Here is a 72,089-nt window from a genome sequence, read left to right on the forward strand (position 1 = left end):
GTGACATACTTATCCGTTTAATGGCATTGCATGTCCTTAAAATTTCTCTATTAGGTCAGCATACCTGGCAACTGAGCGCGCTCCCTAAGTGACACCAAATTTGTGGTGGTGCCCCCCCCCCCCCAATGCCGTGACCCACGGTACGTCACTGTACCTATATATTCTGTAACAAACTACTTGAATTCCCCCCATTTAAAAATTTCGGATCGCGATTTGCGCTCGCATTATTTGCTATAAATGTATCAACCCATGAATGCTGTTCATGATTACAAAAAATATAAAATATCCAGTTTTTCAGGCCTCATGCACTGTCAACAGATTTCACGCACTCATTAGGCTTATTAGATTAATAAATGAAGAGCTCACTTGCAAAAGGGGTTAGGTCCATTTTTCATCAAATCTGATTTTTATGTCTCAATGTATAGATTTTTAGTAGCTCTATGAGATGATACCAAAGAAAAGTTGAAATTCCTATTAAAAAGTGAACTAAAATGGCAAAGAAAAGCCACTTTTTTCAAAAGGGTTTAGGTCCATTTCAGTTTAGTTGCAAAAGGGGTTAGGTCCAAACAGAATTTTTTTGGAAAAGTATATCATAAAATATATGAAGACAGGTAGATTTCTTTTATACCCAATTTAATGTTCTCATGGAAGGGTATCATGAAAATTCAGTTTCGCATAAAAATATTGCAATATGGGAGAATTAAAAAAATTATTTTCTTCGAATGGACCTAACCCCTTTTGCAACAAAACTCTTCTGAAGAACTCATTTGTCAAAATGGGTTAGGTCCATTTTTCATAAATTTTATTGTTTTCTGTCTCTAAACCTCTAAATTTTTAGTCACTCTGATGATATGAAAGAAAATTTGAAATTCAAATGAAAACGTGAATGAAAGTGGCAAAGAAAAATCACAATTTTAATCAATGAAGAGGAAATTGAAATAGTTCATAAGTTCAAATTCTTAGATTATGGACGATGGATTAAAATGGGGAGATCAATGCAATTCAATTTACAAGAAGGCAATACAACGGATGTATTTCATAAGAAAATTCAAGTCATTCCATGTTGACCGCACCATAATAAACAGAATACTTGAAAAGGCAAAAGAGATACTATACAATAATGATCACCCATTGAATGTAAACTACGAAAGGATGAGATCTGATAATAGACTACGGTCGGCACGTTGTCGAACAAATAGGTTCTTAAACTCATTCGTGCCAAGCTCAATCCGAATGCTGAATGAGGAAGGGATTGTATAAGAATAATGATATGCCTAATAATGTAAATTTACCTTGTCGGGTAGTTGATGTTAATTCTTTAAAACAACAATATTGAAAATAAAAATAATATGTAAATACTGATAACATATAACAATTACAAGTGGACAATGCTGTGAAGATTTATAGTACTGATTTATTACAATTCTAACGCAATTTCAATTCAATATCCGATATCTAACTTTCAGTTCAGATTTCCATTTCAATCTTAATTTTAATGTCAATAACAGTATTTTTTTCAAATGCTACCCAGCATTTGCACGTGTATATCATAATTGACTATATGTGATTGTTTGATTTTCTGTAAATATGTTCATTTTCTATGCTATGTTATGTATGTTCAATACCATGTAAAAATGCAAATTTCCACTTATTTATTTATCTGGACAATAAATACTACCTTATGAACCTTATGAACCTTATGAAAAGAGATTGGATTCATTTGCAAAAGGGGTTAGGTCCACAATGATAATTTTTTTAAAGATATACAGTGCGTCCCACAAAAAACGAAACCGAGATTTATCGATAATTTATCATAACTTAATCACAAAAAAAATAGACAAATGACCTACCATTGTAAAGCTTAGAATCTCCTCTTTCATCTGAAATTACTAGGATTATATCTCATTCACGCATGAGTGAGCAAAAACAATTTGAAGAGAGGATACCAAAAAGTCATTTGGCGGGCTGTATCTGGGTTTCAAAAAGAAAACCACATTAAAAAAAAATTCAATATCTGCTCTTTAATTTGATACCTCAATTACAGAAAATGGTCAAGAAATAACAAAGTTCTGGTTGTTTGAAATAAGGCTTGAATTTCAATAATTTCATAAAATTGAGAGGTTCTGCAGGCTAGCTTTCAAACTCACTTGACACTCCGTTTTGTTGACGATTAACCATGCGATAGCTTCTGTGGGAAACCGCTGAAAACACGTTTATTTAATGAAATTATGGAAATACAAGCTTTGTTTTGAGGGAATATAACTTGTTTACTTGTTGACCAATTTTGATGATTAAGGTATCAAATAAAAGAGCAGATATTGAACTTTTTAGGCATGTGATTTTCTTTTTGAAATTCAGATACCCCCCGCCAAATGAGTTTTTGGTATTCTTTCTTCAAATTGTTTTTGCTCACTCATGCGTGAATGGGGAATAATCTAAGTAATATCAGATGAAAGAGGAGATTCTAAGCTTTACATTGGTAGGTCATTTGTCTATTGTATTTGTGATTAAGTTATGATAAATCATCGCTTAATCTCGGTTTCGTTTTTTGTGGGACGCACTGTATAGAAACAAATTGAAGACAGGTAGATTTCTTTTATACCCAATTTTATGTTCACATGATATGGTAGTACATCATGACAATTTAGTTTCTCATAAGACTTTTGCAATAAGTGAGAATAAAAAACATGGTTTTTCTCGGAATGGTCCAAAGTGGACCTAACCCCTTTTGCAACTAAACTCTTCAAATATGAAATACAATTTTTATGAATTCATAACTAAATTGTCCTTTTTCAAAAAAAAATATCGACACGTTCTAGGAAGAGGAATAAAAGATAGGCATCATTTTTATATGACAAAATGTCCTTAGGCCTAAAATGTCTCGATCCTATATAATAATAAAATATCAGCTCGCGCTTCGCGCTCGAATCATTTATTAAGTACTTTCCACATCCACTTCACAATTCCCCTATATACACAGTGCTTTAAATATTGCTTAAATTGACCCATTTCATATCGGAATTTCAAATATTATTTCCAGCTCGCGATCCGCGCTCGCATTATTGATTTTCATGATGAAAAATGAAATGTATTCAGAATGCCCAGATTTTGTCTAACTCTAAAACACGTGCATGCATGTTTATCAAGATACGCATCTTGATCTTATTAAAAACGTGCTAAAATTATCCAGTTTTAGATCAGAATATCAAAATTTTCTGCTCGCGCTTTGCGCTCGCATTATTAATGTAGGAAGATACCAAAAACTACCCATCATTTTTCATGAGTGACAAAACATGAATCGAGTGTCCCGTTGGGGGTTTGAAATCTAATTTTTTAGGTTGGAATATAAAAAATGTTCAGCTCGCGCTTCGCGCTCGCATTATTTAATCGTTGAAATATGTATTGTCTTAATGGCTAACTGCAAAACTTCCTTAACAGGTCCTTTTTCGACCAGGTCAGAACGCACATAAAAAATTTCTGCTCGCGCTTCGCGCTCGTAGTAATTATCTAGTTACATACGCATCTTGTTCAGGTTCACAAACATTGCCCAGAATGTTCAATTTTCAGGTCAAAATACATGAAATTTAATTTTTTTTCCTCGCATAGGGCTTATGAGATTATTGCACATTAATGTTGTTTATAAAGTAAAGCTAGGAAATGAATGTTAGGACATGGGCGTTTTGTCCCCCCCCCCCCCAAAAAAAAAAAAAAATCACGACCAAGAAAAAAAAGAGAGAAAAGGAAAGGGATTATGGTGAAATATAATATTATTTTCCAAATTTTATGTCAAATATATCGCGCTTCGCGTTATCATTATTTATTTAGGCCTTGTGAGATACCTCAATGTGTTTTTAAGAATAAAATTTCGGAATTTCTTTAACTTCTACCCCCATTTTATTTTTATTGTTTTATCTTGGTGCCCTCTACAAAAGTTCAACAAGCCCCCCCCCCCCCCCCCCCGTGCAACCCTGCTGAATAAATCACAGCTTCGCTACTGATGAGGAGATTGAGTCGATTGCTTCGAGATTGCATTATTCCCAAGAGGTTTTCATTGATATTAATAAGGGCTATTCTAAACAACTAGTAAAGAAACTACAGCTCCCGTTCACACAATATTCTAAAAGGGCCTACTCTGGTGAGAAGTTAAACCAAATTGAGACCCCCCAAAATCGCTCGCGTTTCGCGCTCCCATTGATATTACATTATATATTCATGGATTTTTTGTTCAAGAACACATTAAAAAAGTGGTCTTTAATTGCCTTTTTTTATGTGATTATGTAATAAGATAATTCAAAATACATTCAAGGCATTTAAGCTACATTTAAGTTAGCCTGGCCGGGAGGGAGGGGGCGCCATTTTTCGAAAAGTACACATGGGCGCCAAAAATCAGGTCAAATTTGGGCCCCCCTCCCCACAAAATTTTGGATCCGCGCCTGCTGCAGGGGGCTGCCTTGTCAACTCTTTTCTGGAGACCAAATCCTTCGTCAGCCGTAGGCCTACGTGGTTGATGTGCCCACATCCCTTTTTTTTTTTTTTTTTTTTTTGGCTTGTTAAAATTTTGGGGACAAAATGCAGTCAGCCTATTAAAAAATCCTGGATTTGCCGCGGTACTGAATATATTTGGATTCAAGGGAGGTGCAAAAGAAAAACGAAGAGAAAAAGAGGGTAAAGATCGAGAAGGACTAGGGAGAAATAAAGCGACGGACATTAGATAAATGAATTAGGAGGAAAAAATACTAAAAAATGAGGGGGAAGAATGATAATGGATAAACCATCAGAGCACTACATAAAAAAATGTTATTACTAGTTGGATACGATACATCTTGTTCATGATTACAAAAAGGGGCTTTTCATGTAAACAATTTTAAACTCGAGCTAATAAATAGTGAAATTGTATATTCTCTATTAACTCAAACACTTTAAATGTCCCTATTATCGGGTCAGTGATTTGAAACTGAAAGCTCAAGCTTTCATGCTCCATTTATTTAGAGAGATAAGCATTCTCATAATGATTTTCTAAGAAGAAGAAGTAAGAAAAAGAAAGGAGGGGAAAAAAGGAAAAATAGATTTACGAAGGTATACGTGCCTACGAAAATATGGGGAGGCGTGGGGAGGGGGGTGAAATCATTATATAAAATTTGAGGACTATGTGGTACTATACTCTCATTTTAAAACGGGCCCTTGATCTAAAATATAATCATGATGGATTCGTACATCACAAAGATTGATCACACTTATATATATTATATATATATATATATATATATATATATATATATATATAGGCCTATAATATAGATTGATAGATAGATAGATAGATATAGATAGATAGATAACCTCACACACACCCAATACTGGCAGTTCTATATATAGGGCCGAATTCTTAGATAATTTCCTATATGCCAATGATAATTTTGCCAATAAGAAGTGTCAAACTTCTTTCTTGCTCGATGTAGCATACTTGTCTCTTTTCATGCCCTTGTGTTTATGTGTTTTCTCAGCCAATCTCGCTGACACACATCAGAATACAATCGAGAAGGGTGTTGGGATGAAAGACGTACAGTCGTTCAAGGTGATTCTATTGTATCTTTTTATCTCAAATTCATCATTGTTTATCTTGACCCACCATTGGTCTGTAACTTCTCTACGTCAGTTCACCGATAAAGAAAATTTCGAAAGGGTATGAACTTTAAACATAATTGTATTGAATTTCCAATATGAAGATGTATAGATTAGACCTATACAAATATTCTTGAGCGTCGTCTCACTCTTTTTCAGTATCCAGTTCAGGCCCCGATCAGAGATATCTCATGAATCAAGGATAAGTGCAATATACCAGTCTGCAAATACGGACTGATATTTGACACTTCAACCAATAACAGGTCTAGAATTAAGACTTCAGCTACAGTAGGGGAAGGCGGGGTAAGTTGTGACACTTTTTGCATTTTGCATGATAGAATTGATATGATTAATAATATTGTAGAAATAAGTACCTTGCCTTTAGATATGATTCTTGAGAAATCTTTTTCACCTATATACAACGTTCTACCCCCACACTGAAAGTCGTTGTGACCTTTGAAAAAAACGATGTCAAGTGGCACAACTTGCCCCATCTGTGGGGTAAGTTGTGCCACCTTCTAGGGTAAGTTGAGCCACAAAAACTATGTACAAAATGTATGTGGGAACAACCAGCATGTCAATTTTTTATTTAAAGTCTTTTCACTTGCTAATTCTCTATAAATACTAACATTCTCTATATAAGTAAAAGAACTGTCATGTGAATTTGCTCTTTTCTGCCTGCATATGGATGGCTTTTTAAGGTTTGATTGTTTTTTTATTTACATTACCATAAGAATTACCATGGCTCAACTTACCCCATGTTGGCTGGCTCAACTTACCCCAGTCCGAACTTAATGCAATAATTTCGCATCCACACATTTCTTCTGCATCCACCATGTAAAAGATTGTGACAAGGATGAAGATCCATACCTGGACTGACAATGTTGTTCTTATCAGTGTCTTTTTATATGGAAAGACGTGTGTGTGTAAAAAACACTTATCTATTTCACACCCTTTTTTACTTTTTGGGCTGAAATTTGTATTTTTCCCTCTAAAAAAGTACTTTTTGTTTCAAAGTTGAAAACAATGTGGTGGGTGAAGGGTTATGTAATGGGTCATCAATACATGACACCACCATAATGTCTGACTCATTCATTATTGGCCTGGGGGTGGTGGCTCAACTTGCCCCTATGCTCAACTTACCCCGCCTTCCCCTACATATTGCATTTCATTTCATTTCATTTATTTCGACAAAAACAGCAAAGTAAATACACATTTACATCTCAACATCATTATGGAAAAGATACAATTTAAATTACATAGAAATAAAACAATAGTAGTGAAATAAATGGGAATGATCATGTAACTTAAAAAAAATGTCTTGTGGAGGAAACCTTCAGAGGAAAATGGGGAAAATGCTGTCAAAATTAATTATTTTTGCAGACATAAATGAAAACAGCTGCGTATTGCAGGATTTCCTTTATAGGATGACATTAAACTTTTACTTGTGTTACGAATATATTCTCTATCTCTGTTCAAGTACATGTACTATGGTAGCTCAACGCCGCTATGATGGTGAAGCTTTTAATCAGTGCTATGCGGGTGAAGTCACTCTCATCATCCTGTGCTCGATCAACTATATGCAAAGTGTCTGCTATTACTATCCACAGTATACCCGTGTCCATGGTTACCTTTTTTGTTATGTCCGTTTCCATTAACAGCCATATTTTGTTCAATTGATAACGTCCCCTGATAAACATAATGCCCTTTTTGCTACTCGAGCATTTCAAATCTGTTTTGTTTTCCCTGATTAAATTTGCAAGGTTTAAGGGATCTCAAAATGGTTCGTATTCTTACTTGTTTTAATAGATCATGTTAACCATTATACAGTTTTATTAATTTCATGTATGAAAATTTTACCTTGCAGAGCATGCCAGTACGCAGATTGGGGGGGGGGGGGGCAGTTGTCTAGGCCCCCAGAAGCCCATTTCTACCTAACATTTTCACAAAATTCACAAAAATATGCACTAAAACCTTAAATTTTACTTTAGAACAGGCAAAACCACCCCTTCGCTGCCTCACTTTTTAGTTTCTTCGACTTTTATGCGTCTTGTCCCCCCCCCCCGAAAAGAAATCTGCTTACGGCCATGCCGTACAAGCATTTTCAATTCAATCTTTGGTTGCAATTAATATTTAATGTAGGCCTATTAATGAAAAGACCATAATTATCAATTATTGAAAATAAATAGGCATACACACATTCAGGAAAAAAACTGGAAATATGAAAAGGTTTGGTGCAAAACAAAGTGATTGAAAACAATGCAATGAATAACTCTTGCAAAAATATAACAGTTTCTTTCACTTTACTTTTCTTTCTTATTTTATGTAAATTCATGTATTCTGTTAACATATAAAATTTGATAGATTCACTTTTGAAAATAACTTCCACTAGGCTTTTCGAACTCATAATATTAAAAGTCAATTTTTATAATTTTAATTATTTTTATTTCGCCTACATAGCAGAAGCGAGACAATGGCTCCACCTTTCCGGCGTAATCGTCAACATTGAATTAAATCTTAACCAAGTTTTAGATTTTTTTTTGTTAGAAATGTCATCATAACTTGGAAAATATATGGACCCATTTCGTGAAACTTGGACATAAATATGATCAAGTACGTATATCACCGATCATCTTGCAGAGGTTCATTTAGGGCCAATGAACTTTGATAATGCTCTATTATCAACCTTCAAACTTACCAAGGTCATTATTTTTAATCATGATATCAAAATTATGCGTCCATATTGCATAAACGTACAGAACAATGAATCTCAGGTATACAACATTAAAAATGGAAAAATTACATTTCAGGTCAATATGCGTATGTCAAAGGAGACTTGGGGTCAGTAAACTGATTTTAAGATTAAAAGAATTTAGATAAGATCTATATAATGATTTACACATTTAAGAGATTATATGAGTATGATTTAAGGCTACTGCTAGGTCAACGTCAAAGGTTATGTAGATCAACTAACTTTGATAAGCTTTGACATTTTCTTCATTATTTGACAAAAAATACAATCAAATTAAATGACACTTTATATTAAATAAGGTAAAGTTATTTGACATCACAATATGACATCAATAATAAGTTTTTCAGTCAAGAACAAAGACCATTTGAGGTCAACAAACATGTTACTTCTTCTACCTTTATGAAAAATAATACTTCATATTTTTCAGCACTGTTTCTATAAAGATTAATGCAGGCGAGACTGTCAGTAACATCATTTAAATGTGATCATTTTAATTCACGTCTTTTCTTTTACTTTCCCCTTACTTTTCACTGACATAATTGCAATTAATATTTGAAATACGATTGAAAACAGGCCGATCTTCAGAACTCTATTTTGCAATTATCATTATGTATGCACTTGTTGAATAAATACCATTTAATATCAAATTGAATAGATTCTTTAATTCTGTTCAGTATAAATTGCAAAACATGTTCACTGTCTGTGGTTAATTCTAAAACTATTCCAAGCATTTTTCATTTCTTTCGCTGGCACTTCAATCCTTAAGTAATCCCTCTCTCGACTTTTTGGATGGTGCCGTCGAAACCACTGCGGTCGGTGAAGAATTCCGATGGCCAACTTATCCAACAGTATACCACAATAAACGTCGTCAAATGGTATCCTTGTCGGGGTTTCTCTGGAAACTTGAACAAGTTTCTCAACAACATCATGCGACAAAACATACCCATGTCCCAATGGAAACGTAGGATATGTCTCGTTTGAGTAAAATTCCTTCGGTACATACCATTTATCCCAAACACCAGTGTAGTTGCGCCATGGTTTATAACCATCTGCCCTTTTTCCAAGAACGAACCGAGAGCGATCCTTTGGCGGTAGAGCGTCGAGGTCTTTGACCAGGGTCGGGACATCAACTATGACATCGTCATCCGTTGTCAACAAGAACTCAGTGTTGCTGCAAAATTCGAGCACCCATTTAAACCCCATAATAAGTTTGATGGTAAGGTTGTAGTAATTATCATGGAAGCCTACTCTTAGGATATCCCCATGTGTTTCAGACTCCTTATGAATATTCTCCGTCACGCCCTGTGCTTCAGATTCGCCTATGATGAACACCATTCTGGCTGATAACTTCTCTTCTGCCGCTCCTCTTATGTGTGTTTGCCTTGCAGCATCTCTTAGGTGTCCGTTGCCCGGTGCGGATTTGATTAAGACAAGTAAAGTGATATTATCCTTCCCAGCCTTGCACTTGTCCACAGGATTGATCAGATAGTCATATATATCTAGCTTCGATCCTGGTTTCCAACTTACAGTTTTCCGCCAGCCGAGCAATGGGACGGAAGTTGTCGGTTGCTCCAGAAGTACTGGTTCTGTTATGTTCCGCATCGGACCCCCTGTCAGATTCAATCTTCCTGGGACATGGTATCTTTCTGCGACGAGGTGAATCTGCAGTTTGCCATTGTACACCATTAATTGAATAATGCTGTAAACCATTAACACAATGAATATCAATGTTTCAGGTGTCTTTTTACCCATCATGATCAGAGTTCCAGTTTATTTTACCTCAAATACAACACAGTAAACAACCTGAGCACCATACAGGAAAAGATGTAGATGACAATATTAAACGGAAGAATATTGTGTCAGCAATGAGTTTCACGATCACAATCCAATCAATCAAACGGGTAGCGTAAGTATAGACATCCTGGAAATGCTCTAATTAAAATTTTTCATTTAAAATGTTTGCAGGCGAGGCCTCATGATAACATGTCAAATGTATGCATGGTTACAGACCGGGCAATGAGAGACGGAATCGCGAGTCCACCCCCGGGGGTGATTGAAGCCTGCCGCATTGTGTGTTATGTTGTTATTTGTTGGATATTAATGGCGACCAGTCATATTTGACTATTACCGCCAGCTCGTTAGGCCTATTATCATTTTCTTTCTTTTCTTCGACGTGTCCTTTAAAATTGTACCGTTAACGTATCCCTCGAGCTTTTGTTCCACATATGCATGCAATACTACAGTGGAAAAAAGTCCGTCCCTCGTTGAGGAAGTGGAGGCCCCGTGAAGAGGAGAGTAACCACCGTTGCACCCACTCGGGAACCCACTGCACTATTCGTACATCAGTATAGGAGGAAACACTGGTGTAGTAGTCCACCTTCACTCCCCAATCAGTTTTGTTCCGTCAAGTGTGATTCACTTCGCTTTTCAGTCGGGGTCGCCTCCCAGGCACATGTGACGCCAAACAAAATGATAAAATAATAACGATAATGATCATAATGACTAATAATGAATGGTGACTGCCCAATTAATGCCAAAGCCATTGTTCTGTTAAATGGTAGATGCATGGCGGACGAAGGGCCGATGAGTTTACGACACTTCTACCCTTGGGCAAAGATTTATACTGTATGAAGTGGGGGTGTTAGAACCAACAGACACCAGTTGGTACAAGACCACACCCTATACACCCTATAAACATGATAAACGTGCTAGATATTAAACATAATAAAAAGTGTTAGAATGTGTTACACCGGAGTAAAATGTAGTGCTCATCTTTTTACAACGCATTTTTTTACCCAAGCTTTTGCTTTGTAGGCGTAGGCCTATATTGTTCTTTCATCGCGATACCGGTACGTCAAAATGAATGTGCTCAAGTAATAATTGCTACAAATATTTTGACGTAGTTGGGGGTAATGACAACTGACTTTCATTGGTATTTTTTAAGTTTTTTTTTTTTTTTCATATGAAATTAAAGTGAGGATTATGAGAACTTTTGAAAATCCATGTATAGACTAGAGGATTGTAAGTTTTCGATTTGCATTGAGTTATTCTTTATTTAGGCCTATTTAAAATAAGCTGGTTTGAATACACAAAATAATAGATCAATTCAAGCACGTATCGGATGTACTGTAAAACAAACATTGTATTATTTTAAAGTTTCGCTTTTTTTAATTATTCATCATATAAGCATGGTAATATAAATATTGTGATACATACACGTGTATATTTCTGTGGCCAGAACGTTTATCAAAACAGTCATCATCACTTCAGCATAGATGGCGTCATTCCATTAAAGGGGAATGAAACCTTTGGAATAAATAGGCTTGTGTTGAAACAGAAAAATCAAAGAAACAGATCAACGAAAGTTTGAGAAAAATCGGACAAACAATGAGAAAGTTATGAGCATTTGAATATTGCAATCACTAATGATATGGAGATCCTCCTATTGGCCATGCGACAAGGATGTGTAATGAACTCACATGTTAACAACTTTCCCTTTGATGGACTATGAAATACCCCCAAAATGTCTCTTTTTTGCTTTTTCTTATGGTGATACAAACTCTTAATCCAGGATGTATTCTTTAAAATTCTGTATTACATGCCCTCCTATAGATAGAATTCATGATCTACAGATATATGTCATAAAAGAGGCAATTTAAGTGAAATATATACTTAGGTAATGGGGAGAGTTGTTCACAGGTGACATCACACATCTTTGTCGCATTGCCAATGTGAGGATCACCATAGCATTAGTGATCACAATATTCAAATGCACATAACTTTCTCATTATTTGTCCAATTGTTCTCAAACTTTTGTTGATCTGTTTCTTTGATTTTTTTGTTTTCACACAAGCTATCTTGTTCTAAAGGTTTCATTCTCCTTTAACACTTTTTTTCATCATGTTTTTTTCTTCTTCTATCCTCCTCCTCCCCCTCCTCTTCTTTTTCTGCTTCTCCTCCTCCTCTCTTTTTTCTTCTGCTTCCTCTTCATCTTCTTCTTCTTCTCAAGCAAACATTATTCATTGATTTGATACCCATTACAATGTATTCCCAAGAAACGACGTAATATCTATCTATCTGTTAATTGTTGTTGTTGTTGTTGTTCATAGTTATCTTGACATGTATTTTAAACTGCAGGGCGCCTTTGTAAAGCAGTTTTAAGAACTGAACAGGCCTACCCTGCAGTATAAAATAAATAAAACAAAATAAATAAATAAATAAATAAATATATCTATATATATATATATAATATATATATATATATATATATATATATATATATATGATATAGTTTTGATGCAGATATTCTGTATATACTCTCTCTTTCCCCGTTCACCCCTCTCTCTGTCTGTCTCCCTCAAAACAGATCAAAAGGACATTATTTGATATAACGCTCACATAATATTAAAACAATTTGAACAGATCATGTAAAAAGTTTGTTTAAAAGAATCATTCTATTTAATAAATAATGGCATGTTCAAAATCAACACATTATATAATCATTATATTTCTGAGCAACTTAATAAATGTTTCTCCATTTCTTTAATCTTAGAAAAAATGAGTGCACTGTATGTATTCGAAAAATGTTCAGATCAAATATAGCATTCTTTATAAAAACAAATAATAAGACATATACCACCTTTCCTCCTTTTCCAACCCATATCCTTTTTAAAGAGGAGACGTTGTAGACAGAATTCTATTTTTAAAAGTCGAAAAACAGTTCTTCTTTTCATCTAAATAATTCTCTTTGCACATTTTTTCGTGTATAATGAACACAATTCTGTCCCAGTTGCTAGCTTTACCTTGATGACTCACGATATTTGATAGTCAACTTGCTTTTGGGGGATCGTGTGGTTCAAAGTGCAGCCATTTTGTTGTAATATTCATAAGTTCTTAGGAGCGCACACCACTAATAGGATCCGGCAATTTCGGGAATCCCCTTTAGACCCGTACCTAAAATGACGTAATGGTTGGACAAATATTCATATAAAATCAACGGTGCATATCTGAACAGTTTTTTTCATTTGGGCATAGAGAGGGATTACTACTGGATCTTTTCAGTCCCATGGGAGAGCAGTAATTTGTCAATGCTGGGTTTTATGGGAACTTAATTAGTTGCTTAAGAAACCAAGTGAGCACTGTGACTGCAACCAAGTTTGCACGTAGTCTTGGTTTGAGCCCCTGTAGCGCGAAAAAATATTGAAAAACACCTTTTCATATCTTTAGCGTTTGAAGGATATTGGATACACTACCAAATGATAAAGGTGTGGATGATGACATTTCTAAGCCTTATTTTTGGCGATTTTTTCAAATCTCATTTTTAACACATGAGTCTATGGGGTAATAGTTAGTGGTGTGTGCCCTTAGTATTTGTTTCCTATACCAATTATGTAAACAGATACCATAATAATTATGCATGTTAGGGAAGCTGTCCTGCCAAAATCTTGCTAAGTTGTTTTCTTTTACAGCTACAACCAATTTAGTTCTCTCATTAGTATATTCTTAAAAAAATATTTATGTTATGACATTTGATGCATATATGTGTAATTGCATCTTTAGGTATTTTATATCATGGAAAGATGAAATCCAATTAAAGTGATATTGAATCCTGAATCACTTCAAAGCTTTCATATTATTTACCCATCCAATGAGACAGTGAATCACTTGTTGGATGGGTAAATTGCGTCCGTTGCAATACCGCACATGTTGTCGTGATTCCTTGCAATGTTGATGTAGCCGTTTTCACCCCACGATGATCCTAGTAATAGAAAAAATGGAGATAGGTGAAGTGAATGAATAAATAGATAGACAGATGAATGGATAAATAAACAAACAACGAACATATTACAGTTCAATAAACTAACAACAATTCTATCGTTAAAAACACACGCACTAAGAGTTTCACTAATTAAAAAAACATGATTTATTAAAAAATTTCTTTTTGTGACGTCACATGTGAGCAATGCGCCAATATTATGCCCCCAAATAACTTTAGTCAAACAATCAATGGGTGATTTCAAGTCCGGTGTTGGCCTTGGTGTTGGTGTTGAAATTTGGATTGCTTCCCCTGGCTCAAAAACTTATTCAGAGTTTGTAAAACTGCATGATCCAGATCTCATTATTGACATCTCAACAACTAGTTAGTGACTTTTCGGGACCATTTTCATTTTATGTTTGGTGTATAATCGTGTAAAAATTGACCTAACACCAACACCAAAAGGTCAATACTGAACTTATAGTCATCCATTGTCAATGTGTGTTAAATCAAATGCACCGATCCTAAATGAATTCACTAAATAGAAGTGGGAATATGAAACAAAAGAATTCGCGCAAGAGTTGATATGAATGCATACACATGAATAATATAATACAGTACCCTTATAGGTGCTCAGATACTGAATTTTTTTTATTAAGAATAGAGTAAAAAATATATAAATAATTTAATGAACACTGATAAAATTGACAGGAAAGCATAACATTCATATCGGTTGGATGTACTCATAATGTTTTTAAATTCTTAACAATCGACTAATGCCAATTAAATGTCATGGCCCAATGTCATTTGTGTAGCGTTATTCCGATTTTGTAAGTTTATTCAATAAGACAATGTGAACATCTTGTATTTTTGTCTTTGTAAAATTATCTTACCGAATGGACTGAACAAGATATTATGTAACCATTGCCTATTAGTAGAGCGGATTAGCCGAACAATTGTGCAAATTATGACTAAAGCATGAAACTTTCACAAGTATTAGTATATGCCGTAAGATTTATTTTAAAGATGGGAGGTAAATTTATAAATGCCATTTTCGGCCGTTGCCATGGCAACGGATTAATTTCTCCAAAATAACATGCATTCCCATGTAAATGGTAAATAAACATGGTATAGATGACCAAAATAATAATTTCAGGCTCCCAATTGAATACATATGATATTTAGAAATATTCAAGATCCTCAAGATAGTTCCAATTGGTCTGTTGCCATGGCAACGGCTTGTTTTTCCCCAGCAAAGTAAAAAAATTGATAAAAAAACGTTGTAGAATATGATTTATCTTTAATTTCCCCTAATTTTACAGTGCTTAACAAAGATATTTTGGTTGCTAAATGTGTAAACTACATCTCAAGCCATTGCCATGGCAACCAAATAACATCTAATTTACAAAAATAACATGGTTGACAAGACAATGGACAGGTAGAAAATACAAGTGGAATTAACTTAATATGTATGCTTAAGTTTTGACCCCTCTCATTTGAACAAAAAATACAGAAAGTGTTCTGCAGGAGTTCTTTATAAAGATAAAAAATCATGTTTCCTTGTTAAAGCTTGAATTAAATTTAAAAAGAAAATTTTTTGCAAAGGGCCCGTTGCCATGGCAACAGCTTATTTCCCTCTTGAAAGGTAAGAATATTGATAAAAATGTAGAATACATGTACGATATGATCATCATTCCATTTTCCCAAATTTAAAGGTACTAATCGAGATATGTTTGTGACTAAATTTATAAATATAACATCTTAAGCCATTGCCATGGCAAACAAATAACATCTAATTTACAAAAATAACATGGTTGGCAAGACAATTGACAGGTGGAAAATACAATTGGAATTGACTTAATCTGTATGCTTAAGATTTGACCCCCTCATTTGAACAAAAAATACAGAAAGTGTTCTGCAGGAGTTCTTTATAACAGATAAAAATTAATGTTGCCTTGGTAAAGCTTGAATTAAATTTAAAAAGAAACAATTTTGCAAAGGGCCCGTTGCCATGGCAACAACCTATTTCCCTCTAGAAAGGTAAAAATATTAATAAAAATGTAGAATACATGTACGGTATGATCATCATTCCATTTTCCCTAATTTTAAGGTACTAATCGAGATATGTTTGTGACTAAATTTAAAAATATAACATCCAAAAATGGGGTCTAAAATTGACTGTTGTTACTTAAAAATTGGCATAGTTCATTCTATATCCGCCTGTGAGATGTGATTCTGGTGTCTAAACCATATTTTCAAGAGTCAAATGATAAATTAGGACATAGTTTGTTCAATATCTGTCTGGGGAATATGATTTTGATGTCTAAACCATAATCATAAAACCATGGTTTAATGCATTAGAACAAGTTACGAGGACAGTCAGTGGACTGGTATGTTAAAAAATCCAAGATGGCCTTCAAAATGGGGTCTAAATTGACTGTTGGTACTTCAATATGGACATAATATAGTTCATTAATAATATACATTGGGGATATGATTTTGGTGTCTAAACTAGTATTAAAAGGGTCAAGTAATACTGTACATTTGGTCAAGTTGAAACGACAGTCAGGTGTCATTATTGTGTCAAAAAATTCAAAGATGGCTTAAAAAATGGGGGTTTTAATGTTACTTAAAATTGGACATAGTACATCAAAAATACACCTGGGGATGTTATTTTGGTGTCTACACTAGGGTTTTAAGGATCAAAATATACTTTGGGACTGGTTACAATTGTCCATTTTGCCTGAAAATCCAAGATGGCTTCCTTAAATGGATTCTAAAATGACGACTGTTACTTTGAAGTGGATGTAATATCCACTTGTGAGAAATAATTTTGGTGCCTACATTCAAAATGCAAGCAGGTATGAGTTGGCAACAGCACCCATTTTGATGTAATTTTAGAATCTACCTTGGATTTTGGACAAAATTGATAACTAATCATCCTTGTTACTTGTCCTAATGTAATAGTTGACCCTTCATACCACAGTGTAGACACCAAAAATATTTCTCACAGGTTGATGTTGTATGAACTGAAATGAGCTATGTCCATTTATATATCAACAGCCATTTAAAACTCCATTTTTGGAAGCCGTCTTAGGGTTTTGGACACGTCAGACCACTGGCTGTCCTTGTAACTAGTCCCAATGTACTACTTCACCCTGAAAACCATTGAATAGAAACCAAATTAAGCCACTAAATTAGATGTTATTTGGTTGTCATGGCATTGATGGCAATGGCCTAAGTTATTTGTACATCAATAGCAAACATATCTATGCTTTGCACCCTATAATTAGGGGGAATTTATGACAAAATGCAGATTCTAAACTGTTTTTCGATCAAATTTGGTGCTTTTCTTGGGGAAAAAAGAGTTGTTGCCATGGCAACGGCCCATATGCAACATTGATATTTATCATTAAATTCAAGGATTACCAAGGCAATATCAAATTTCATCATTCTAATGAACTAATGCGAAACACTGTAATCTTTGTTCAAAATTAAATGACTGGGTCAAACCTTGAGTTAATTGTTATAAATTGCATTTTCCACCTGTCCATTATCATGTCAACCATGTTATTTTTTTTTTCAAATCAGATGTTATTTGGTTGCCATGACAATGGATTTAGATATTATTTGCATGTTAACAGCAAACATATCTATTCTAATCCTAAAATTAAGGAAAATGAAAGAAAAAATCAGATTATACAGTCCTTTTTAAAATCAAAACTGGTACTGTTCTTGGGTAAATGATCCGTTGCTATGGCAACAGGCCATTTGGAATATTGATATTTATCGTTGAATTCAAGTATTACCAAGGCAACATCAATGTTTATCATTTTAATTAGTTCATGCAGAACACTGACTGTATTATTTTCCCCTAAATTAGTTGAGAAGGTCAAACCTTACGCATGTACATGTACATGTACATTAAGTTAATATTCATTGTATTTTTCACCTGTTGTTAACCTTATCATCCACTTTTTTTTAAAAATTAGATGTTATTTGGTTGCCATGGCAATGGCTTAAGATGTTATATTTATAAATTTAGTCACAAACATATCTCGATTAGTACCTTTAAATTTGGGAAAATGGAATGATGATCATACCGTACATGTATTCTACATTTTTATCAATATTTTTACCTTTCTAGAGAGAAATAAGCTGTTGCCATGGCAACAGGCCCTTTGTAAAATTGTTCCTTTTTAAATTTAATTCAAGCATAACCAAGGGAACATAATTTTTTATCTTTATAAAGAACTCCTGCAGAACACTTTTCGTATATTTTGTTCAAATGAGGGGGTCAAAACTTAAGCATACAGATTAAAGTCAATTCCAATTGTATTTTCCATCTGTCCATTGTCTTGTCAACCATGTTATTTTTGTAAACTAGATTATATTTGGTTGCCATGGCAATGGCTTGAGATGTAAATTACACATTTAGCAACCAAAATATCTTTGTTAAGCACTGTAAAATTAGGGGAAATTAAAGATAAATCATATTCTACAACGTTTTTTTATCAATTTTTTTACTTTGCTGGGGAAAAACAAGCCGTTGCCATGGCAACAGACCAATTGGAACTATCTTGATGATCTTGAATATTTCTAAATATCATATGTATTCAATTGGGAGCCTGAAATTATTATTTTGGTCATCTATATCATGTTCATTTACCATTTACATGGGAATGTATGTTGTTTTGGAGAAATTAATCCGTTGCCATGGCAACGGCCGAAAATGGCATTTAAAAATTTACCTCCCATCTTTAAAATAAATCTTACGGCACATACTAATACTTGTGAAAGTTTCATGCTTTAGTCAAAATTTGCACAATTGTTGTGATTTTTGGAGCTAATCCGCTCTACTATATGTAGACATACAGTATACACTTTTAAAAGTCGACTTGGCAATAAAGATGTCTTAGTTTTCACCATGTCGACATATGACTTCTTAGAAGTCGACACTTCAATTACATTCATTATGTCAACTAACGTACAAGTCGAAATGACAGGAATATTAAGTTGACTCGGCAAGGCCCCGCCTACACCTCAAAACAACTTACCCCATGAGTTCCTGCATATCCAGTACTCGACCCCACTGCCGACACCGTATCCCACCACCAAAAGAGAATGGTCCAACTGCGTCGACGAACAGCTTGGATCAGAGTACACACCGCTCTGGTATAACTGAAAAGACGGTTGGCTAGCGTCTATGGCCACCACTACGGGCGTGAACAAGACTGCTTGGGCGAGGGCTGATTCGTTTCGTGAAGGAACTGTCTTTCCAACATTACACTGAATAAAATAAAGAAGTAAGAAATGATAAGAACGGAAAATATAATTAGTGCATCCTGCTATCAAGATTTGAAGCCCATTAAACAATTTTTTTCTGAATCTGTACTGAACAAGAAATGAATGTCATGTTAGTTTTCTTAATCACATATAGTAGGCCCATTAATCTCAAAAAGACCCCTTTATAATTATACTTGTTATTTGTTTATTTATTTATTTATTAGAACATAGTTTATTCAGGTACAAAAGATCAGCATAAAACTGTTTTTCATCAATGACCTGATGAAAACATAAAAACAACAAAAATCATCATATCATACATGAAAATATAGTCAATATTTTGAGTTAAAGGTTGCGAGACATCCCAAAGGTGACTTTTCACCGAATAATAGAGGTCTTATTTTGTTTAACGACCCAAAACTATCTTTTCTATACGCTTTTCTTTGTCCTTTCTGTTTTTCCTCCCCCTTAAAGTCCCATTTCTCCTATTTTCACAGGGGGCGGTTAATTCCCCCTGCCCCCACCCCTCACCCCCCGTGGCATCACCCCCACCCCCATCAAAGGGACGGGAAACCTACCGATGCAACGGCCTTACAGGACGCATTATTGCAGACATTCGCACCAGTTCCGGTATGGTAGGTTCCCTTCATGCAGAGCCCACCGTGGTCGTGCACGCAGCCGAAGACGCCTGGGCTTTCAAGGGGATTAGGTAAGCAGCAATCGACGACTTCGGCATCGGCCAGGATGTCGAGCGGAGTCTTGTTGTGGATAGAGGAGTAGCTAGCTACGGCATCTACATTGGATAGGTATGAACATATTTTTTTAATGAGGTTAAATTTTTTGGACAGCTTTATGTCATGTCTGTAGATTAATGGAGTATCGTCAACCAGGGTGATTTTGAAACACACTCTGTTAAACATGTATGATTATCCCCCAATAATTGTCTTTTTCTTTTCTTCTGTATTGAATTTCATTGCCCTGCATTTTCTCATTAAAGGGAAGTGTCATATGGGCGTATATTTTTGTCCGTTAATGTGCGGATTTGCAAATAAAGTGATATAGGTCTATAACAACTTACGTGATTTTATTTGGTCAATACTACTCAGTTTATCATCAGAAATGAGCCCCGGGTTTTACAAGATACCGTTGTTAATTATATTATCATAATTTTGACGAATCTCAGATTCTATGGTTTAATTGAGAATCCTCGTTGAATTATTTCAACGTTATAACAAAACAAAACTCATGGGTTTAATCAGTATTCTGGAAAACGGAAACTATATAGCATTGAACAAGAACGGGCTAACTGAAGCTTTTCAAATTGCACTTAACAGAATAAAATGTCATGAATGAACAGAACGCTAGTAACATAGAACCGAAGTGTGGACGCTGAATGATTAGCTTTCGTTCTATACATTTAGCATAAATAAGTAAATTCATCATTGGAGAAATTATATACATTTAATTAGTTAAATAAATCAAATAGATTTAATAAATTTAATGAATAAGATATATCTAACAAATTATTACATAACTTAAATAAACAAAATAAAATTAAATAAATTTTCTAAGTGAAATATATTTAATCGTATCTAACTAACCTGCAACATTCATGGCTAGAGATGAACCAATCTGACCTTGGTTCCTGACAGGATTAACCTCCTTCTTATCTCTCCAGTCCCATGATGACGGCATGGTCGATCTCGATGATGACGTTGACTTCGTTTCTTTCCGACCAATATTGACGCGTCGTCCTTCCACGTCAAAATTGTTGTTCATTCGGCCAAAATCCTGTAGAGAATGTATTCATAATAATTATCTTGATGAACACGGAAAAGGGGAGAAAGAGGGTGTTAGAAAGGGCAGGGGTTGCCTATTCGAATTCAATTTAGATTTTATACAAATTCTTTCTTTCCAGATGGGTCTTGAAAGATTTATTGATGAAATTTGGTGAACTGACCCTGGATAGGTATTTGAATCCATAGCGTTGGTCCTAACATTGAAAAAAAAAACGCGAGATCCATCATCGGCGTTTTATTCTGGATGTATGGTGCAAAGAAGAATCTCATGATTATGGTTAGCCAAAATAGCGGGGGTGGGGTGTGGGGTTGCAACCTCAGCCCCACGTACTACTGTACCTGATTTGTACAACCACCCACTCTCCCCCTTAGGCATGTAAGGTGTTGGGATATAATATATCCCCATGTATCGACTTTTATAATCAAAGATTTTGAGTAACCACACTTATAATTGATATAACACAATTCAGCAAAATTAATTAATTATAACAAAAAGGACACTCGTTTATACAAACTTGGAAAAGGGATTTATATTCAAATACGTCCCGCCCGAAAAATTGTTCAAATAATTGTCATGATTAAAAAAACATTCGGCGAGGGAACGAAGTAACCTAGCGATTTTCGCACAACCTAGACAATACATGAATTATATGTTGATAAAAATAATACTTCTTTATTGAAAGTGGGAGCATTTTTTTGTACAACCACCCCCTCTCCAAAAACTAAATGTGGGTGTGTGTGTGTGTGTGTGTGGGGGGGGGGATATTCCCCGGGATTTACGCCATGTAAATTTGTCAATTAAAAGACCTATATAAAGTAGTATTATGAGCCCCCTAAAAAAATGATGGGGGCAGACATGCCATATGGGGCATTGTTGATATTTTTAATGCGAAAACATAATTGTGTAATAGATTTTGACATAAAATACCCTTTCCTTTATTCCATTTTCCTTCCCTTTCTTAGTCGTGATTTTTTTTTTTTTTTTTTTTTTTTGGGGGGGGGGGGGGGGGCTTGGGAGCCATGGCCCCCATCTGCACGCCAGTGCTATTATTAGGCCTACCTGATCCGCAAACCCGTTCATCGTCATCTTAAACAATCTCCTCCCCTCATCGTAAGCTTGGTTGTTCCAGTCAACAAGTTGCTTGTTCTTAATCCACGTCTTCCATCGAACGAGTTCCTCCTCCTTCGTCGAGTACTCTTTACCGTACTTCGCCTTCCAGCTCGTCCAGGCTTTCGAGTCCGCTGGGCGACCACACGTCTCTTGAAACACTGCGACCATTAACAAGACCGCAATAATAAGTAGATTTCTCGCCATGTTGAAAGCGAATACTGTCTTTATGTTGACAATGCAGTGTAATAACTAAATATTTAAAGAAATGCAACCTATTCCAATACTGATCAGTGATGTGCGAAGACTTTGATACCATTCGTCAAAAGCGTTCCATACCCCCAATAAAATTATTCCACTCCCAACAACTCTTTCCCTTCCCCCTTTTTAAGAGGGGGGGGGTGATACGAGGGTATGTTTGAGGTAATGAGCCCCCTTTCGACACCATTCGATACTGGAAATATCATATCTCTCAGAACCCATGATTTGTCACGAGTCTAGTTTATTATGAAGCTTCCAATAAAAAACCACGTGATATCATCCGAAGCGCACATTTAGTTTAAACAGTTACCAATAAAAGAAAACCCACAATAGCTTATCCGAGTCTGCTTATGGTGCATGCATGAAATCTGCATTTTAATAGGTCAAGGATCAAAGTCTGCAAATTCACCAAATCCGTAGGTACAGTCAACTAAATAAATCGTGGAAATGAATGATAGGACATTGTGTACGTTGCAGTGGAATTGAACAATGGACAGGATTAAGATAATGAAATCATACAGAATGTAACTGTTGATCATGACTTTTAGAAAACTATTGGCATGAGATGTTCATTTCGTATATATGGTATAAGACCGTGTAAGTCAAATAACTGTTATCTTTGTCTGTTCAATGCATAATTGTATTAATCTAGTGGCGGAATTTCCATATTTTCAAATTTTCATAAGGCGTAAGATGTCCTAAAGGTGACATGATTTTTTTTCTCAATTAAATAATAGGGGTATTATAGAAAAAAAAACATATTCAATAGTTCATAATTCATGCTGTTTCTTCTCTTCTCCTTTCTTCCATCTTTCCTCATCTTTTCAATTATTGAGAAAATCCTAGTGAAGACGGACCTTTGCCTCCATGTGGCGCCTACCCAGAAATTATTTTTCTTTTGCATAATTCATACATAAGACTTATGTTTTCTCTGAAATTTTGACCTTTTTTCATTGAATTTGTCTTAAAGACAGCTGTTGCCCGAACTGCCAATTTTTAAATCCAAACTTTGTTGTGTAGCCCTATTAAATATCAATTACCATAGACGTGTTCCTGTCTGATTGGTTGAAATCGAACTGCATGAATCGGATTGAATTGAATGAGTCGGCACGCATGCCATCCAAATTATGCTGTTCCTAATTCACAATATCATGATTAGTTTATACTTCGAATTATGCCACTTTCGATTACGAGAATGGTGCAAATTCGTTTATACAATTTTTATTACAGTAATTTATGAACGAGTAGCTCTAACATGCTTGTTTTGGTCTTGATACTATCTTAAGATTCTGATTATGAGTATTTAATTTATTGAGTTCGTAATTTCTTATATAGTTATTTGTTTATCACTCCGTTTTATGATAATTTCGGTGAGAGCAACATTTTGTTCTCGCATTACGTAACGTCTATAAAACCAAGTGCGCTTGGTCTTTGCAGAATGACGAAAATAATGAAATATTACATGAAATGTCATTGATGGAAGGAGACAGGGTGGGGTGGGGGTAAAATGCCAGCCTCTCGGCTCTGTTAGGGTTGAAACATGTGAAGAAGAAAGACGCATCGTAAAAATGAATAATATTGCTGTGGCAAAGATTTATTCACAATATGACAGCAAAATGCAGAACAGTTAACATAATGAAAATAATCTACTCGTATAAATCTTCACAGCTTAAAAATAATATTAATGATCGAAATGATATTATTTGAAGAAAATCCCTTCCGCATGTTCCGTCTCAAAATGAGCTCCGTTAAGTTTTTTCCATTATAACATTTTTATAATTATTTCTCTCTTTCATAATATTCATTATCTCTCGTAAAAATCGATAAATGTAGTAAATGTACAGATGATTTGAACAATAATTATGTGATAAAACAATTCAATAAAAGCTATCTGTACACTGAATACACATACATGTTCATCTGAGACCTTTCTAGTTAATAGTAAAGCATGAATACTAAGTCTACAATGCACATTGGGTTTTTATTTTTCAGCTCTTTCCTTTTTTATATATAAACATTGCACGTCATTTTCAGAGGCACTTTATCAGCAACAAATTAAGTCTACAAAATAGCGAAGGTGAATTACTCGGATCTATCACAGACCAAAAGCCAAAATCTAGCACAGGTTATACTACAAGACATTGCACACTATTGATTCACACATAAAAAGCAAAAGGCATTTTCCCATCATGTTTTGGTTAGAATGTATAAAGCGCTTTAGGTGCTATTCTTTCTATCCCATATAAAATTGTGCAATACATGTATCATAAAATGTTGAAAAACACACAGAGACATGACGAAACGTCAAAATCGTATAAAAATTAACTTTGAGTGATTTGTAGAACTGCCCATACCTTTTCTTCTCCGATTATAAAAAAAGTTTGCACTGAAGAGAATAAAAGAGCATGAGCAATATGTGCGATAGTTATATTTGTACGCATGCTAAAACGCACATTATACCCTGTTTACAAAGTAACTAGCGACAAATAAAATGCTGTCATTTTCTTTTTGTGCTACAGTTACAGTCATAAAGTCATAATTAACCAGCATAGCATTAATGTATTAATGTCATTTTAATGATTTCATTGTGACCAATTTGATGAATAAGAAATGTATAAATCAATACTGTTCTAAAATCTCTTAGTTCTATGATAAAATGTATCACTATTAGCTTTTCAACATTGTTAAATGTAGAAACATTTAATTTCCTTGAATGGATGAGTGAAAGAAATATTGAATGAAGGTACAAAATATTAGTTTTTAAAGATAAGATTAAATCAATTAAGAGGGATTAACTTTGATGATGGTAGTCGTGGTGCGGTGGTGGTGATGGTGTTGATGATGAAAGTGACGATGTTGACGATCATAATAAAATGTTAATGAATAGAATGATGATGATAATGACAGTGGTAAATAATGACGGCAACGATGATGATGAGTGATTTTGACGATGACGACGATGATGACGACGACGACGATGATTATGATGACGGTGATGATGATGTGTGTTATGATGGAGATTGGAGTAATGACCTGCCAATCACATCGCTTGCAATGATCGATACAACAGTTAATACATAACTGACAATAATAAATAGCATAATACTATAATCTTACATTGATGTCGGATAATCATCACCATTCATTAAGAATAAAAACTAAGTTAATGCACAATATACAAATAAAATAATCAATGTAACTATCTAATAATTCTAAGGTTCATATTAGTTTCTTTTCCAGCGAAGCAATGGCCTCTGTCTTCATGAGCATTTAATTGAATCAATATTATTTCAGCTACGGTCAAATCTCAAATCAACAATAACTGCCACATGCAGCTTTCAAAATCAAACAAATATTGTAACTCGGGTGTACCTAAAATCGGAAACCGTGCCATCCTTTAAAAATCGATATGAAACATTTAAAAAGGCTTTATCTTGACCGATGTTCACAATTTCTGAAAGTGATCTGCGTTATCACGCACCAAAAAATAAGTTAAGGACAAATAAGCAACATATCAACTTTGCTCGCAATAAGCGCATAACTTTTTCATACTGACATGACTGAGTTAAATTATAGAGGGGCCTTAAAAAGCACCGACAACCTGTTTATTACAATTACAAAAATTAATAAAATGTATGTGTATATTTATGCTTTTCTTTCGTCGATTTTGCCTAGATGATTACGTTTTTATTCTTTCCTTTGAATGGTGCAACACACAAGGTATACCCGCTATATATTCAATGTTTATATCTATGACACATTAATCAATTTTTACTTATAATTGTAAAAAACACGCAACATTGAATAGCAAATTTGCAATATTGTAAGATTTGCAATTGAATTTGTGACCTAATCTTGACTAGTATTGATCACAAGTTTCTTGCCCAGTTCACAATATGCACAATTAACGCAACATAATCAAAAAAAGGAATAAGAATGAAATGTTACAAAAGATGTTTATTTTGTTGGTCCAAATGTTTGGAATGATCTTTGTTTATGTTGGATTCGTTTCGTGTTTAAATGAATCAGATCTAGTTTTTCAGCGATAATGTAAAATATGCTAGGTGTTGTATAAATGATATGTTCTGATACACACACAGCTTTTTTTTAAATGTCGGGTCAATCTGTGCGCCGAAAAAAGAAGAAAATATGTGTGCAAGGACAACGGCCATTTTAACAAAGTCTAAAGCAATACAACATTTTGTACCATTGATGTGAACAGTTACCTAGCAACACAAAGGCCAAATCGAGGGGAAAAATGATTAGTGCTGAATAATGTTATGTTATAGACTACACAATTATAACTGGAACCATATTAAAGGCCCATCGAACATTGTGAAGAGTTAGGTCTACGACTTTGGCAATAATTATTTTCAGTTTCAGAATTTGGCGTCTAGTTGTATGAAAATAAAAAAAATCAATAAATTCAGAGGTCATTGTTTGAATGTACGCGAATACTAAGGTTTATTGAGATCACTTCCACATAATTCGACCAGCGACCCCCCCCAAAAAAAAAAACAATAGCATAACGTCAGGTATCTAAGCCCATGAATGAAATGAATACAGCACATTATTCTGATGAAAGCTCGTTCATTGTAAGGTAAGCCAGCGTCCCAGCCACGATAAGACTGATGGTTCAAGGCAAATCCAATATCGGACATTTACCATAACTGTTCGATTGTACGAGCCGGTTGGATCCCACCAGATACCTTGATCTTCCTTGAGAAGCGACATTCCCTCGACGAACCATCATGCGAAAAAATCAATACGATTGGTGGTTCAGGGGTAAATAGCAGCGGATAGTACATCATCGCTAATTCATTCTAACTATTCCTGACCCGACGATGGTGAGAGCTGGTTGGATCCCACCAGATACCTTGATCTTCCTAGAGAAAAGACATTCCTTTGAAGAACCATCGTAGAAGGACACTCTACCTGCTTCAGCGTCTAAGAGCACACCAACAACATTAGATTGAATACTGCATGTCCTTGGACTCGAAGGTTTCGACGATGCCTTATTCGAGGTCTTTCGAGGTGATGATGTCGGCGACGGCAGCGTCAATTTGCCCATGCAATGTGTGACGAAAACAGTGGGATCTTGCAGCGAGACCTCGTCGTCGAGTTCGTCGCAACTGTCGTGTCCGCTGTCGCGATCTGCAATGGCGTCGCCGTTACTGCTGCGGCTGAAGCGCTCCGCCATGCGCTCACTTGCGATACCAACGTGGATAGCGAGAGTGGCCTTATCAACTTGGACCTCCCAGTAGTGCTTTCCCGTCGTTAGTTTCTTGTCTCCTACAAAGTGGACGGGTTCCAGTGCGATGGGAGAGGTCGGGAATGAGCCGGAGTTCGATGAAAACATGGTTGACGTTGGCGACACCAAGACCTCTTGGCCATCTTTCCGAACCTTTGATGAAGTATGAGGCACGCTTGACTGGCATTGGGTCCATTTAAAAGGTAGCACTGGAAATGAAATACAGTCAGAATAATTTTAGTTCCATGAATAACTTCAGACCACTATATTGTTTTATAAAATTTCCAGAATCAAGAAATACAAGTTCTTTTCAAATTAATTCAACTTGCTCATGATAAAATATCCAATGGTAATTAATTTGAGATTATTTCTATGATAGTGCTTTGAACTGGATATGAGCGACAAGGGGGTAAATTTTAACAAACTTGTTAAATGCATAGCCTGAAACATAATACGTGTAATTTCTTTTTTAATCTAAATGATTTTACCTGGAGCCGGTGGTGTTTTCAAGAGTATGCAATCACTGGACTTGGTACCAGCCGGATTAAAAGCCTTCACTCTGAACTTGTAGGAGGTGTCCATCTCTAGATTCCTTGGCTCATACCGGCAATCCGTCAGGTCCGAAACCTTTGTCCATTCGCCATCACTTTCAGACTCGCCTTGGTCGTCTCTGCCATTTTTGAGCGGGAGACTGGTAGGTCTTTCTAAAACTTCTTCCGTCTGCTTGCTGCTTTCGAGCTTCAGGTACTCCACTGTATAAGAATCAACAACGCCCCCGTCGGTCGATGGTGTCCATTCAAGGCAAGCGTGGGGATTGGAAGTTTTTGGCTGTAATACTGGTTGGCCCGGAGCTGAAAGATAAGTAATTCTTATGTTTAATAATAATAATAATAATAATAATGCAATTCTTATATAGCGCATTTCAGACCTGAAAGGACTCTCAATGCACTTTACAGAAATAAAAATTATACAGCATAAGGAATTACTTGATGAATGTTTAAAAATGCATGATAAACTTTACGGTGGCAATGCATGGACATTTAGATTAATAAATCCCGTCAAATTTTCTATCCAAACCATGATAGAGAAAAACGACCTCGGAAAGAAAAGGTTCTATACCTTTTCCAATTTCAGTTAAAGAAGAACACATTGCAAGAATGTGAAAGCTGTTTTAATAATTTCAAGATGAAATCAGTGACTGTCACGTTCAAATATTTGAAAGACATCATTCCGAAACGGACAGGTATTGGGTATTTGGGTAGCTTACTATGGTCAGATAGCAAATAATTTGACTTTGACCGTAATGATCCTGCTTCACTTTTGTAAATAAATTGTAACCTAATAAACAAGTAAAATATCTATTCCCCTGATATATTTACCATCGGAAATAGTAAAATCGAATTGTGATATCATGAGCCCCCCCCTTTTTTTTAAATATCTATTTGTTTTCTCAAGGTGATGACGTCAAAAGCGTCGTGACATTGTCTAAGAATCGAAATTGATTCGGCATTCATTCCGACTTCGCAGCGTATCGCAGTGTCACTGTGAGTTTTTGATAGTTACCTTTGATGAAATCAAGTTCCTGAAGAGATTTGAGAGCACATGTCGAGTCAAGTTGGAAGTCACCAAATGTCTCGTAATTTTCACACATCTCCTCTGTTTGCTTGAGTGACTTGGCCGTTTGCACCAATCTGTGAAGAAGAAAACAATAACTTTCATTAAATACGTTTATAATACAACGTTGTTTTCTAAGTCTCCCTCGGTCTATGAGGATCGGTCCTTTTATCGCCTCGTCTTCCCTTTTATTACTTCAAAGTTTACGAAAGTGAACGGATTGGAGTCATGTATAGATGGATTTTGCTTTGTCATTGGGGATTTGACGAAACGTACAGGAAGGCAAACATTCCTGAAACCGGATCTAAGAAGGATTCAATAAAAAGATCAAACTTGATCGCATTTGGGGAAACGCTAACGCACTACATGTTCTTGGTTTTCATTACAGTTCCAGACCAATCAATATTGACTCTGTAAAAAACATGACGACGTGACTCTGTATTTGACCTGTAGAACAATTTCACATGTTCTACATCAAGGCTATTTTGTTGTTGGTATTTTTTACAGACCCGGTGTCAAGCACATGATGTCCCACTCCGAAAGTCCATAAGCTCAAGACTGAATTCGACGTATAGTTCCCCTTCATTTGTAGGTTTGGTTGATATCATACACCCATAAAAGCGAGAATGAATATTTACAAGATTTCAAGTTTTGTTTTACAAATAAATAAAGTATGGAAGTAAATGCATGATCTAATTGGTTATGTGGTAATGTCTATCTTGGAATTGATTTGGTTCATATTTACAGATACCGTAAAAAAATAACTATTATTCATAGATATGTATAAACACAGCTATACACAATGTTCATGAGAGATATCAATACAAACCTTCCAACGAGGGGTTTGGCAGCTTGTACAAACATAGCCTTGTCAGTTTCCTTCAGCAGTTCAGAAGCCAGGTCGGCAACGCTGCATCCCTGGAGTACATCCTTGTATGTGTCCAATACTTTGCGGATGTTCTGGGTCCTTTGCGTCACCTCCTCAGACGCCCTCTGCGTCAGGTCAGTGTGTCTTTCGCTTAGCGTTGATTGTAACAGTTCCAAGGCTTCAGCTAACGCCTTCTGCATTGCGTCTGCACTCTCCTACAAGCAAAGTCATGGAATAAGTTGCGACATAAGAAATTAAAGAACTAGATTGTCTAAAGAGACATATCATATTTGTTGCTTGAATATATTACACTTGTCAAGCTGCTCCAGAAATTGAAGTTGTTTACATTCTTCCTTTAAAGAATCTAGAACATTGTAGAATTATACTACCCACACAAAGTCAATGTGTCAGTCCACTAACAATGTTAACAGCTATCCAAATTGAAATGGGAATTATAAACAAGTGGAACGCCTCTGGCAGTCTCGCCTGCATTACGCGATTTAATATAGCAGCAGTGCTAACTTTGAAAACTACTATAAAATAATCATTCACAAAAACACCATTCATATAATGACATAATACCACGTTCATTGACCATAAATGACATTTGAACGGTGACTTAAGACTTGTCAACAACACCCATGTCCACATTTTATTCACTCTATCTATAAACTTTCAAAGTTATGATGGCAATTCAACAATTACCCCAACATGGCCTAATTTTATTGACCTTAACTGACCTTTGACCTTGGTTTTGTGACCTGAAACTCACAGGGGATGTTCAGTGATACTTGATTACCCTTATATCCCAAGTTTTATGAACTAGATCCATAAACTTTCAGAGTTAGGATGGTAATTCAACAAGTACCCCCAACACGGCCAAAGTTCATTGACCTTTAATGACCTTTGACCATGGTCATGTGACCTGAAACTCATACAGGATGTTCAGTGATACTTGATTACTCTTATATCCCAAGTTTTATGAACTAGATCCATAAACTTTCAGAGTTAGGATGGTAATTTAACAAATACCCCCAACACGGCCAAAGTTCATTGACCTTTAATGACCATTGACCATGGTCATGTGACCTGAAACTCGCACAGGATATTCAGTGGTACTTGATTAACCTAATGTCCAAGTTTCATGAACTAGATCCATACATTTTCAAAGTTATGATGGTAATTCAACAAATACCCCCAACTTGGCCAAAGTTCATTGACCCTAAATGACCTTTGACCTTAGTCACGTGACCTGAAACTCAAGCAGGATGTTCACTAATACTTGATTAACCTTATGCCCAAGTTTCATGAACTAGGTCCATATACTTTCTAAGTTATGATGTCATTTCAAAAACTTAACCTTAGGTTAAGATTTGATGTTGACGCCGCCGCCGCACAGTGGGCCAGAATGAGTTGAAAGTGCGCCAAAATTATATTCCGTGTTAAATTTTTACTTTAACATGTTGCTTATGGGTAATTTTTGGCGTAGAATCGACTGAACATAATTTGAAGCCGAAAAGACGTCACCTTGATACCAAATTATGATTGGATACTTAAAATATCTGTGAAAAGACAAATTACACTAAGCAAATTGTGTAGTATATAAACTTTGTATTATGTGCTACTTTAAAATTGGCCAGAGTGAATGTTGGTTTATGCCTAAAAAGTGTTTATGAGATGCCGAAAATATTTGTTATTGCATCAAAATGATTATTAATTACATTTATTAAAAAAAACTTTATAATCTGAAAAATATTAACAGTGCTTTATAAAGCTGTGTTGACTTGTGTAAAACGCAGAGTATATAACACCTAGAATGTATCACTTTGAGGAGGGTTTGGGGCTGAAATTATTCTATGAGTAAGTTTTATCCCTGGAAGAGTTGTGAGTATAGCCCTTATAAGCTTTAGCAACCTTTATGTTGTTTACATTAAGCCTGGAATTCATGTTATTTTCATGGAATGGAAGGGGAATCGTCCTCGCCGTGCAAAGAAAGCGAACGGCAATGTATCCCATGCGATGCGCTACGATGACTGCGCGGTATAAAAATGACCGTTTTTTAACAGGTTTTTGGGGTGTTGTGTCAAGTTAAATCGGCTGTAACATAAAAACGGGCAAGAACGGGCAGCCAAATTTGGTATCGACTTAAAGCTTAGACATCGGGAAAAATGATGTTTATAGAATTTAGACGGAAATCCACGGAAATCTAAACGATTCTATTGTAAATGCAAAAAACATTGATTTTTTTTTGCCTATTTCGTGGAAAAATCAGCCTATAAACCTCTTAAAAGGTGTATTTTATCTACTTTGATACCTTTCACACGAAAGAAGAATATATCAACATTATGTGGGAGCCATTTCAGAATCCTACATGAAAAACCTTTTGTGAAATGGCATGTTTTTCAACTAGGATGTCATATACGCGACATTTCGCAAAATGTCACATTTTACGATTTGAGGTAGGAAATTAACAACCTTTATGCAAATTCCGGAATGAAATATTTTGCTGAAATATTCTTCAAAGTATTGTCTTTCAGCTGGGCATGAAAAAAATTAAAAATCTGAAATTGCCCAAAATGACTTTTGGCGCACTTTTGTTTCGCCCCGGCCCACTGTGCGCCGTCGCCGTCGGAAAAGCGGCGCCTATAGTCTCGCTCTGCTATGCAGGCGAGACAAAAAACGGATACAAAGGCATTAAATTTCATAAATTAGTATGACTAGTATGAGAGGAAAAACAAGACAGACATTGGTTAATCTAAATGAAATTAAAAAAAAATCATTCAGCAGCAAGGATGCGAGCACAGCCTTCGTTTCGTATACCACTACTGCAATATGTCTAAGACAACAACCAACAGAGGGTAAGATCGCACTATCGTCCTGCATATCATCCATACAACGAAGAACACGATAGTGTCAATCATCAACAACCCTTTAGCTATTTATGCATACGATTAGCCATTATGACAGTTGAATAATATTCTTTGTCCGTATCGGTTTTACCAGCACCTAGGGGTCGTTTCATACAGGTGTTCATCAGTATGGTCAGTAACACATGATTTTACGCGAGAAAGTGACCATTCCTTCTGCTAGTTGATATACCCCTTTGTAGCTGACTTCACACCTAAGAACATGTTCTAGTCGTGCGTAATTTCACCATGTTTACGAACAGCTTACTGAAACACCACCCTGGATGAAGATGGAGGATGCTATGACTTACTTCAATAGAAGATGAGATCCTCTCAAGTTTCTCCACCTGATCCGTGATGTTTTGCCGCCGTTTTGCAATGGCACTGATCGTCTGTTCCATCTTTTCCTGAAATAAAAAAACCGAACATGAAATCATTCAAATGACATAATCTACAAGATCACACTAATCAACACAAGGAAGTATAAAATGTTTGATTTGAAAATTATCAACGAAACTAAGATCACATACTTTGACAGAATTAAAGTTAACATTCAGTGATCAAATTTATTCAAAATATTACATAAATCGTGAAAAAATATTTTGCAAAAAAAAAACACCGCATAATGTTCTATCAATTTTAGAACAACCAAAAAACCTCCACAGATTACATACAAATCCAGTTTTCGTTGTATTCCAACCAGTGCATCGAATGGCGACTAAACATATTCACTATAATCACGATCAGTGGCAGATACAAAGGAGAATGTTTGTTCATTCGTTAGATTCATATGAACTTGTTCGTGCATGCATCATGGAATCTAAAATTCCCTTTGGGCACACTTAAGTATCTCAATTGTATCTCCAAGTATCTCCATTGTATCTCCATAGAGAATTGAGTCAAAGCTTTTCGGGCTGCAAGCATCACTAAACATCAATAAGATCGATGGGAAAGTGGACCATGGTGGCTGAGATGATGAGCACATGCAAGGTCCAGTACTTTGTTATAAAACTTGACCAAGCCCGAAATTTACAACGTTACACTTAGTACTTGATGCAAACTATAACCAATTATGATAAACATTTGCAGCAAAATAAAACTTGATAATCCAGAGAGCAAAATTGGGATGTTTCCTATCGGATCTGCAAAAATTTACTTTGCATGCATCATGAAATCCAAATTTGGAGACAATAGTCATGATAGTTACCTTGAAGGGATTGTTATAGAAATCTCTTTCGAGAATTAAACTTGTTGTAATTCAAAAGATATTTTGGCAATATCCATCTGCCTGCAGATGTATTATTTCGGTGCCAATATATCATGAATATGGACAAACTTTTAGGCGGCATCACTGCCGAATAATACATCTCCAATGCCAATCATTGGCAGTCACTTAAATCCCAATTGTAATAAAGTTAAACAATAATGTTACCTTCATTGCAGCGTATTTTCTTTCTATGATGGAAACTTTGTGATCAACATGTGACCCGCTGAACTTGCACCTTTGGCAGATTGGTTTATGGCATCCCTCACAGTACATGGTAATCTTCTCCCCATGGTGATCATTGCACATCAGGGTCTATACAAGAATAACGATCGTAATTAGCAACAAGTTATCATACAAAACATAAAACAAGATATTGGTGAATTATTAAGTGTTACAGAATCCAAAATCATGCCTATCGTATATCCGTCGATTAATCCGATATTTTTTTAAAACTTGAAATGAAATGGCAAAGGGCTTAACTACCTTATGGGGTTACAGTTTAACTTCTGCTCCCCGTTACCTTCATAGATATGCCACTAAACAACTGGAACACCCGTCAGTTACCACATTATTTTCAAACAATATAATAATGGGGATTTGTTCGTATCCAAATCCTTCATTCGATTTGATTTTCGGTGATACCTATTAAAGCTCTTGCTTCAATGAAATAATAACCTATATGACACTTGTATTCACAATCACCCCATAGTTTACCTTTCAGCTAGTGAAAATCTATCCGCCTCTGGAGCTGAAATGAAAATAATTTCAGGTTGCCTAAAGGCTTACATCTTCTACATATTTTCTTCTTTCCCAAATAGAATCATGAATTGGCAATTTTTGGTGATCATTAGTCCTATCCGTGCTATCGGCATCATCGCCTTTGATGATGCAACAAGCTCTTGTTGCTAGTGTTGGCGCTTTTCGGATTGGATGGAACTAGATATGCATACCTTTGGTCTGTAGTTATAGGTGGGACCAATGCAGACATGCTGTGCTCGCGGTGTCCCCCAAGGATGATAAATGGCGAAGCACTCCGTACAGTAAGGTGACTTACAATCCAGACAACTTTTGGCTGCATCCTCAGGCGGTTTCTTCTTGCAAGAGCCACATGGAATACTAGCGGCCTTCTTAGCTGCCAACTTATACCTGATGAAGATATGAAAGAAATACAGACGTAAACACGGTAAAGGTGATATGATCCGGGCTGATGGTCTCAAAACTCACTATACAACATAATTTTCCTCTCTGCAGCTCTTTAAATTTTTGTAATTAGTAAGTAGGCCTACCACGACCGCTCTCACTCTTGAAATAACATTTTAGAGAAATACCTCAATGACTCGCCCATTGGCCAAAGCATGGAGAAAAAATATCAATCTCTGTGATATAATAATGAAAGTATGAAGGAAAATCCGCCTGGATTCCAAGTGAAACTATGCAATTATACTTACATCATCATTTCGAAACTATTTATTTTTCTTCGTTTTTTCATGTATTATCGTTCTTCGTAATGGTTTCATATCGCAAAACAAATTATGTAGAATTTCAATGAAATGTCAACTTCGAAATGGGAGTGGTAGCAAGGATAGCTGAATGAGAATTAATCCCACACACATAATTCAGCTTACATTTACGTATTTGGCTTTGAGACAAAGTATATCTTATTACCCCCAAATATGATATCAGTAATTGATCTCCATTGGTTTGACGCAGATCTGTAGCTGCAGCCGAATTCTTTGGGCAGTTCATGAACTCTCAGTTTGATGTGTTTGGGGCTGTTAGGCATGCTTGACGCAAACACACACCAAGTTACCTTATAGCCATGAATTGATTCACATACAAATCATGCACACACATCTCACCCACACCCAAGCACAATATATAAACCGCAACGCACATACGCACACACTCACACACACATCCACCCACACGCACACATCCTCACTCACACACACTTGCACCCTTCCAAACAAACAAGATATGTACACGCTAATTGACACTGTTATGGGTGGGTGCTGTGCAATGCCTCGTGAAAGTTCAGGAATGTCGTGGGTGAAAAGACAATAAATGAAATTCTGACATGCCAATTGCGAAGCTGAATGACATTGGCCCTGACATATTCATTAACTTGGAAGTTGTTTATAGTTTAGATTTGCTGTTGTCTTTCAATATACAGCATGTATTATTTCATTATCCTTGCGTCCTACCCATATTTTGCTATAAGAGCAAACAGCAGCGTGAATCTGACCCAATTTCTACAAAAATAAAGTTTAGGCCTGGGAAATGGTTACCCGAATTAAATCTATATAAAGGCATGAGCTTCCTTTATAATTCTAGCTTCCCAGTATATTTCGCCCGAAACCAAAACCAAAAACATGTTGACCCTCTCTAACATCTCCTAGAAGGAAGGCATGACGTTGTCGACCACACTGATCATGGTATCTTGATCCCAATTATATTGCCCAGGTCATAGTCTTTAGAGGTAGGCCGACAAGTCCAAATGTATCTTACTTGGCCTTGATCCACAAGATTCGGAAGTGGGACCCTAGCCAGCATTATGTATATTGGTGCTGATAATTACTGACTCCATTTCCGCCGTACTCAGCTAGAATGGCCGTAGCTTAAATTTGCTTGATCAAGACTGAGAGAACACATCAACAGCGGCGAGAACCTATCCGATCTTAGTTAGATCTAGACATACCGAAAGAAGATGATGAGCATGCTGATACGGCACGCAGCAATGGATGTTACTTTGCAGAAATGGCTTTGATGTTTACCGAAAAGGCGTCTAGGACCTTAAAAATGAACATGACTGCCTGATACTGTTTTCGAATGACTCTTAATTTACCTGTCGACAACGACCTCCAAGGCGAAGTTCCTGAAGAGACCATTGATGCCCTTGTCTCCTAGATGAACTTCCTCATCGCAGGTCGGGCAGTGGATCGATGTTGCCGTCGGGCCGTTCAATTTTCCCGTCGATGATGTTCTCCCTCTGTGAATTAGAGTAATGATAAACAATTTTTTTTTTCAATTTTTCGATCACAAATTCATCTCTGATGAAATTACATATAATTTATGGAAAATGGTGAGACAACTCTAGAGCAGAAGCAGAGATTGTCTGATCAATAAATGAGGCAAGATCAGTGTCATCAGTTTACATTCTTCTTTAGTTTACTTTCAAATTTCCTACAAGGTTCTCACCTCATTCCAAGTGTTCCACTGAAAGAATCTGATCTGCTTCCCAGACTAGTAACGCTACCCGTGGATCCCTTCCGTCCCCTTGGGGTCCCAAGAGGACCAGTCATCGCATCACCTCTGGGTGAATCGGGACGAGAAGATTCAGAAATAGGCGATTCTGGCCTTGATCCTAATCCTGATGTGCCAAGCTTTTTGGACTTTGTGCCAACTTTATCCCTTGGTGTAATCGGACCCGAACCCGTCACACTCTTCCTTTCCCGGAACGATCTCCTCATCGAACTCCTATTCGCCGTGTTGAAACCTCCACCAGGCGTGTCCAACGGAGAGGTGGGCGTGCTCGATAGTGACGTCAGTGACAACTTTCGCGACTTGCGATTAGCTGCTGCGCTGCTCGGTCTAGAAGAAGTGGGTGTGGTCGTCTCGTGGTTGGTATCGGTTGACTGGAGACTTTCGCTGGAGGCATGGAAGCTGCAACGTCCGGAATTACCGGTGAGCTGTGCCTTGGCACATCGGTGGCACACATTGTGGTTACAAGGAAGAAGGAGCGGTGTGGTGAAGTAATCATTGCAGACCGGACAGATGAGCTCTCGCTCGAGGTGCTCCATATTACTAGCCATGGTGGAAAGGCGGTTTACAATATCTGCAGAAAATTAAGAAAAGTGAAATAAATTGCAATGGAGAAAAATAATCCCAGTGTCTAAAAACAGTTTTTAGACAGAATAATCTGAATTGGTCATATAATTTTATGTAAACAATGCGGGAAAATTAAAGTGTCAAAGTTCATCAGTTCAAGTCCAAAAACTTATCAAGACGGATTAATATACGCGAATAGAAGACAGATATGATTCTGATATATTGCACGAACTCGTCATATTCTATCATCCCTAGTAAAGACTTTTCGGAGATCCATGCAGGGACTCGAGACCAAATGAATTCAGGTGAGCAGTTTCCCAACGAGGTTTTGATCCGATCAGAGATTCTGTCTGATCATCATGATCATAAACCCCTCACATGCCACGATCAACACAAGCATCAGCTTGGGAACATTAGTCATTTCGATCTGAGGGCCTATTTAATTAACTTAGCTATATATTTTATGTCCCATATTACATAAAAAGATTGAACAATATAAGGATCGGGGTAGTTTGATTTGGAGATGGGTCAGGTGTCGTCGGCGGTTTGTGATGTCACTGTACGTATTGACTGCTTCCGTCTGACTCATTAAATCTGGCCAGACTACATGGAGTTTAGAGAACTTTTGGGAGGGCCGATGGAAGGGTAAATTGCAGATTGGTCGACAAAAAATTCGTCTACTTTTCGTTCGGTCTAATCCGATATGGTCTCACCGTCTGGTCCATTGGCGTACAGATTGGGGGGGGGGGGGGGCGCTTGGGAGCGCTTACCCCCCCCCAAAAAAAAAAATCACGACAAAGAAAAAAAGAGAGGTGAAAATAAAGAATGAGGGGAGGGAAAATATATCATTTTCTGAATGTAATGTCGAAATCTATTACAAAATGTTTTTTGTTATAAAAGTGTCGAAATGTTTGCCCCGATACCCCACTAGCCCTCTCAAAATATTTGGCTCATTACACCACTGGTCTGGTCTAATTGCGATTTGGCAAATTTATAACTTTGCTTAAATTCTAGTTGGCTTTACCCATGTCATCGAATATCCATTTGGTCTAACATCATTTGGTCGACATGGTAAGATGGAGTTATGAATCAAATTTCATTTTTACAATTAAAAAAATACCAAGCAGCTAAACAGGAAATAAGATCACTACTAAACATGCTAAATGGGTATTACAATACGTGTAGTGTAAACGAAACATCAAGTAGACAATAGATAGTAGATATATGTAGAAACACTGTTTGAAGAGGGGAATGGGGTTGTCGGCATAGAGTCTACTCAATACGGTCAAAGGTCTACGCGAGATCATCAAATCATTAATAATGTACGTAACGGAGGAAGGGGGGGGGGTGGGTAAAAAGTGAAAGGTGACACACTGACGCATCCCAGGAAGTATGCTTTGGAAGTTTGACAGAATTTTTCTGGTTTCCAATCGAGTTGAGTCAAACCTCAGAAAAGAACAGAGATGTTACTCATCAAGAAAATTTGACACATGACATATTACCAATTGAACCAAGAATAATTAAAGGAACGAGAACAATAAATTTGCAATCTGACCGGCCACACATAGTTATAAAACAATATTAAATTGGGCATAAGTTCGAGTCTGCACCCGAACAGCATCCGAATTCGACAAACAGGGAAACCTCGAACAAGTACATGACGTATAAATCTTAACAGCATAAGTTTCACCAAAATGATGTTGAAGAAGGAAATCAAAACAGTAATGAAAAACAAGGATGGTATGGAAAGAAGGGTACTGATATGTCACACACATTATTTTTTTGGTATCAGAAAAATATGAAATTAAATAACGATTCACTGTGATCAATGATCTAATATCCAATTTGAAAATAATTTTGATAGACATCCTTACACAATGATAAAAATTGATAGTCAGAGAATTAAAAAAAAATACAAAATACATTCATGCACTTTAGATATACCCTTATACGAGCAAATGATGAATGCATGTAGAATTCCTTTTCTGTTAATATATTCTCATCAGACGTAAGCATGCATTGAACACATCAATTATAATATGCTCATTGCCATTCAGGCAAATATAAGCTCATTTGATATAATACATTTCAGGCAGATATCAATAGGCAACGAATTCCGTATAAGAACTTACCACAGCCTGAGCATATTCATAGAAAAGTGAAATTGATTGCATATCCGACTACAAACGTGTGATACATGGTTAACACTTGATGTCACAATATGAAGCTGTCTTGAATGTTCATAGAATCTTATCCGAATAATCTAGCAGTAAAAGCGCAATGAAAAGCAAATGGTAAATCATTGTGAGCACGGAGACGGCGGATTAACAGCTATGCGATATGAATTGATTCTGATGTCAATTTGATTATGATTAGCGTGCACACTAACGAGCTCGAGTGAATTTGTATCACCAAAATTGAATTAATTTGGTAAAAATTCATCAAGCGCATGCCAATCATTGTTCTGACTCAATGCGTAATAATTATATTCAACCGGCCTTCGTTCAGGCGTGTCCCACTACATACACAACTCGATAGACTGAAAAATATTATTACCAATAATTATACAGTTCTCTATATGGATATATATAGTATAAACTATGGACATTTATATAATGCGCTATGAAAAACATAATGTATTGTCAGTATTATTATCATTACTAATACACATGTGCTTCGTATAAGGATATGTAGAGTGAAGACAGTAAACATTGTAAAACATGTAAAAAGGAAAATGGATATAGAGTATAAATACAATCATCCTAACTATTCTTATTTTTGCATACATTGTGCTTCGTAAAGAGAAAAAAGGTGGTAAAAGGGAAATTGATATAGAAATTGAGCAGTATATAGGGAGTAGCAGAGAGAGAGGGGGGTAGGGGTAGAATATGACAAAGAGAGGGGGTGTTAGTAGAATTGGGAGGTACAGTATACAAATATCTTCTCCTCTTTAACGTGTTTGAATTAAGATATTTTCATCATTATTTATCCTCTATAGATTAACAATCAAATTATAACATACATGCCGTCGTTATATATTTGTTTTATATACATGTATTTACGTTGCAAAGGACCCCATGGAAGAACAGTGGTATTATGTTAATACCGCTGAAATAGGCAATCCTCCATATTTTATTTGACGATTTTTCTTCTTTAATTTGATCATGTATGTGTTTTGTTTTATATGGAAATAAATACAAACAAGTATTTTATGATTAAGAAAGTGTTTCTGCTTTTGGACATATGGGGTAAAGTCAAAGAGTATGATAATGCTATTTTCAAACGATTCCACATCAGACTTTAAAAAAAAACCTCTTCCCTAACGTAATTGTATCGCTTTTTATGTCTTAAAATAATGAAAATAAAACTTCGCCTCGATACCCGCCAGCTGTGTGCTTTTTTTTTTATATACGTCATGTGTGTTTGATTTTCAGGTTCAAACACGGTGTGAAAAACTAACATATTACATCGAGAAATGGAGAAGAGAAACAAGAAACGTGTATTGTCGAGAACACTGCAGCTGTAGCTATACCGAGAGACCTTTCTTTCAATAATGGCGTGTCCAGTGGTAAAAGGAAGTATGTCGATCTTTCATCGTGATATGTCCATATTTTCCTTGCCGGCAATTGCATTTTCTTTCCATTTTTGTGCTAAAAACTAGCACTAGTCTAGCTGATTGTATATGTTGTTCGTTTGGATCTCAAGGTGCGTACCATTGTTCAATGGTGAATGGATATTTACGAATATTTTTTTTAAGCACGATAGTCATGTTGATGACGACGACGACGATGATGATGTTGTTGTTGTTGTTGTTGTTGTTGATGATAATGATGATGATGATGATGATGATAAATGATGTTCATGATGCTTCTGCTGCTGCTGATGATGTTGATGATGCTGATGATATTGATGATGGCGATGATGATGATGACGATGATGATAATGATGATGGTGAAGACGACGATGATGATGATGGTGATGATGTTGATGATGGTGATGTTGATTATTATTATTGTTATTATTATTATCATCATTAGTATCATTATGATGATGATGATGATGATGATGATGATGAAAATGATGACGATGATGTCGATAATGTTGATGATTTTGATTTAAATGTTGCGGGTGATGATGGTGTTAGTAGTAGCTGATGACTGTGATGGTCAGGTCATTGTATGTTGGTGGAGACTGGTGGTGCCGCGGAGGTGGTGGTATATAATGATGATAACGATGACGGCCACCATAAATATACAAAATTACAAATGTTCACATATTCAATATCTTCTTTATAATCTTATCGCGTCAGTGTATTTGTCTTACTTTACTGCAAGATTGCCGGCCAAAATGAGAACATTTTCCACAGAAATACTATTGGAGCCCCCATATTTTGATATATGTTTAAGGGTGACGAATCACGTGCCTTGAAAAGATAGCATACACGTATTACCCACCGTTGATCCCGGGCCGTTGATTCAGATACATTTTGAGAAAATTAGAAATTCTCAATTTGAAGAAAGGGCACTTATTACCTTTTAACATCGTAATCATACAGGGAGTCGACAATGGAAACACAATAGACGTGTGTCTAGGGGAGTTAATTCATTTAGAATGTCAAACGCCTTACTGCCATGTACACAAACGAACCATATAACGAGCAGAATATAACAATGTATCAAATTCATCAATACCGCTGGAACATATTGGACACTCTTTTGTGGGAATACATTTTTTATCATCACGTTCATATGAACTTGTCAAATATTCATCCAAATAATATATAGTATGTTCTTAAAATTAAAAAAAATGATTAAAAATTATATAGATACAAAATGAAATGTAAAGTAGAGATGAAAGAGGGTGGAACAAAAAGACAATGCATTTGTGGAAAAGAGAGAGAGAGAGAAAATGAGAGTAGCAAAGGAAGGTAGAAACAGATAGACATATAGACAGGTGGAAATATATAAATATATATATATATATGTATATATATACATGTATATATATTTCTTTGAAAGGTGAGTTTCACAATCCGTATGCCCATGAACAAATGTGTTTTTCACGACTGTTTCAGAAACTGATTTTGAATTCTTTTATTTGTCATATCATGGGCACTGACGAAGAGTGTGACTTTACCTTTCATTTTTGAGAGCTATGCTCCTTTTAAAATCTACGATTTTATTTCTACGGCATTTTCTAAACCATTTGTGATTATACATATATATATATATATACATACACATATATATAGAGAGAGAGATAGAGAGAGAGAGAGAGGAGAGAGATAGGGGGAGGGGGAGAGGGAGAGGAGGAGAGAGAGTGAGAAGGGGTGGGGAAGGGGATGTAAAATGTAAAGGGAAGGATAGGCAGTTTGAAGTTAAATCATCGGGAAAAACACGTTTTTAACTGATAGATATTAAACAGCAACGTCGAGAACCAGTGAAATTAAAACTTAAATTACACAAAACTAACAATCATGACAATGGAAACGGATTAAATTACACAAAAAACTAATAGTGATCCAATGAATGCCCGTCGACGTAGTCTTTTGAGAAGTGTTTAATAATCGTCAAAATATGGATACAATAATGCTGTTTTTCGCTCTTGAGCATCGAGAGCCATCTAATCAAATTAATAGAATTTACATTAATTCTGAAATTGATAACCTAACGGAGGAATTGTCAATTTAATTTACAATATATCCCACTCACTCGTCTCATAATCTCATTCTATTGGTATTTATTTTCTTCAATCTCTAACATTGTTCAATGACCACATAATTCAAATTCGTGATCAATATCATTTATATTCAAATCTCTGGATAAGAAAGATCGCGTATCGTTATTCTTTCCATCCTATCCCATTTAATTAAAACGTCGATGTATCAACTTCGTCTTTTTCAATATTAATGTAAATTTGGAGCGTGAAAAGGTGATGGCACTTTCAAAAATACATTTGCATTGAATTCAAAATTGTGCACTCCATGTATAAATAAGGAAGTTTGCAACTTTACATAGTGGTATTTCTCTTGTTGAATTTTATTTTCGCGATGAAGACTTTTTTTTCAAAATGTGTTATAGAATTCACAATCAAACGAATTTGCTCTGTCTTTGTTGTTGTTGTTGACATTGAAATCACTAATATTATGATTTCATTTTTGCTCAATTCACCAGTATCATGAATTAAGTAAAAACAAACAAATTTATTGCAATTCCAGTCTAAATGGACGGGATAGTTTTATATAGAAAAAAAAGAAAAACAGGTAGCTGAAACTCTGATTAAAAAAAAATTAGCAACCAACGATAAAAGTTTCATTCAGCATACCTATTGCCTATTGGGATTCAGAATTGGCCTCATCTATTTAGGTAAGTTTGTGTTTAGAGATTGTATTACTATTTAGATTTATTAAGCATTGTGTAATTATGAAATCTATCATCATATTAATATTATTGTACTTGTAAAAGATTATGCAATTCAGCCTCTGGCTGTGAGTGAATTCTTCAATAAACCATGACCATTGTCATTACTTCTACATGCTAATGATCGTGGAAATGTTAGGACATACTGTTTCTTTTGCTCTCGTTCATCTATTTCTTTCTTGCGTCCTCCATTATACTTTAAATGTTGTTATTTGTTAATACAATTTTGAAAAAAAATATTGTTTTTAGCACGTAGTCTTCTACAATGGCATACTGATGGAGGGGTGAGGGAAGCCCCTATATCAATAAAATTCAAATGGGTTAAATTTTGCTCTACATGCTCTAGTTGTTTTCAATGCATTGCTAAAATGATATTTTAATACAATTTTCGCCCCGAGTCAAAACAGCAATATACAGTTAGAAAATATCTCGTCCGCTTATATTTCATAACAAAATTGCGTTTTGGTAATATTCACCGCAGCATTTTCAGCATTGAAATAATTTATATTTGGTGAGTTGGTTAGCCACTGATCATGCTTATAATCCACGAAAGTGTCTAAGTTTACATTGAATTACATGGTTAAATTTAGTAGATGCTACGAAATTGAATCTATGTCTCTTGCCGGCTGCACTAAATGGGTAACTTATCAGGAAGATTACTTTATTTAATTATCATCTGATCTTAATATTTTTCCCCTATACTGATTTACAGGTATTCTTTCTAACCAAAACTGCTTCATTGCTTGTATATATTCATTTGAATAAAATAAAAGAGGAAAAATAAATATCTTGAACTGTGATACACTCTTAGAAAATATAGTGGAAGCCTTTTGTCCCGCATGGAGAACCCTGGAGAAAAACGGTTCGAAAAACAGGTTCTTTACGGGCTCAAGAACCTTAAAATGTTTCATAAAGAATATAAAAACGTTCCAAAGTGGCTGTTTAAGGTAATTTAGAACCTTTTAAGAAACTTTAAAAGGTTCCAAATACAGGAAAATCATAGAAATGACAGGACTCTCTAAGAACTCTCTAAGAGTGTATGCCCAACACTTACCATCTTGACACCATGTTTTCGAAACAATGAAGACGCCAAGATCCAACTTGAAAAATCCCGACGTCGCCCCCTCCTCCTCCTCCTCCGCTTCATCATTATCATCTACACTCTCCTCCTCTATATACTCCAACACATCTTCGTCTGTAAATCCAATATCTTCCATGATGGTGAAATTAATGTACTTCAAATGAGTAATAATATCACGCCTTTCTATCTTCCGTACTATTTTAAAATGTTGTACACTACAACAGGCTTCCGAATTAATAAAGGCGCCATTTACAGTCAGAAAAATATGCCATCTTTGCAAGGAAATTGCAACCTCTTGGTATCAGACGTCTCTGATCTTGCAGTGAAAAGAGCTGATTGCACGTCCTTTTTCAAGTTCTTCTTTTTCTTAAAAGTGTATGGTTTGGTAAAGAAAAACGCATTTCATGATACCTAATCCTTTCGGTAATAATCTCAATTACACTTTTCCAGATTCCACCCAAGTGACTTGATGATATGTATCCATAATGCTTGTGTCATGTACTTGTCATACAACCTCGAGAGGGAAGGTCTACGTTATACCACCGCGGTATACGTCCATAGAATTGACAGGATTGATACGATGAATGATATTCCTCCTCTACTTGAAAATTATAATTTCATTCTTTTGTTAAAAAACATAGCGTCGAGACCTGACAAGGACGCATCGGCTCCCTTAATAATGAAATAAGGATAAAATCATCATCATCATCGCGATGTTTCACTTCCTTTCTGTAAAGAACACGGAGAGAGAATTTTAAATGTCGAATGGGCTAGGGGAAGCATCATTTTGAGAGAGTAATCTCGTCACCCTCAATTCCAACCAGTTGTATCGTCTTGTGGCATTTTCATTATTAAATGCTTCACTTTATCTGTCTCCACTAAACAGACTCCACAGAAAACAAAACAGATTCGAATGGCGATCTAATACTCAGTGAAGTTCGGGTTTTCCAGATAGCATCGATGGTAACGAAATACAAATCTACACTGTCTTCTCCTGGGCGTGGTTACAGACAGGAATGCACTTGGTATCAGTCTCACCACATTAAGTGTGGTAAAAACACCTGTAAGTCAGTTTACCATCCTCCATCAAAACATAAGATTCACAATTCACTAGTATCAAACTGATGAAATAATTCGATATTGAGACACAAGCGATTAAAATCCTCTGAGCGATTGCGAAACAAGATATAAAACATCACAACCACTTGCTAGCTCATCATAAAGCTCCAATGGAGCAAAGGGCACATAAATGTACTCATATAATCATAAAAATATGCATATTGCCATCGCGCGTCAGTTGTAATGTACATTCGTGTACTGGCGGTGACGATGAGCGGTTTTGGCGGCAAAAGGCACGTCTGAAATATTGACTGTCAACATACGGGCAGACGACCGAGCACCTGTAGCAAGCGACGATGAAGAGGCTTTCAAGTGCGTTACCATGGTAACATGCCGTACCGGGTGTGACGAAAACTGGGTCTACACCAGCTCCATCAATGATTTACAATTTGAATTCAAAGTATTCTTTCGAGATAATGGCAATTTTTATATTAATATTCCACATTTCCGGAATTGGAACTGGAAATTTCCAACGCGTACCAGCAAGGAGTCCTTATTCAAGTGGAGATGATATTTATTATGTTAATTAAACATCACCTTTTAAATAGAAATTTAAAAAAATAATCATATTGGTATATTAACATGTGCTATTGATTTTCATTAAAATTCATTTTATCATTATTATCAATGTTTATATTATTATCAACATAATTGATTATAACTCGTTTATATCACTATTATCATTATCATCATCATCATTGATAATATTATTACTTTTTATAATCATAATTATTATAATTATTATTGTCATTACCGTTAATTATTAATATTATTATCACTGTTGTTGTTGTTATTGTTATTTATCATTATTATCAGGAACAACAGCAGTATTCTCAGGATTAACATCACTTCTTTCAAGTATTAAATTTCAAATTCCAACAAACGGCTATTGCGCAAGTGTCGTTATTTCGAAATGATGTGTACAATGCTTGGATCTAAATACACAATACGTAATACACATTACATTTGAATGATGCATTTAACTCAAAGTCCATGTTTTAACATACACCCGTGTCGAATTACAGCATATCAAAACGACGTCATAATATTATTTAGGTTTTATATATCTTTATCAGAAAATCATCTGTATGTTGTGGACATAATACTTCAGTTTGTGAACTCGGTAGATTCGATGAAGGATGAGTCAATTTCAAAACAAACACAGAATGGTTCTTGTAAATGGACTTGTTAATATGATTGTGTTTGTATCTACAAATGATAGATGGCTCTGTTTGTTCATGTAAATATCATCATTATCATGTTATGTATACGGAAGTTTATGGTCAGGCGTTAAGACTGGATTAAAGAAGGGAGAACTATTGGGTTTAAACATCATGAACAGGAGAACTTAGCAGTAAATTGAATGATGTTTCTTATCATGCTTAATGCACTGCGCTCTATTAGCAATTTACTGCTAAACTGCTTTGCCAGACGAAGTTACCGATAAGACATTGTCAAGGGAAAAACGCTGCAACTCTGCATCTTTTGGCATTTAATTGCCCTGAATAACAAAGAAATTTATCTTTTTATACCGTATATGATTAATACTGTGGCAGTAAGAGTAAATTTGATAGTGGCAGGAAACTGCTGTCTCATTCATGTTATTCGGACGAAATGTCTCGAGTATATAGCTGCAGCTATCAGCGGCATAATCAGATGGATAGCGGCGTAGTGAAACAAATGCTTTGGAAATAATTTGCGACGAGCGAAGCGAGCGAGTTTAGATTTTTTTTTAGATCCATTTATGTATCATTGATAGATTGGTAATTCGAATATATAGAGTACAAATTGGCAAGATTTGAAAGGAAATTTCATTAAAATTAATGTTTTCAAATGAAATATATTGTTTTTTTTTTGGTTAAAAATGGATTTAGTGCAGCAGCCCATCCTACCCTAATCAGTCTGCCAGTATAGACAAACTGAATTATTTCAACATGAACAGAGGTGTTATGCCGGAATTTGTATTCATTGGCTGTTAAGTCATGAAACAAATAAGGGCTCTTTTTATAAGGTGCACTATTTTCTTACAATATGATGCAAGCGAGCGGATCGAGGGAACGAGTTGAAAACACAACTTTGAATATTTTGCCACATATTTTGAATGTAAAAATAAATCAACTCAAATACAATCTCTCTTAGATTAAAACTGAGGGCAGGGTGATTCCCATCTACTACACGTCCACAGGTTTAAAGGAGCAAATCATAACGTCTTTCAAGAATTAATTTAAAAATCAGAGTGTTGAGTTGGAAACTGCCTTCTTACTCTTGAAGGCATTCGCGAACGGATATCGTAGAGTTTCCGACATCAATTAGCTTACACCTCCGAGGAACGATGAATCAACTTTGGAAGGGAAGCAGCGAAATTCCTCATTTCCCCACCTCCTAATAATAAAGCTTTTCATCCCGAGAGCTTCGGATTCAGAAGCTTGCGTCAGTGTCAAATGGGAAAATTTTATGTGCATGGGTAGCTTGCTACTGCATATACTAATGTGTAAGAAGGCAGAGATAGGGAATGGTGTATATCAGTGTATTGCTACTTTTTTTAGGTGATCTCTCATAATTACGACTAAACAGCCTAAAACAGAATTAAAAGTATAGTATCTACGACGCAGACTGTTTAAACACCACCAATAAACCTAAACATTTTGGTGTTGTTGTAATCATATGACACCCCCTCTTAAAAAAGGGGCGGCTCAGTGTGTTTTCGTATATATAGGGTGGGGGAGACTACGAGAGATTACCGAAATGTTAAGTTATTTATTTCTACAAATAAATAATATCCATTATCTAAAACTCTTAAATTATAATGTGAAGGTATAGCCTCGCCGGACAAGATAAGTTACGGTATAAGTTCTTAAAATCATACGATTTTATGATCGTTTATAGTATCATGCAGACAAAAATACTAATAACATTTTTTCATAATTTCTAATCACTTACTAACACTCACCAGCAAATCACAAATAATAACTGTAGGCCAATTTCAAGTTCATGAAGCGATGAAAGTTTAACACTCCGATCTATCAATTTGAATACAGTACCAGGTCTTACAATACACATACTATACATACAAGATAGTTATCCATGTCCATGTAACAAAAAAATCATCCAACAGGTCTTCCGTTCGTCCCCATCTTCTGAAGATACAATGCGTATATCTTTCTACAAATCTACTTTACACAAAGAAATCTCCTATAGCTGCTCTAAAACTTAATCTTATCTCTCGCCTAAAATCAATGATTACGAATCGATTCCGGACGACATTCTTTAAGCCAGTCACAACAACAGAATTGTTACAAGTTTCCAAACCGACCACAGCTACATTGTAATGTTATTACCAATGACATACCATCGGTCGATTTGGAGTCGATTTCGTTGGTATGACTGTGGCATTAGCTGTATTATCAACGAGGACAGTGAGAAAAGGGGATTTACCAGAGGTGATTCACTACCAACTAAAATCAATTTTAAGAGTAAAGCAATCAATAGCATGGTATTTGATTGGCCCACAACATCTTAACATTGATTTCAACGGTATGTGAGTCACTCCTAGGAGCATCTCTATTCGACTGATGACGAATGATGATGGGAGACTAACCGCCATTGAATTTTAAATACCAAACCGACCACGCCCACCTGCCATCTTGGCACATGCGTGGCGTACCGTTATATTACGATGAGTCTGGATTATTTACGTTATGATCACCCGAGTGGAAATAACTTTGAGAATGTAATGTCCTACAAGTAGTACAACAACTCAGGGGCGGATGCAATATTTCCAAGGGGGGGCACATTTTCCCGAGGAAAAATTTGACATTGAAAGATTGAAGAAGAAGGTTTTTAACCAAAAACTAAGGACATTTCGTCCACGAAAAAGTTTGACAAGCAATAAAAAAGTCTTCACTTTCAAAGGGGGGGGGGAGGGGGCACACTTCAGTTATAACGGCATTTTTTACGGGCCGGCTTTGCCCCCCCCCCCCTGGATCCGCAAGTGCAACAACTATATTACAAAAACTTCTACAATAACTATCATGACTATATAGCTACAATTCTTATAAAAAATTAAAAAAAATATTCGGACCATGGTCCATGACAAATTGATGGTTCCGTGACATTCGCTCCAGCGACAATAATTGATCATACCTTATACGGACGGAATGGCCACGCCCTGACATTACCCAAAACAAAAGGATCATCAGCCACAATATAATTTTACGTCGAATGTTATGTTAAATAAAAAACTGCTAGATGTCAATACTGAAATGACATAAAACCGATAGCTTTGTTATCCAATGAGACTCATTACTCAATATTGACACAACCAGAGGCAAAGCAGTCATTTCTGTATGAAGTGATTCACATTAATCATGTTAATGTTGTGTAATATAGTTAAAAGAGAAACAGGGTAATGTTTTTTCCGCTCTAGAAAATCTCCCTCACATTTATAAAAAATAAATAAAATAAAAAGGAAAAATAAAAGTAGTAGCTATCAAATAAAGGCTTCATCTTGCAAACACATTATCATTCGGACATGACGATATGATATTGATTCAATAAATTAACATGACATGAGTAATGATTGATGGGTGAATATGTTACCGGTAACATTATTCCCACATTAATCAGCACTCATGTCATGTACAAATTATTACGACCGCACGAATCAATCAAAATCATGTAAAAGACGCATAATTTTCAATCGATACTTTGTTATACTTATTCATTCTTTTTCATCAATTAAATTTTATTTAGTTTGTTTTCCCTTTTTTAAAGGCCTGTCGAATTTGTGATTCCATACACGCTTTCAACATGGTCAATCATATGTCTACTGCCCACCCTACAAGTGATGGGTTTATGTCATCAAACTTGAATTAAAATAGAATGATAATAGACATTTGTCGTTTGTACAACAATCGACATCCGTCACCGTCCGTGGGGGAGCTGAAATGTTTTCAAAATGACGTGTGAACAAAGGATGAAATTTCATCCCCTTTCGTCAAAAGGGCACTCCCAAATAGTTCGACACCATGACCAATTTTATGAAATTAATATTCTGTTACAATGGTATAATAACCCTGTTCGGGAATATGCATTTACATACATGTAGTCATGAACATGCCATCAAATGAGGTTCATGTAAGATTACAAATAACCGGATAAATCTTTCCCTCATAAAGTCCGACAAGAAGAAATTTTGAAAACAGTAGGCCATTTCCACGAAAAATAATTAGAAAAATATGTCATTTTCATGACGAAAAGAACAAGCACATCAACCTATTTCCTACTATCTTTACAACTTTCTCATTGGTACTTACTCATACAAGTTTAATGTTTAAAGTAAATGTATTTCGGTCAATGTCCATTTCAACAATATCAAATTACATTGATCATATTCCGAAATGCCATGTTGATATTTCGTGCTTATGACGCATTTCGACGTCTATTCTACGGAATATTTGCACGTTGGCCTACTCCCTGCAAACCACAATTATATAATCATTACATGAATTGATTCAACAGTGTATCATAGGCCAAGAGTCATACATACTCTATTCGACTTTTATTAATATTTGAATATATTTTAAGTACCGGAAATTCAAGTATAGTGTTTCCAGATTCGTTTTATGATATATTTAGATTGAGTTAAAACATAATATACACTCATAAGTAACTATCATTAAATTTATATATATTTAGATAGAAAGTTACATAATAGTAGCACAGAACTCACTTCTACAAAATCACGAAAAGGATAGTTTTGTTTCGAACAGTATAGTGTCAACGATAAGCAATTACGTTCATTGTTGTCATGGTTTAATCGCAATTTTGAAAGTTCCTCCTTATCAAGTTTGAATAAAGCCCCCGTCCCCCCCCCCCCCCATTTATATTTCCTTGAATCAGTCTACTTATCTTAGCAGTGGTTAATTTTGTAATTCGTTCATTATTTTTGGGTCGGTGTTTCGGTTTGCCAGCGCTTCTCGCTGGCATAGCGGGAAGAATCTTGACTACAGATAAAACGAGGTTCGAGTCCCAACTAAGGTGACTTTTTCATACAAATGAAAATAAAGATTAACAATTGAATTTAAGCATGGATTTGCTATTCTATCACAGTTCCAACCCTTGAAATAAGCTGAAACCCTTCAGAATTATCTGAAGTGTTAATACATATTTAGATATGAAATTCTGGGGGAAAATCGTTGTGAAGTTTTCTTATGAATTTATGAATCAATCATAACATTCTCGGAATCCAATCTGCATTCAATTTAAATGTTAACTGATGCTACACTGTAAAAGCTGTGGTGTTAAAACTGACATCAGTTTGTGTCTATAGAGGACCTCATCCTGAGGTGTTAAAATTACACTCTAAAGATTGAACATAACACCAAAGAGTTTAACTGTAACATCCAAAGGTGCTGTAATAACACCTATAGGTGTTAAACTAACACTGTCAATTTAACACCGGAGTAAAATAACTGGTGTGATCCTCTATGTACACAGGGTAACACCACAGTTTTTGCTGTGTATCTATCTCAGGATAGCATCATACAAGCGTTCGGGTTCTTAACCAATTTTGAAAAATAAAGATAATAATAAGCTATTAAAATTGAAAATGAAAGCATGACCCATCTATTCCATGCCAATGAATGATCACGATAGGACATTTTTATTTTGTTTAAGTGGTTCATTAATTGAAATAATGAGGGATTATCCATGCACTGGGTTTATATAAAAAACTATCCACTGATGACGAGGAACTCCCGATGATGCCTAGCTTCCGTCGCTTAATTTGTTGCTATGGTAACGTGAGTTATCACAGTCTCATCATTGATCTACACCATGATGCTGTCTCACTCGTACCTGTACACTTTCCAAGGGCTGTTTTCACGAACCGTCATGTCAGTGATATTTACATTAAAATTTGATATTAGCCAATATTTATTCTATACAAGGATCCTTGTTGTTATAACAATATTGTTAGTGACTGCTCGCTTCATGAAAGTGTCTCCTGATTCTAACCTATATGTATAAACGCAACTATCAAACAATCATGCAAAAGTTTAATTTGCCAATCTGATTGTTTAAAAAAAAAATGTGTAACCGATTTGGAGAGTTGTGTTTGATTCCAATGTTCTTTCTTCAGTTTGACCGAGGACAGAAATCAAATTCTTGCAATGTTTGTTCGAATGAAACCATCTATTAAAATCATTACAATCGAAATCAGCATTGACATGATGAATATGAACGCGCAAAGCAAGATTGAATGCAAGCGCAAAAATACCCTTTATGAACTTAATGAATGAATGAATGAAAACCAAATTGGAAGAAGAATTAAAAAAAATGATTAACACTTACCCCAGAACGAAACAAAATATCACTCGAGGATACAAATGAAAACTTTGCTCAAAGCATGCAACAAATTGCTTTAGTCTGTATATGTCAACGCACGTTTTTCGCGTTGGCTTCTGTTTTCGTATTCTTCCTGTTATTTCTAGCTTTTGGCGTCTGCGAGCGAGAAGAGAGAAAATTGATTTAATTCACTTCTTCCTTGACAAAAACCAAAACACTAATCTCGAAAAAGAATATGTATCACAAGATGTCTCGATCTATGAAATGAAAATACATCTAGGGATCCTTATTTCATTTAAGATGCCATGATCTTATCGAAATCACAAATACTTCAAAAGCAATTTTATAATGGCGTCGCATAGTTTATTGTTAGTTATTTTGATTTTTAATATAATGTGATTAGCAAAGTAACAATACATCAAGACGACAAATACATTCATCTATTCTATAAAACTGTTTTATTATTATGTAGAACCAACATTTCTTTGTTTTTATCAGCTACAATCAACATCAGAAACCTTTGCGAAAGCTTAATCTATTTTTCCTAATTATTTTTAGATGGGCACATGTAAGCAGCGTTTTAGTAAACCATATTATTTTGAAAATATGTAGGCCTACTGATAATTTCCGGTATAGCCTTTACTGCAAGAGCTTTTCGAATATTTTCCACGAGGTTACGATGTACGTATAGCTGGATATCTTAGGTGATTAGCAATATCGTTACCATGGTAACTAATAAGGTATTTAGGAAATTACAGGAAACCTGGTACAATTAGTTTACTGTATTGCTGCTGCATTAATATTAATATTTTAGACGAGATACTTTCAGGATGTAACTATCAGAGCATATTGCTAACGAAATTAATGAATGGCTTAGTTTTCTTCTCGCAGAAGCGAAAGGGGGATACACCCACGTTGATAGTCAAGCTTTGGATAAGCTGTCATTAATCTTAAACATTTCTCCGTTTCTCTCTGCCTTTGTAACTGCATTGATGGCATCTCACCGCTCTCGACGTGCTTGTATGCTCTTTGATAGCAGAAAATTTGCTGATGATTCCACCAGCTGTAAAACGTATCACGTGTTCGTTGGACATGACTGACCTTAACCTATCATCAATGACCTTCACATTAATTCCCCAGCCCGACTTATATACAGTCACAACATCGAAACCGATTATCAACCGGTCGATAACTTCTCGATGGTAATAGCGTAGAAATATATATCGTTCTGGTGCCGGTCTCACAGGTATGACTGTATACAAACGACACCGTTCAGACGGTTTACGGGACTCGACCACTTCATATATTTTTCGCTTGCTTTTTACCGTGTACTATAGTATACCATGAAGAGGACCATGAATAACCTATACGCGTTGAAACAATTATGGTCATCAGCAATTTCTAGTAAATTAATAAATGAATTATTTCTATTGACGCGAAAAAGCTTCCTGATGATGGGGTGGGGGGGTGGGGGTCGCCCCACCTATCACTTTTTTAGAGTATGTCTGTAAAACTAGACTTAAAAATGAAGCGTGCATATAAAGAATGTGATCGATTAATGATGTCTGCTAAGATGACGTCACATGTTCCTCTATGTCAATCTGAGACCGCAGATGAGCACAGGGGACAAATCTGGGCTGTAATTGAAGTTTGATATGGAAGGTCTGATTTAAGACTAGTATACCAACTGTCTGATCACACATGTTGACTGGTGACTGATTTATCAGAGACATGTGAGTACCGCAAAGAAGCTCGTGATAGGAGAGGCATCATTCTAAAAGAAGCAAGCACAATCTCACAATGCGTTGACCGGATTGACTTCGCACAACCAATAATTGCAACTGAATATTTTTGTGCGTTTAAAATGCTTCCACTTGTCAATATCTAATTCATCAGAGTAGTACGTAAGCTCTATAGGGGCACCAGCAAATCAACACTGCGTATGCATCATTAACAATACAACCACTGTACACACAAAACTTCAAATTGAAATGAATGAAAATCGACTCTGAATTTGTTAATGAGTTTGGTTTCGATGAAATACAAATTCAACGCTCACTATTTATATTTTGATTCAAAACTAAAACCATAACCGAAAATGAAATCAAATTCACAAAGCCTCTCATTGGTTTAGGAATATCAAGTTACTAATCCAGTGTATGCTTATAGGATTCTGTACTCGAGTAGTAAATTATAATTATTTTGATATCGAAATATGTTGTTCATTCGGGCAAAAACGTCGTCCTTTTCAAGTCGTCAATAACAAACACAGCAAAAACTGTGGTGCTAATAGTGTACATACACTATAACAACAAAATAAAGTGCTAAGTTAGCACTTCCAGAGCTTGTATAGTGACTGCACTTCGGAGAGCCGAATTAGAAATTCAAATTTGAACTAGAAAATTTGTACTCCGAAGTGCAGTCACTATACAAGCTCTGTAAGTGCTAAATTAGCCCTTCATTTGTCTTACTCCGATGCTTAATTTGTGGTGTTAGTTTAAAAACAAAGTGGATCATACAACACTCATAGTTTTTAATTCAACACTCTGTGTGGTGTTAAGTTCAATCTCAATGATGTAATTTTAACACCTTAGGTGTGGTCCTCCTAGTGACTCCAACTGGTGTCTTTTTTTCTAGAATGTACGTTACGCCCAATCAATATAGGTTCCACTAATCACCTTGATCCAGTATTTCATCAGTGTTTTATCTAGAAATTGCAGATATCTCTGGAAATGGGCAGATAGTGGGAATTGATATTCATAAACAGATTTCCACACTATCAATCACAGACGCAAGCTCTAATTGCAAGATTAACACAAAAACTATGCTTATATTTACTCCATAATTGCCAATAATAATCAAACCTTTTTGTAATTCATTTAATCCCATTCTTAAATCCTTAATCTCTTTTTAATCACGCTTAAGATATATTTATCTGTGTTATCCTTATGAATTCAAAACGAGATTTCGCGGTTATATATTGTTTACTGGTATCAATCAGAGAATGAAAATTAATATTATGGGTGCATACAGGGTTATTTTTTTAAACAGGATATTTTCTAGGTAATTATACAATAAGTATTTTTTGGTAAAACATACAATCGTGCCCACAGTAGCTCCATGGTTCTACTGTTTACTCGATGCAAACCACAGTCGAATTCAGTGATAATGTGAAAATGTGATGTCTGTATTTGAGCAGACGATATAAAGTGGAAAACCATACGGTAAAGTTTAAATTAGATTGAACTTGACTGATTGCAATTCAGGCATGATTACACTCTTCTAGTTTTGACTAAATCAGATAGCTCAGCATTTTTTTAATGTGTCAACAACGTACTACATGATGTATTTTGTTTCTAGCATATTTGTTTGTATGTCTTTTTAAGCTTGAACATATCATTGGTTATAATGTCTCTTTTTGAGAATCTACCCCCCCCCCCTCTCTCTCTCTCTCTCTCCTCTTTTCTCGCTTTCTGTAATTCTACGAATTCTACATCGACACAAAAAGTCATACATACTGCAACATGTGCCTCTCGTCCTTATTTAAAAAAATGTATGATAATGATAATGGGAGGTGCCCGATCGAATGTTTCCGCTTCGGGATTAACCCCCCCCTTTTTTTTCCCCTTGTCATTTTTTCATAGCAACTATCATGCCCTGATATAAATAAGAAAAAAAATTCTCTTTTTTTTGTTAGGGGGGAGGTTATGGACAAACATTTATTGCCCAAGTTAGTTCTTTGGGGAAAGGGGGTGGAGTCTGGTATAGGTGAGGACATCACAAAAGAATGATTTCAATTAATCAATGCGGTATAATGAGTCATGCAAGTTCAGGTTAAGGTCATACCATCACACTCAAGCCCATCACAATAGTTAAAATCGATAGATATCACGGTGTCTGAAAGAATTAGCCGAGTGGTAACCATAATGTTTCATATTGATTGTTGAGTCACCAGTATTGATACATGCCAAAATAACATCGGTTTGGTTTCATCCTTGCAATTTTTGTCTGACCAAATTTATGTGGGCCCTTTCTGAAATTGTTTCCAGTGGCGTATTGAGGGGAGGGGCACGTGCCCATGGCACCTTTCATCCTAGATACGCCACTGATTGTTTCTTTCTTTGTTTTCCAGTAATTATGAGAGAGTGTAATGCTCTCATGCTGTCATGACATATTCGGCAGTTTCGATACAGTTAAGTATAAAAAAATGTAAAAAATTGAAGAAAATGGGGGTTGCATGTACAAAAAGGATCGATCATTTTATGGAATTGCCTTTTTTTTCTTAGCAAGTACATCTTTACGGAATCGGTCGCATTAATTCGAAAAATTTGCATAAGTTTTTCGTTCCGCGAACTTTCATTCTAACTAACGTGCATGGAGATCAAACAAACTAAAAAGTGGTTTCCTTCATCAACAGTAAACTGAATAAGCATTTCTATTGATATGGTCGGCATATTTAAAACCACCCCCCCCCCCCCCCCAGTTCTCCACCCGAATATTTCTTGGGAACCTACTATCGAACATGAAACTTCAGGAAGGTCCCTATCATCAACCCAACCTTGTGCAAATTTATGCATTTTCCGTCACGACCTGAAGGTTTATTCGCTCGGGAATTTTACCTCCGTTGTCATGGTGATGGATATATCAACGATTGTCAAGGATTGGGGCACTAATCGCCATGATCATCACTCTCCTGTATGGCGTTCAAGATAGTTCTGATTCACTGAATATATCAGGCGAAAATAGCCATTCAAAAGGAAATAGTTTTTGCTTACATCAAGAACCAGGGGAGGATCCAGGATTTCACAGGGGGGGGGGGGATGGGTCGGATATGCCCCTCCCCTGGATCTGCAACTGTCGAGTAAACGTAACATTTCTTGCTTATAAACTTTTTAGGGGTGGTGTTTTCCAATAGCCTGTCATATAATCCAATCACACAGTGCCTCCAATATTGGTTGTAATAAAAAGTGATTTTCTCTGTTGAGAACAAATAAGATGAGGCATTGTCGCACAGATCATAATTATTCACCATTTCATGATTTTGAAAAAGACACCCCCCTACAAATGCATTGAAGCCCACAACCATAATGAATCAATTCAAATAATGAATGCAAACGGTTGTCTTGGATGAATAATACGATGTGGCGGAGGGGGTGATCCGTGACCCTCTGTATTGATCAGTATAATCAATTCTTTATCAGTAATATCGCTGTCGGCCTTTACCGTTGTTTAGCACTAATGCTAATAACATCGTTGAAGGCATGCTTATATGTTTTGTATAGGTCTTTATCTTCATTTCAGTATTTACATTACACCCATGTATATTGAAATGAGTGTCAAAACCATGTAGTCTGCATCTTTCATGATTATTTGTTTTTTCAATATTCGGTTGATATTAATAAAATGATTATGATAATTATAATAATTAACACTTTGTGGGCATCAACGGAAAGACAAGAAAGAATCAAAATCAAATAGCTATGCATAACTTTTTTTTACCGTTTTCATCAAGACATCCATTATGAAAGTGAATACAAAAACTTACCGTTTGTAAATGGACAATACTGCACAGAATTCTGTATATCGTCCTGATTTTTCTTGGTATAACCTTGCCTGGATCAAGATAGCATCGATCGACACACCCCCTGATGCTCGTATAGCTGCTATTCCATTACCGCGAAGCTGACAAAAATAGAAACAGAAAATAGTACACTGGTCTGTGAATAAAGGCATAGTATGTTATATTACACGCAGCACAATATAACTATTATGTCACATGATGTTAGTAACCGGGCATAAAATATAATATGCACGCGTTAACAGGTGAAGGTTTGTACTAATACCCGTTTATATTCGATATAAACACACGCTAGTAATATAATTAACATGATTGGAGAATATCCGTTCGTTAGGATAGGTGATGCCATCGAGAAAAAAAAAATGATTTTCGTTTCCAATAATTGAAATTCAACAAATTTAAATCCACTGTGCTAATTGAAGATGAGTGTTTATAAAAAAAACAAAAAAAACGTCAACAATAAAAAAAAGGATGGGACGTCCTTTCTCCAGTTATCATAATAGGCCTATACCTGCGTATTGATGTGAAGCAGCAACAGCAAAATGATGCCAGCAGCGATTATTGTCATCTGCTAAAATCAAAATAATAAGGTAAAAGTAAATAACCAATATACTTTCACTACCGAATATCCTGCTGACCAAGATAAAATCGAATACAACTTACACGTGTCACAACAGGGAATTCCCTCCTACAATGTCAATATGCGGAGAATATTGTGCGAGAGCACATATGAGGCAAAGACCGGCAAACTGAATGAGGATTGCCTGAATCCTGATTTATTACGATCGTGAAGAGCGCGCGCAAACGCATTTTCGTTCTGATGGTTTCCTTTTTGCAGAGGAGAGAATGATGTCATCCCACATTTTACCCCACCCTCGAACTACTTGCCAACATTTTCCTATTTTTCCAGGTCTCAACTTTTCTCTGCATTTTTCCATCATTAGCTTGTCCATGTTTACTTGTTTATCAATGAATACATGTTTTATATATATATTTACTATTATACAATTCTTGGGATACAGTGTCAATCTGCAGTCTGTTTCCATGGTAACAATCGAGAAGCGGCTGCTACTGTATGGTAGAAGACTTGGAACCCAGTATGCTGCATCCGGTACTTGCTGATATGTCGGATGATGTTTGAGCAAGCCTTAGTGTTTCAAAACACTGAGTTAAAATATATGAAAATCTGAAGATTATATAAAACAGGTACTCTCACAACTCAGTACTCAGTATGTCTGTCTCTCTGTCTCGGTTTGTGCCTCCCCCTCTCACTGTCTGTTTGTTTTTGCACCCACCCCTTTTTCTTAAATTAATGTGTGAAGATCTCTCTCTTCACTTTTTTTTTTTTTTTTTTTCAATATGTTTTTATTAAGGATTTCATTCAAATGAATTACATAAACTGCAGATGAATACAAAACAAAATACAAATCTTCATTTCATATCAACAAGGATATGCAAAAAAGTACATATATATTTACCAAGAACTGAAGCAAATAAGGACGGAATGAAACTCCTTAAAATTATACTTTTATATCTGAAAAAAAAAAAAATAACTCAACTGAGTCCCCAACCCTCTATGTATTTCAATAATAATTAATGTTAAATGGCTATATAAATGATTTGCAGGAAAACAGAAATCAACCTAATTGTATTATCATTGCATCCCATTTTAAATCAAGCTTCAACATAACTTTACATAATTATACACACATACACACACCCACCTTAACACCCATACACACATGCACATACCACGCATACGTAAACAAACACAATATATACAAATCTGCATAATGAACGTTTAACATTTTGGCGCAATAGGATACAGAAAGAAAAAAAAAACCTGCAAATCATATTGATACAAGAGAAGGGGAAATTGAAAAGAACTAGTAAAAAGAAAAAAAAAAAAACATCAACATACACACCAGGATTCACACTCGCACCACACTAGACACATCCCACCTGTTCACATTCAAATCCCTTTTCACCTTCAGTTCATCCCATTTCTGCAAATGTAAACTTAACTTGCCTGACTTCGTTGCCAGGCGTCTTTCTTCTTCTATACAACCCGTTATATATTTGTGTATTTTAATAAATGACGGTACCCGGCCTTCAGCTCTGGAATTAAAAATTGCATATTTAATAAAAAGAATAACAGAATTGACACATTTAATTCTACAAGAATTTCCAGGTAACCCTAAGAATATTTCCCTCCAATTCAAAGTTCTTAATTCAGCTAAACAAAAATGATCAATACAAAATTGCCAAAGAGGTTTAACTTTTATGCAATCCATGAGTATATGAAAGTACGATTCAGTTTTTGTACAACCAAACGAACAATAATTATCTCCCACGAAACCAAATCTCATCAAATGCTCTTTTGTATATATTGCTCCATGTAAAAGCATAAACTGAAATTCCCTTTGTTTTCTTATAAGAGTTGTACTCCTGATATATTCAAATAATTTACAAATATCTACATCAGTAAAATCAAAATCACTGTGACCATCCTTAAGTGTTAACTTGTATAGCTCTTGTAGCTTAGTTATAAACAAGTTATAAATTGTTTTTGATTTAATTACTTCAAAAGCTGTTTCCTGTTTTCCAATATTCATACTTATCCCAAAGTCTACCAAATCAATTTTTTTAAACTTTATTAAACTATTAAAATTTTTCCAGCTTGCTGGTATAACGTGCACAATATCTATTATTTGGAGAAGTTGATTTGCGGTAATACCGAGATTTTGAAAAAAAGTCACAGGCTTCAAGTGGCCATTATCAAAGATTTGATCAACGCTAAATATTCCTTTATTAAAAAGATCATTGTCAAAAATTGTTTTACCTTTGATACAAATATGTTGATTATTGAATATAATAGGGTTAACCTCCTCTTCAGAATAACGAAATCTCCTTAAGTCTTGCCAAGCCTTCATCATTTCTGAATAAAATGGGGGCATTTTTATATTTAATTTTGAAGTGTCAAAGTCACATAGAAACAGAAATCTCCCCCCAACTGATCGAAAACAAAAATCAAAATACAATTTCCATCCTGCATCTCGTTCTCCGTAAAGTAATCGCTTAAGCCACATTAAACGTTGAGACTTTACAAACAACTTAAAATTCATCATTTTTAAACCCCCTTGTGAGTAATCCTGGTACATTATAATTCTCTTTATCCGATCTTTTCCGGACCATAAAAATTCAAATGTAATCTTTTCAACGTCAGCATACAACCACTGAGGAACCACTATTAGTGACGAAACAAAGTTTAGCCTTGACAATGCATATGTTTTTAACAAGTGAATTTTCCCCATAAGTGTGAGATCCCTTTGTTTCCACCATCCCAACAGTCTTTTTATTTTACTAAGTATTTCTTTGTAATTCACACACACACACACACACACACTCATTCTCTCTTTCTCTCACTCTCCCTCTTTATCTGTCGTTCTCCTCCTCCCCTCCTTTTTCACCCCCCTCCCCTCTCATCACCATACCCCCCTCTCTACTATCCTGCCCCTTCCCCCACCTTCCCCTGGGGTCACCCCCCTCCCCTACCCCCTCACCCCAGTCGGTAGTCATTCATTGTATTGTGGTGGGTGAGTCAGAGGTGAGGTTCCCGCTAGGTACTTCCTTTTGACAGAATGGAAACCCTTCATTAGTAGCACCACCTGTGGTGTGTCTTACCTTTCACACAATCGTTAACCAACTTAAAATCATTAACAGTTGTAATATAATTAATCATTCCACGTGGTAATATTACGTTTTCATATCCAAATAAATCAATAAATTAAAAGCAAACGTTTCAATCCAATTTTTTCTTTTCTTATTTTTCTCTTGGTTGAATATTATTTTCATCCATCCACTTTATCCATATTTTATCATTTCTCAAATTATGGTTATGTAAAATTTCTTATGAAATGCATCACATTGACAACATTTTTCTAATTATATACACCAATGCTTTTCAAGTGTTCCAACAATCAATTGAAACATGAATCTAGACCTCAAAATGACCTATTATATGACTTGTATTATTGGTCACATCATTCACAAAAGGCTGCTTGGTGTGGATATAATTTCAGGACAGACAAAACTCTATAAAAAAAATATATAAACCAAGTGTTTGTTGTGACTAGACTACTGTCTCCACTTTATGAATAGAAACGAGATGTATATCGCAATTGTTCATATTTCGAATCATGGCCGAATGGTATTGACATTAACACAATACTACCACTTACATCTATTCTTCTATTCCTACCGTTTGCAGTCTACCATAACTACGTTTTATGTCTTGAGCAGATATAGAATTCGATTGCAACATATACATCACATACACAAACAAAGTGTAAAGGGAGAAAAGAGTGTGATGAAAGGCAATGAATAAAAGAGGAAGAAGAAGAACCAAAAAAAGAAGATAAATATTTTTGTTTCATAAATAAATTTTTATATCTTATAATGAAGAAAAAAACAATTAGGAATAGGTCATTAAAGAAAGTGAAAGATTATCCTTCAGTTTGATTGTCAGAAAACTCAATAGAATATAATGCTGAGAAGTGTTTAAACTTGCCATCATAACCCGATTAAGCATTTTTTTTCTTCTTTGAGTAAAGTTTTTTATTCCCCCCTTTTTTTTTTGGGGGGGGTGAACTTCCAGCCCCCCTGGATATCTAATGGTGCATCCCTAATGTCATTTCCAGCAGCGCCTCCAACCTTCTTCAAATATATATTTTTAAGATATTCATTAATGAAATAACGGAGACCAGCATATCAGTCGTTATATTCTTAAAAAAATGCAAACTCTATCAAATTCTTAAAGCTCACTAGTATATAGATGGGGGCTCTTGGGAGCACTGAGGCCCAAAGAATTCCAGGGTCAACGAAAAAAGGGAAAGCACCAATATTTTTTTATTTCTTTTAAATCAAGGTAATAATGTTCACTAATTCGCAACTTTATTTTCTGAACAGAAATCTTGACAAAAATATTGGTTGATTATACCATGCACAGACTGACTAAGACGGATCATATACTACCCTATTCTTACTTCTGATTTTCAATTTCTTTTAAAATATCTTTCTCAATCTAAACAGAACGTAACTTTATTTTCATCCTATTTGCCCATGATAACAATCTATGTAATACAATAAAGAAAGAGACCTAAGGGAAAAGGATAGAGAGTGGACTAGACAAAAATAAAATGCAATATTCTCATCGAGATAGTTTTTATTGTCTGCTCAAATTCCCACAGGCAACAATATCAGTAAGAAAGATTGGTTACGAGCTTGGGGTTCTCGAATATGACAGTTGAAAATTTTGATCAGATTTATTATCTCGTACACAGTTTAATGAACTCAAAGTGAATTAATGGAGAGTAGCTTCACATCGAAGTACAAAAGATGAAACACACGACCCAACATTTAATTGCGAACGATCTCAAGCCTATTTAACTTAATCAGAAATTTAAAAAAAATCAATATTTTGGGTATCCAGAAAGCCCTTACAGTGTTCTGATGTTTATATATTGGAGCGATTAATAACCATAACGATGATGAGATATTCCCCTCCCCTCTTTCATCTTCCTTATTCCTTTTTCTCATTATACCCTCTTTCGATTTCTTCTTCTTTTTTTCTTCATCTTGTTCTTCTTCATTATACCGGTATACTGTTTATTCTTTGCCTTCCCTCTGAATAACAAGCTCCCATTCCCTTATTTTTCGAATTTCCTCTTTCTTTCAATCCTTCATTGAATCCTCTTCCTCATTTTGTTCATATAGTTAGCTTAGTGTTGCTTTAAAGTATAAAGTTATCTGGGATTGCTTTACAAATGTTTAAAATCTGACCAAAGTTCAAACTTTCGATCACTTTCAGTATTTGCGCTAAATATAATTGGACATGCGCAATCAAAGACAGGTCTTCGCTGCTATAAGCCACTCGTCTTCGGTAGAAGAGTCATTACCTAGCGACGTGTATAGCCAATGGTGGTATGAAGTCATACTCTAAGAATAGTGCATGATGTGATGTCCAGGGCAAGGTGATATTTCAGCCCCTGGGTTTTATTTTCGAGGTAAATTTTTTTTTTAGTTCGAGATATCGATTTGATTCCACAATGGTGAAGAAAATAAACACTAACTTAAGCACGTTAAGGTTTATGTAATGAAATGAGTCATTTTCTATAAATGCCTCAATGTACAAGAAGTTCAGGCAAAGGAACCGAAAATCGTAACATTATACACGAGCTTCTTCTGCCATTATTGTAATCATCATAATATTCATTTAAAATACTGTCATATATATTTACGAAATAGATTACTATTCCATGTAAATATAAAGATTAAGGTAACATGATTTTCCTGAAAGTGTATTAGCTTTCTGCATTGTATGAATTTTGAATAAATTCACTCATCCCTGTCTTTGTTATTGTTATATTAAAGATGCTTTAAATACATCATTCAAAGTTTATACATTATGATGCTTTCATCTCGTTCATTTAGAATTCTTAAAGAAGTATCGGGCATTCTTTCATAAACTATGGGTTCCAAAAGAAACTGATCAAACTTGACAAGGGCACTGCACAAATTCCACTCAGTCAAAATGAACAATATTTTGACACAGGCTTCATTCAATAATCATTACAAAGCACATGTGAATAATTGATTAATCACAGACAGGCTATATAGCCCCTCAGATCAATAAGTTTCAGAATCCAAAGTTGCAAAATGGCAACAGAAGGACCAATGAACATGAAATGGAATTTTTTCCCCCAAGTTTCTGGAAGTGATCATTCAGTCTTATTGTTCTGTCATTAAATTTACAACCGTCTTCAAGGTCCTAAGAGGATATTGCTTGATTTCTCTGTTTTGTTTTATTTTTCAGCGGTCTTTCAGTGGCTTTTGGAGTCATACCTCTGAGCATGGGTGTCGATCACGGGGGGGATGGGGGGGATATATCCCCCCCAATATTTCAAGTGGGGGGGATGGCCTGTATTATCATCCCCCCCAATAATTTAGGGTAGAAAAATTATAATAATGATGATGAAAAAATGAAAAGTTTGATCATGATGATTATAGTGATGATTATAGTATGCCATCAATCAGTTTGTTTCCCTCGCAATTTGTGTATATTGTTATTAAATGAAAACATTCTTTTTCAGGACTATTAAACAGATGGGTGGAAGTTCAAGATGAAAAAGAATGAAATGTTTATGTATATGATATTTTTTAACACATGACATAAAAGGACCCCAACGAAAAACAACTTTTGTTCATAGGGTGTTCCATCCCACCAGTGGTGAATGAATTAATTTTAATAAATCAATTAATTCAAAAGGGTGGAAAAACAAACGGGAGTAAAAGGGTGGCAAGATAAATCATCTAAGGAATGACCATATAGCTATTAGAGTAATAGCCCCACCAATGAAAATATTTTGGGGGAACATATCGTTTTGCCCCCCTCCCAATAATTCTGCATGTGCAACTAAAAATAAAATAAGATTGTAATGCTACACTGAAACCAGCAAGCGAGATTAAGATACCAACTCGATTTTGATCTAAAATCGTGCTCAAAATGTCTGCTCTTCAGATCGGAATATGAAATTTTTCAGCTCGCGCTTCGCGCTCGCATCATTTCTGTACCAAAACCCCATACTTTTCATGATTAAATAGGTGAATAGAATGTCCCGTTTTCAGTTCTATACCTCAAAAGAACTCCCGCTTCGATTTGCAATAATCTTTTGTTGGATATTAAATTGTCTTTTTGTCCAGATCGAAATATTAAAATTTTCAGCTGACGCTTTGCGCTCGCATCTATTGTTCTTCTAGATACCCATCTTAATCATTGGTACCAAAAGTGCCTAGAATATCAAGCTTTCACGTCAGAATATAAAGAAATTTTAGCTCGCTCTCTAGTGAGATACATGTATCTATGCTCCTCATGAGTTACTACAAGCAAACCTAAACAGGTACATTTTTCCTGTTTTCATGTCATACTAAAAATTTTCAGCTCGCGCTTCGCGCTCGCATTGTTGGTGAGGTTGAGATATGTGTCTCTTTCTCATGATTCATATATATATATAAAATATAGGCCTATGTGTGGGGGTGTAGGGGTGTGTGGGTGAGTTTGTTCGTTTTATATGATCGAGCGTCTTTGGAACGTTGATTCATGATTTTGCCCCCCCCCCCCCCCATCTGAAAAATGGATCGATGCCCCTGTGTATACATCATGCTCAATCAACAGATCACTATGTACATGTTCCAGATAATTTTTGTCATTTTTTTCTTGCGTATGAGTTTAGAATAGGCTTACTTGTAACACAAATTGAATTTTAAAAAAAATTATATAAGTACAGTACACTACAACAATGAAGGAATTTCCAAGAACACCATGCATATCAATCACTCCCAAATGTCCTAACTTATGATTTTAGTGGGGGTAATGTTGAAAGATCCCCATCCACAAGAACTTTTGTGTCATCATCCCCCCCAACCAAGAATACTGATCGACACCCATGCCTCTGAGATCATCGCGAATTCCACTGATCTTGGAGACTGCATGAAAGACGTTGCCAATTTTCGTCTTTCAATGGTCTTCGTGCTATTTTTCCTCACGGGTAAGCTTAAATTAGCGATGTAGACACAACCACCCCCTTCCAAATATGAAACTAAAACAGTCGTTACCCCTTCAGTACCACAAGGGCAACAAACACTTAAGAATCAAATACATCAGCGTCCTTCTGCATCTAAAATAATTACCCATAACCTCCCACTGGCTCTCTTATGAGTTTTGATTAGATGGGATTCGATTTAATCCCGAGGAATAATTCAATTTATTAATACACCAACGGTCACAAACATTGCTTGCCCAGCAATAGACAAATTAAATAAAATGAATGTAGACTGGTCTTCGGTAAAGGTGGATGTTATTCACCCAGAGTTATGTGAGGAAACGTTTAGAATATTATAACAAAGCGTGGCCCTCCCATTTTACCAATATGTATCTTTGGCAATGTTTTGAAATAAGTAGATGTCTTCGTGCCGTGGTTGAGTAACTCCATTTTATAATCACGATATGAATTATGTAAATGGACTATAGAAATTCTGATTGCTTAAAAAATCAAGCTTTGCTTACTAATTACTCACTCAAGCATGATGATTGTTCATTCTCAGGCTTATTTTCACATGATAGAAGAAAACTCCTTATATCCTTAACATTATATATTATTATGATACATTATTTTTATTGAGCGAGAGGGTTTCGGAGGACATTGTATTTTACATCGCAACATCACACCACACGGCAATTCTTTCTTCAGACATGCGAGATGCCATCCTAATTTTGTCAAGATTCAATCTCTCAAATAAAAGCTGACATCACCTAAACCAAGATAGAAAATTACATCAGTCGAGTTGATATTCCTTACGGATCGTCACTATCGTACAGAGCAACTCGAGATCCCAAATCGACTGTGAGGTTAAATCGAGGTTTCTCAAAACAGGAGAGCTCAGTGCAAATAGAGAGAATCTTTCTTTATAGTACACGGTTCGGCAATCATCGATTGTAAGCGATGACGTAGGACGAGTAGATGCATCGTGAGGAACAGGGGGGGGGGGGTTCCGCTTTCTTTTTTTGCTTAGTGACAGTTTATACCCCCAAACTCCCCCCCCCCCTCTCTCTCTCTCTCTCTCTCTCTCTCTCTCTCTCTCTCTCTCTCGTTCTGATATATCCATCTATAATCCATTCTCTTTCCCTCTCTCTCTCCATCTATATTGTCTATCTAGCTATCTATCTATCTTACTATATCTATCTATCTATCAGTCTACCGCAATTTGCCTATATACATCTTAACCTGTCTATATACATCTAAAGATCAATATACCTATCCAAAACACCTGTATTTTCCTTTGAATTCGGTGATTTTCTGGATGCGATGATCTAAAACCACACATGCAAATAAGTCACTGCGCGACCGAGGTTGTACTGAATAACTAATTCAATACAACGGCAAAATACCTGCCCTCGTATCCCTGTGCATCTAGAGCATTGACTTTGCGTTCAGAAGGCGAATGCCTTGGATGACAGAGTGGTGGGGAGTCTTCACCTTTCATTAAGATAACTAAGATGAGTTGCTACCATGCATCTGGTCATGGTTTGGGAAATTCCTCTGTCCACTATCATCATAACCATCGTCATCATCATTGTTGTTGTCATCGTCTTCATCATCATCATCACCATCATCATCATCATCATCGTCATCATCGTCGTCATCATCATCATCATCATCATCATCGCCATCCTCATCATCACCATCATCATAATCATCATCATCATCACCATCACCACCACCATCATCATCATCATCATTATCATCATCACCATAATCATCATCATCATCATCACCATCACCACCCCCACCACCACCATCATCATCATCATCATCATTATCATTATCATCGCCATCCTCATCATCATCATCACCATCATCCTCATCATCATCATCATCATCATTATCATTATCACCATCATCATCATCATCATCATCGTCATCATCATCGCCATCCTCATCATCATCATCACCATCACCACCACCATCATCACCATCATCATAATCATCATCATCCTCATCATCACCATCATCACCATCATCATCATCATCCTCATCATCACCATCATCATCATCATAATCATCATCATCATCATCACCACCACCACCATTACCACTATCCCCACATCATTTGTCTACCTTTCAATCTACATCAAACTGCATCAACATTTAACAAAAAAGTCAATGTGAACATGGTGAATGCATGTGACGTCATTTTACGCACTGAGTGCACATCGCATGAAGACAGTTAATGGTAGATCGAATGCACACTCGATGCACGCTATTACGTCATCTGGTCTATAATGCATTCGAAAGCTTTTCGATTTCTCACATATCCATACATTATAATCAAACGGAAAATAACAGATGAACACTGTCATTACATCAATATTTGATATGGGACCATATCGCATATATCGCTTCAGTTAGTTGGCATAAGGAATGTATACAATATACATGTACTATCCCATCCGATCATTTCAGGCTAGGTCTAACATTTGGCGTAATAATTTGATGACTGCACATCATTCTACAGTGTATTTATCTATATCCATATGCATTTGTATCTATTTGTCCGTCTGACTACCCCCCCCCCTCCCTCTGCCTCATTGACTGTCATTCAATCTCTTTTCTCTCTAAATATTTCTCTCTGTCTCGGTCCCTGTCTCTCTCTTTCACACACATCCACACGGCACCCACAAAAACAAACACATCCTTTTTGGCAATTTGTGCTCCCCTGCTATACCCCTCCTGCAATCTGCACCTATCCCATCCCTCTTCCGGCTTTCTGAAACCTGTAACCATCACTATGACCACCAAGATCGCTTTCAACTCGCATAACAGTGCTAATCAGGAAAACATGACTATATCGAAAACTCAATCAATGCTCTTTCAATTTCACACATTGTACTTGGCAGTAATTAATAATGAAAAGGATCGCAATATCAACAACAAAAATGAGCGATGTCAAAATGTCATTCCTGAATATATACGTGCCATGAATTTCAGTTCAACTACGTATAACGTCTTCACACGTTCATAGCCGCTGCGATGAAATGGCGCCTCTGTTGCAGTTGTCAAAATTGTTATCGACGTACACAGAACTGAAGAACATGACTTGATAACCCACCCCCTCCATCTCTCATCCTCTCTTTTCGTTCCCTCTCTCTCTGTCTCTCTCTTCTCTCTGGATGTAATGTACTGGAAATATGCTAGCGATAGACACAGCTCCGTCAACTCTAACACGTGGCAGCGTAACATCATCATCATCACAGATTTTATCAGTCATTACTTTTTGACTCGGTTGTGCACTCTCACGATTGAAACTTATATTAAAACCTGTCTCGGTATTCGGCACGCATGATGTGAAAGAAATAAAGGACAGAGAAGGGCGTTTTATTTCATTTTTCTTTCTCAAGGTCAGATGAGTGTGAGTCATACTGCCAAAGCCTTGAGCGATTATAATCTTTTATGCCCATAATGTTCACTTCATACGCAATATCATTTTGTATGTACCTACGGTAATATCGAATATATTTTATTGGAAACTCAGACAATCTAAAAAAAAAAGTATGGTAGCTTCTGACCAGTGATCTTTTCTCCAAAAGTCGTAGAGGTTTCCTCAGCCTTGGCA

General features: G+C 35.8%; 3 protein-coding genes across 3 annotated transcripts; all 3 read right to left on the reverse strand.

The window, feature by feature from the left end:
* Positions 1 to 5,581: 5,581 nt before the first annotated feature.
* Positions 5,582 to 10,994, reverse strand: LOC129276020 (beta-1,3-galactosyltransferase 5-like). Its single transcript, XM_064109688.1, has one exon. It carries the CDS (start codon positions 10,124 to 10,126, stop codon positions 9,065 to 9,067), a length of 1,062 nt encoding a protein of 353 aa, XP_063965758.1. The 5' UTR covers positions 10,127 to 10,994; the 3' UTR covers positions 5,582 to 9,064.
* Positions 10,995 to 12,799: 1,805 nt separating this feature from the next.
* On the reverse strand, positions 12,800 to 22,911 carry LOC129276332 (procathepsin L-like). The gene is made up of 5 exons (XM_054912718.2): positions 22,272 to 22,911; positions 21,014 to 21,203; positions 19,991 to 20,205; positions 19,184 to 19,415; positions 12,800 to 14,129 (listed from the first exon to the last, which is right to left on the reverse strand). Exons 1-5 carry the CDS (start codon positions 22,524 to 22,526, stop codon positions 14,032 to 14,034), a joined length of 990 nt encoding a protein of 329 aa, XP_054768693.2. The 5' UTR covers positions 22,527 to 22,911; the 3' UTR covers positions 12,800 to 14,031.
* Positions 22,912 to 24,153: 1,242 nt separating this feature from the next.
* On the reverse strand, positions 24,154 to 38,327 carry LOC129276755 (E3 ubiquitin-protein ligase Trim36-like). Its single transcript, XM_054913161.2, has 9 exons — positions 37,685 to 38,327; positions 37,332 to 37,475; positions 35,437 to 35,632; positions 34,652 to 34,798; positions 33,531 to 33,626; positions 30,275 to 30,528; positions 29,395 to 29,522; positions 28,320 to 28,682; positions 24,154 to 28,040 (listed from the first exon to the last, which is right to left on the reverse strand). The coding sequence occupies exons 1-9, from the start codon at positions 38,296 to 38,298 to the stop codon at positions 27,394 to 27,396; spliced, it is 2,589 nt and encodes an 862-aa protein (XP_054769136.2). The 5' UTR covers positions 38,299 to 38,327; the 3' UTR covers positions 24,154 to 27,393.
* Positions 38,328 to 72,089: the final 33,762 nt, after the last annotated feature.

This window comes from Lytechinus pictus, chromosome 14 (genome assembly GCF_037042905.1).
Source record: "Lytechinus pictus isolate F3 Inbred chromosome 14, Lp3.0, whole genome shotgun sequence".
Classification (NCBI taxonomy): Eukaryota; Metazoa; Echinodermata; class Echinoidea; order Temnopleuroida; family Toxopneustidae; genus Lytechinus; species Lytechinus pictus.

Excerpts from the sequence above, each read along its gene's own strand:
- LOC129276755 (XM_054913161.2), bottom strand. The coding sequence starts at position 38,298 with ATGGCTAGTAATATGGAGCACCTCGAGCGAGAGCTCATCTGTCCGGTC. Across the intron at positions 34,799-35,436 it reads CCTATAACTACAGACCAAAG|ACCCTGATGTGCAATGATCA; the intron begins GTATGCATATCT and ends ATTCTTGTATAG. Across the intron at positions 28,683-29,394 it reads GGAACTTGATTTCATCAAAG|CTCCGGGCCAACCAGTATTA; the intron begins GTAACTATCAAA and ends CTTATCTTTCAG.
- LOC129276020 (XM_064109688.1), bottom strand. The coding sequence starts at position 10,126 with ATGATGGGTAAAAAGACACCTGAAACATTGATATTCATTGTGTTAATG.
- LOC129276332 (XM_054912718.2), bottom strand. The coding sequence starts at position 22,526 with ATGGCGAGAAATCTACTTATTATTGCGGTCTTGTTAATGGTCGCAGTG. Across the intron at positions 21,204-22,271 it reads TGAACGGGTTTGCGGATCAG|GATTTTGGCCGAATGAACAA; the intron begins GTAGGCCTAATA and ends CATTCTCTACAG. Across the intron at positions 20,206-21,013 it reads TCTAGCCATGAATGTTGCAG|ATGCCGTAGCTAGCTACTCC; the intron begins GTTAGTTAGATA and ends TATCCAATGTAG.